Source organism: Hippopotamus amphibius, chromosome 17, assembly GCF_030028045.1.
Source record: "Hippopotamus amphibius kiboko isolate mHipAmp2 chromosome 17, mHipAmp2.hap2, whole genome shotgun sequence".
NCBI classification, from domain to species: domain Eukaryota; kingdom Metazoa; phylum Chordata; class Mammalia; order Artiodactyla; family Hippopotamidae; genus Hippopotamus; species Hippopotamus amphibius.
This window is the reverse complement of record NC_080202.1, coordinates 38562879-38631886: the sequence shown is the minus strand read 5'-3', so window position 1 is coordinate 38631886 and position 69008 is coordinate 38562879. Positions and strand designations below refer to the sequence as shown.

At 38.9% G+C, this 69008-nt stretch overlaps 1 protein-coding gene across 2 annotated transcripts; it reads left to right on the top strand.

The window, feature by feature from the left end:
• The first annotated feature begins 42096 nt into the window (after positions 1-42096).
• FBXO47 (F-box protein 47) lies at positions 42097-63477 on the top strand. 2 transcript variants are annotated; one of them, XM_057716754.1, is made up of 11 exons: positions 42097-42222; positions 44431-44632; positions 45061-45231; positions 48390-48466; positions 50311-50388; positions 51999-52107; positions 56927-57103; positions 58238-58384; positions 59068-59210; positions 62544-62703; positions 63365-63477. In XM_057716754.1, the coding sequence occupies exons 2-11, from the start codon at positions 44452-44454 to the stop codon at positions 63475-63477; spliced, it is 1356 nt and encodes a 451-aa protein (XP_057572737.1). In that variant the 5' UTR covers positions 42097-42222; positions 44431-44451. The 2 variants fall into 2 exon arrangements, with proteins under 2 accessions (XP_057572737.1, XP_057572736.1); XM_057716753.1 differs by lacking the exon at positions 42097-42222 and having other exon boundaries at positions 44408-44632.
• Positions 63478-69008: the final 5531 nt, after the last annotated feature.

The following is a 69008-nucleotide window of genomic DNA, read 5'->3' as shown; positions in this document are numbered from 1 at the left end:
AGAACGCCAAGATTGAGGCAATGGGCAGTGATGTACTGAGGTCTCTGCTGGTAACACTGCAGGTGGAGAGAGAAAGCATGAGATACCTCCGGCCAGTCAGAGCAAGTCTAGCTGGCCCCTGGGATGACAATGGTGAGGGCAGTGGTGCTGTTTGGCAGCAGGTAGCCTGGTTTGTTAACAGCAAAAAAGAACTAAAGATGTGCACTAAGAAAGGTCCCTGGACATTAAGAGCCCCTCAAGCCAAAACAAAGTGCTCCCAAGAAACAGCCGGCAGCTCAGAGTTTATGCTGGTTGCCAGCTATCCTTAGGCTCTCTCACGAGATCGAGCACCTCTTAGACCCAGGAGTTTTACTCCAAGGTTTACAGTAGCTGTAGAGAGTGACTCACCTGCAGAGCGAGTGGCCAGAAGGAGACATAGGGGTTGCATGGTCAACCAGCAAAGTAGCCCTTCTGTGCTGTGCACGATCAACCACAGAGAGCTTGCAGAATTCCCCTGGGCCCCTCCACCCCACAGGCAGATACAATCACCAAGGAGAGCAGATGACTGGCAGGTCCCTCCTTCCCTACATGGCACCTTTGGGCATCCTCACAGTGATCCCACTGGAGGGGGGTGGATGGGTCCATGAAAGCTTGTCACTGCTACAGGAAGCTTCAACCCTGTGAAACAGCTGTCTGTGTTGTACCCAGAAATCAGAAGCTCTCAGGGAGACCCTGTTTTACACCAGAAATCTTAAGAGAGCCAACAAGAAAATGAGAAGAAGAAGAAGAATGCAGAGGCCAAGTGTGAGAGGAGACCCCTGGATTAGGTTGTGAGCACAGCTTAGTTCCCCTTTAAGCAGCTGCCCCTAGATTTGTAGATTTGTCCAATAAAGTCCCCAGGGTTTCTGATTCTAGAACATGAGTGCCTATAAGCCCAGCCACCAACTCCAGTATCCACGAACGCCCCAGGTAGAGCAGATGGAGTTTCCAAGCTTGACTAAGTGGCCGTCTCCCTTCCGCCATAATCAGATGTCACCACCCTCTCGCACCAGATGCCCCTGACTCTGGAAACTGCCTCTTCAGGTCTTCAGGTCTCAGCCTGGAGCCTGAGGTTGAAAATGTCCTTTTGTCGCTGTTTGAGGTTCTTGATGGGCCTTGGAAACAATTTTTTAAATTTGTGTGTTTTGTCAGGGCTCCCCTGTGTAACGTGTATGTATATATATTTAGGTATATACCTATTGATAGATGATAGATATAGATAGATTAGATGAAGCTTGTATCTGTGCTCAGCCTGTAGCTTGGTGTGTTATATTAAGACAGTGGCAAAAGCTGCCAGCCAGCCACACTATGTGAAAAGCAGAGTATTCACCACTTGAGCTGATCACTTATTTCGTTGTGGGCAGAGCTAAGACTCTCTTCTCTGAGTACTCGAACAGATAACAGATTTGCAGGAAGCATTGATCAGGGGCCATACCCAGACTCCCTACACCGGGTGGAGTCACAAACAAAATCAGCCTCTCTCATCATCTCCCATTCTCCACCCCACTCCCACCCCCACCAAAAAAGCCACCTGAACGTACAGCACAATTCGAAGGATCTGAGATCTGAGGGCACCCTAGCTGTTCTAAATGCGATGTATTCACATATTTAGCGTGAGAATTCTCTGCACGGATTCTCAGTGTTAATAAAAGGCAACATTCTTTTACGCCTTCTGCCGTGTGCAAAATTAAGTGCAAAGGATTTTGAGTGACGTTCTACAAATCGTCACACAGACTTTAGTCCTGATGACTGCCGTCTTCTCCAAGGACCTCACTAAGGAGCAGAGGAACAGCCTGCAGCAATCTGCCCAGGGGTGCTCGTCCCATACTCCTGTCCCAGCTCAAGAGAGACAGCCTGGAAAGAGACTCTAGCTATTTATTTATTTGGGGTTTGTGAGTTCCTGGAAGTAAACCTCATAGGTTTCTAATCTATCTAGAGATACAAAATAAATCTGCTAAATCGACGCTGCCACATTTCTGGAAGCTTTGCATTCGAACAGCTTTAGCAGCCCTGTCGGGTTTTTTTTTTATTATTATTACTTTGCGTATTTTGCTCACAAAACATGGTTATGCAAACCAAAACAAAAAGAGGAAAAATTTGAACGTCTCACAGCCAAAATCAGCTATGCCAAATTTCAGGCTCCAAAAAAGCCAATGTATAAATAAACATGCTGTGTTTGCCAAATAAAGAGGAATAAGTTGGAGAAGGCCACGTGGATTGGTGAGAAAGCCTCCGGCTGCTCCCCAGTGCGTCAGGAGGCGGAGCTGCAGCCCCAGCCCCGCCCCTAGGGAGCTATGCATTGTCCGCGAAGTCGCCCAACTTCTCCGGGCCACTACGAAATAAGGGGATGGGAGCACTGATTGATCTGAGGAGGGGATGTTTTCCTCTCCTTAGCAAATATGCTCATCTGTTTTTTGGGTGGTTTTTTTTTTTTTTTTCCAGTTCACAAACAACTCAGATGGAAGTATCCTTTTTACTTCCACTTTCCTGTTGAAGTGACCAACTTTGTTTGCCCGAGACTTGCCTGGCTCTAACACTGAGAGTCCTGTGTCCCAGGAAACCCCCCAATCTAGAGCCCACTGGGACAGTTGGTTAATCTATCCTTGGAGTCTATCCCGACCCCACTGGCTGAAGAGCTGCTAACAATCTCAAGTTGTTAGAGCATTAGCGTCTTGGACTTACGTTTTCAAAGTGTGATCCACACAGGCAACCCCTGGGGGTCAGCTGGAAATGCAGAATTCAGGCCCACCCACCCCAGTCCTACTGAGTCAGAATCTGCATTTAAGAAGCTCCCCAGGTGACTCGGGTGAAATGCATGAACGTTTGAGAAGCATTTCTAGGAAAGAAGTTTACTGACATGATCACAGCCTGTGGGGGAGGCATTATTCCCCCATTTCTCAGATGAGAAAATTGAGGCTCAGACAGGTGGCTTTCCTTTTTTATTTATTCATTTGACCCATACTCATTAAGTGACTTGCCCAAGGTCACACAGCTAGAGTAGCTAAGACAGTCCCCAAACCTAGGACTTTGGATTCCCCTCTGGAGTTGTTTCCCAGATACCTCTGAGCAGCGCCAGGACCACGCGGCCACAGTTTAATAGGGAAGCTGATTGTAAATTAAACAGAGCCTTCCCAGGCCTGTAGAGAGTCTCGAAAAGATGCAGAACAACAATGTCAGATACATCCCCTAGGGACTTCCTTGATGGTCAAGTGGTTAAGACTTCGCACTTCCAGTGCAGTGAGCACGGGTTCAATCCCTGGTTGGGGAACTGAGATCCTGCATGCCACTCGGTACAATATGTACTCTTGGCTCCTTAAAACTGTAAGCTTATCATCTATTTATTTACACAGCCCAAGAGCTTAAAAATATCCTCATTGTTACTGCCTCCTTCTCATCCGGATCCCCCTACTCCAGTGACCCTCCCACATGAAGATTTGGAAACACTCTCCATAAGGTCTTACAGGACACCAAGGCATGCCTCTGTGCTTATTTTCTTGAATGGAAGACAATTGATTACTTCATTTTCCCCGTGGGGCTAGAGAGAAGGGAGATGGGGCAGGGAGGGAGAATCCTTACTTGAACTGCTAACACCAAAGAGAAATTCTTCGAGGGATGATTTTTCTGATGTTCATAAAACATTTTCACATGTCGTCCCTAGAGATCGCTAAATCATATCCACAGTTTTCCACAAAGCTAAAAGCATGGAAAAAGAAACGTCTGAATATAGGCCAATAAAATCTCATCATACACTCTCAGGCTTGGGTGAGAACCTTCCCCTCCAACTTCAGTCTTTCCTCTTCACATTTTCCTATTCAGAAATTGACTGTCACCACCAGGGGATCAGATGGAGTAGCCAAAATGTATAAGTCTCACCGTGTCCAGCTGAGAAAAGTCTAAAAAGCCTCAAAAAATAACAGATCCCATGTCTCCTCCACTGATCTACCTTACATTGCCCTCAGTTTAGACCCTCTTTTGAATCCACAGTTTTGCTGCTCTCAACAACCTCAGACGCAATGGGTCCAGTGCCTAAGGGTGATCATTTTGCCTCTACTCCCCTCTCTCAAAGAAAAGTAAGTAATTCCAAGAGCCCCCCCCTTAAGGTCAAAAGGGCAGCCTGCCCCAGGGCCCACTGTCTCCCCTCTCCAGCGCTGCAGACACCCCTCTCTATTCCTTGGGGCTTGTGGGGCCGCACCCCACATGCTGCAAGGCCTGTGCTTGCCCAGCTTCAAGACCAAAGAAAGAGCCCAGAGTCAGCAACAGAGACATCAGTGGTTTAGTGGATGGGGAAGCTTACGCGTCTGAAGCAGGGTCCTGCCGTGACACCCCACCGTGTGCGGCAGAGGACAGGCAGGACATGGCGGCAGTCTTCGCTCCCAGGGGGAAGGGGAGATTACCAGGGTTAGGGGAATGGATGTCAGGTGGGCTCCTTAGTTACCAGAGCAACCAGCAGAGGGGCACACCCCTCACTGGCCTCTTTGACAAGAACAGTCACTAGCTGGGGTGGGGACAAGTATATAGGAAGGTCATTCATGGGTGTAAGATGTCGCTGAAGTAGGCACTGGTCGGGCTGGGAATGTACAGAGAGCAAGAGAACAGCCATCTTGAGTGGCCTGACTATACAGGACCCTTCTCCCCCAAGCCCTCTGCGCTCACAATTCCTCCACCTCCAGAGATAACCACTCAGCCCCCTCTCGCTGTGAAAGAGGAACCAAACCCAACAAAACTGGGTATTAGCAAAGCTTACTTACAAAGGTCCTGATCTACTTATGTTTGACCTCTGGAATGATGATGGGGGGGGGCGTGGCTCACATTTGCTAAGCGCTGACTGTGTTCCAGGCACTGTTTTATGACAGTTGTTTGTATCATCGCCAGAGGGGCAGGTGCTAACTCTGTTATCTCTACAGAGAAGGCCAGTGAGGCTCAGAGTGCCAGGGAATTTGCTCAAGGTCACCAGCTAGGTCAGTCAGGCAAGGTAACTAGAACTTGGCAAAGGTAACTAGACGTCACATGGCCTTTGGCCCTCAGGTTTGGTTCCTGAGGCCAAGGTGTCCCCACTCTCCTACCATTGACACTTTGACCCGTGGTCCTCTGTCAAAGGCACTGTGGACCCTGTCCTCCATGGAGGACTCACTTCCCAGCCAGGAAGTGAAATTGGATGGGAAGAGGCACCATTGCCCCAGTTTCAAGTGGGAGTTTTAAATCTCTGAGGCCCCACAGGTGGGGTGACCCCCAATTCACTAGGCTTTAGCCTTGTAGGAATGAACCCGCTTGGGGGTGCGCTTCCCATCCTTTGGGCCACACATCTTAGAGACTCTTACCTGATGTTATCTCATCTGTAAGAACCCAGTTTATAAGAATGTTTTTTTTGTCCAGTCCCCCAATGCCTTAGTTTTTACAGATGGAAAACTGAAGGCCCAGGAAAGCCAAGAGCTACACCCAAGACCACACAGGAAATGAGAGCACCTCCCCTGCTGGTTCTCCAGCGTGTGTGCTGGGTAAGCGCATGGGCTCTGATGCCACCAGGTGAATCCTGGTGTTGCCACATACCACCTCTGTGACCCTACAAAGTTATTCAGTGTCCCTGTGTACTTTCCGCTTCAGTGAAATGGAAGTGATGCAAGGAATAACACCTGCCTCCTCAAGCTTTGTGGAGATTAAATATTCCAGTGCTTAGAGCCAAGCATAGCACTAAGTGCTCCGGAAGTCTTGGCTTCTTTTTTACTTGTTAGTTACTGAATGCAACACCACCTATTATCCAGGGCAGTGAATGGCTTTTCTGGTGCTTCCTGCTGTCTTTATGTTTGAGCATCACTTCTACCAGAGGGAGACACTTCTACTGCTGGGTGACCTGCTCAGAAAGCATCCCTCTCAGAATGCCTCCCACTTTCCCCGGGATGGGGACAGACACTGACAGACATCCCTGCAATGGGCTGGCTCTCATTACTCTGGAGGGAACAGAAAGGCGCTGAAACTCTTCATTCTCAGCTTTCTATAATTATCTTCAAAGCACTAGATCATTTTTATGTCCTTTAAGGAAAAAAAAGGAATATAAGAAAGGGATGTTGCAGAAATCGAACCCTGGAAACTTCCCTCACTGATTACTTTTGAAGGAAGTTCTCAGTCCTCAAGGCTATTTTTTTAAGTAGACCAGATGAGGCACTGGGCTGACTCTTCCATTTCCTTTTCTCTTTTCTTTTCTTTTTTAACTTTTCTATTTCCTTTTAAACCTAAATTAGATTAATTGTTGCAATTCCTTTTTAGAAAACAGATTAAACTAATAGAGTACCTATAATGAGGGCATAACAGGTACTTTGCATGTTTGTAGAGAAGATACGTGTAGAACAAGAGGCACGGCTCTTATCCAGAAACTTTTCTTTTCCTCACCTGAGAAATCCCTCTCAGAGATATTTTGATGGAGAGGAAAAAGGTGAAAAGCCTTTCATGTTCTTTCAAAGTCTCATGAGGCCAAGACACGCCCAGCTGTGACTCTCCTGCAGGCTTGTGCATGTGGATGGGCTAACAGACCTGAGGGAGGGCAGAGTGAATCTCGAACCCTGGCTGAAGAGGGAGCCTTTAATTGCTAGGCCCGCGGAATCATCAGAAAACCCAAACTTAGAATCCTCATTGCTCCACATGCTTGCTTCCTCTCCTTCACGGGAGGCGAGTGTTGAAGTCCCCGGCAACCCCAGAATCAGGACAATGGGTCATTGGACACGGAAGCATTTCCCACTCACACAGCCCCCAGGGCTGGGTCTGCCAGTTTCTGGTTATTTGGGGAAAAAAGGCACAAATTAATTCTCAGTCCTCAGCACCCAAATGTATGACTCATAGGCAGCCCGCTGCATAAAGAAAGGGCACAGAATGAGGAAATGCAGAGCAAAGTGCCAGAGGCGTTTCTGGAACAAACTCCTTCCTGGCCTGGTGTCTGTAATACAGATTTTCAATTTCTGGGGAAAATCACTTTCTGCAGTGGAAATACCCTAGCAGGGTGGGAGGCCTGAAAGGGTTCATGGCCCCCGGGCGGATCAGAAACAAGCACCAAAGGGCTAAGAAGGAATATCCCCTTTCCTGTGTTTATGAGGATTTACTGAAAAGTTCCTTTGAGGAAGTCATTCTGCCTCTCAGGACTCAGAGAAGCAGAAAAGCTCCCAGGGGCCTTGTCTAAGGTTTCTCCTAGTTCTTCTACTTGGAGCTGATGATTAAAAAAATATCCACCACAGTGATTCCTGTTAGTTCCATGAGTTCCTTCTTTTCAGGCTGTAGATTTGACATCCAGCAATTACAAGAACATGAGTACAGCTCTCACAGCTCTTGTATTTCCCTGCGCTCTAGTAAAACACAGCTCCTCCCCAGTTTGGCATACAGGGGGCTCCTCTCCCGCCTCCACTCTCACTCAAAGTAAAAGAATCGCTCCTTTAGGGCTTTACAACTTTCAAAACACTTTCACGCGTTCAAGTCTCATGCCACGGGGGGCCATTGCGACCGCCTGATGCTCTCCCTCCCCCCAGCCCAATGCCAAGCAAGATGCCGAGCTCAGTACTAGAATAACCATACTTTATGTTGATAGATCCTCTTAGTTTTCAAAACGCTTTCTCAATATGGTATCTCATCTGAGCATCCTAGTTCTCCTTTGAGATTGGCGGGGTGGAAACCTACATCTCATACTAAGATTAAAGGAAACGGAAGCTCAGAGCACTAACGATTTTCCCAGGCCCCACTGCCTCTGACCAGGAGAACACATCAGAACTTCAGCCCCACCCACCACTAATCATATACCAGTGACAGCTAAAGTTTATGGAGCATCTTTTGCAATCCAGGCAGTACTAAGCATCTCATAGGCATTTCAGCCAGAAAGTAGAAAGGAAGCCAGTGACCTTCACTCACTGTTGGATTCCCAAGGATGTCAATCAAAATGCACTTTTTAGACAGCAACCTGAGCCCAGCAAAGCAGGAGCTGTAGAAATATAGAATATAGGGAATTCCGTGGCAGTCCAGTTGTTAGCACTCAGTGCTCTCACTGCCTGGGTTCAATCCCTAGTCAGGGAACTAAGATCTTGCAAGCTGTGTGGCATGGCCAAAACAAACAAACAAAACAAACAAACAAACAGAAAACAGAACATAGGAGCTAGTTGCCTCTACGGTACTCATGGTAGAGTCAGTGAGACAAGATGAGATCCTTTGAGACAGAAAACAACACAATCTAATCCATATTTATGGCCTAAATTGGTAAGCTGACTAAACTCTCAGAGTTACAGTAGCTCAAAGGAGAACTAAGATGGAAGATTTAGAGCTGCACTATTCAGTATGGTAGCCACTAGCTACATGTGACTATTGAGCACTTAAAATGTAGCTGGTCCATATTGAGATGTGCTATTTATTTATTTATTTATAAATGTATTTATTTATTGGATTTATTTTTTTATTGGCTGTGCTGGGTCTTAGTTGCTACCCATGGGCTTTCTCTAGTTGTTGCAAGCAGGGGCTACTACTCATTGTGGTGGCTTTTCTTGTTGCGGAGCATGGGCTCTAGGCACATGGGCTTCAGTAGCTGCGGCACATGGTCTCAATAGTTGTGGCACACAGGCATAGTTGCTTCTCGGCATGTGGTATCTTCCTGGGGCAGGGCTCAGAACCCGTGTCCCCTGTATTGGCAGGCAGATTCTTAACCACTGCACCACCTAGGAAGTCCCAAGAGTGCTATTGTATTATGTATTCAACCTGCACTCTGGATTTTAAAAATTTAGTACCAAAAAAATTATTGTAAATATATCACATTAATAATTTTTATGTTGATTACATGTTAACATTATGTTTTGCATATGTTGGGTTAAATTAATAAAATTAATTTCACTTTTTTAATGTGGCTACCAGAAAATTTTCAATTACATATGAGACGTGCATTATATTCTTTTTTTTCTAATTGAAGTATAGTTGATTTACAATGTTGTATTAGTTCTGGCATATAGCAAAGTGATTCAGTTATACATATATATATGCACATTCTTTTTCATATTCTTTTCCACTATAGGTTATTACAAGATAGTGAATATAATGCTATACAGTAGGGCTTTGTTGTTTATCTATTTTGTATTTAGTAGTTTGTATCTGCTAATCCCAAACTCCTAGTTTATCCCTCCCCCCATTTCCCCTTTGGTAACCATAAGTTTGTTTTCTATGTCTGTGAGTCTGTTTCTGTTCTGTGAATAAGTTTATTTTAGATTCCACATACAAGTGATATCATGTGATATTTGTCTTTCTCTCTGACTTACTTCACTTAGTATGATCATCTCTAGGTCCATCCATGTTGCTACAGATGGCATTATTTCATTCTTTTCATGGCTGAGTAGTATTCCATTGTGTGTGTGTGTGTGTGTGTGTATACCATGTCTTTATCTGTTCATCTAAATGTTGATGGCCATCTATGTTCCATGTCTTGGCTATTGTAAATAGAGCTGCTACGAACATTGAGGTGCCTGTATCTTTTTGAATTAGAGTTTTCTCTGTATATATGCCCAAGTCCCATTTGTTTATTTTTACTTTTATTTCTATTGCCTTGGGAGACTGATTAAGAAAACATTGCTATGATTTATATCAGAGACTGTTTTGCCTATGTCCTCTTCTAGGAGTTTTATGGTGGCCTGTCTATATTTAAGTCTTTAAGCCATTTTGCATCTATTTTTGTGTATAGTGTATGGGAGTGTTTTAACTTCAATGATTTACATGAGGCTGTCCAGCTTTCCCAACACTACTTGTTGAAGAGACTGTCTTTTCTCCATTGTATATTCTTGCCTCCTTTGTTGAAGATTAGTTGACTGTAGGTGTGTGGTTTTATTTCTGGGTTCTCTATGCTGTTCCTTTGATCCATATGTCTGTTTTTGTGGCAATATCATGCTGATTTGATTACTGTAGCTTTTCGTATTGTCTGAAGTCTGGGAGTGTTATCCCTCCAGCTTTGTTTTTTTTCCCTCAGAACTGCTTTGGCATGTCTAGGTCTTTTATGGTTCCATATACATTTTACAATGATTTGTTCTAGTTCTGTGAAAGATGTCATGGGTAATTTGATAGGGATCACATTAAATCTGCACATTGCTTTGGGTAGTATGACCATTTTAACGATATTAATTCTTCCAATCCAAAAGCATGGGATATCTTTCCATTTCTTTAAATCATCTTCAATTTCCTTTATCACTGTTTTATAGTTCTCAGTGTATAAGTCTTTCACCTCGTTCGTCAGGCTTATTCCTAAGTATTTTTTTCTTGTTGATGTGATTTTAAAAGGGACTTTTTTCTACCTTCCCTTTCTGATATTTCGTTGTTAGCGTAAAGAAAATGAAACAGATTTCTGTATGTTAATCTTGTATCCTGCTACCTTGCTGAATTTGTTTATCAGTTCTCTTTTTGTGTGTGGAGGCTCACATTATATTCTATGAGACAGAGCTGGTTTCGAATAATGATCAGTCATTATGTTTTAGATGCCTAACTAAATGCTAGGCACTTTATGTGCATTCCCGTATTTAATCTTTTCATCATCTCCACAATTTCATTGTTATTCTGTTTTACAGATGAGGAAGCCATGGCTTAAAGCAGTTAAGTATATAACTATGAAAAAGGATAAGTTAAAACTAAATGTATTGCAGACTTCCTAGGTGGCACAGTGGTAAAGAATCTGCCTGCCAATGCAGGGGACACGGGTTCGAGCCCTGCCCTGGGAAGATTCCACATGCCATGGAGCAACTAAGCTCGTGCACCACAGCTATTAAGCCTGTGCTCTAGAGCCTGTGAGCCACAACTACTGAGCCCACGTGCCACAACTATTGAAGCCCACGTGCCTAGAGCCTGTGCTCCGCAACAAGAGAAGCCACTACAATGAGGAGCCTGCGCACCACAATGAAGAGTAGCCCCCACTTGCAGCAACTAGAGAAAGCCCTTGTGCAGCAATGAAGACCCAATGCAGCTAATAAATAAATAAAATAAATAAATAAATTTTAAAAAAATCCTAAATGTATTGCAATGGAAATTGTCCACAATAAATTGCCTTTTTTTTAAACAATAATCATCCATTATCAGAAAAATAAAATATGCCTATATCATTTATTTAAAATAAAGACATTAAGTGACTTGCCTGTGGCCATCCAACTAATTGGCCAGGGGCAGGACTTGAATCCTGGGCCTGTGATAAGTCCAAGTTCATGCTCTTATCCTCATGTGAACCCATAGAGGTAAAAAGGCTTTGGAGGGTGTAGGAACTAAATTCCCACCCATGACAGGTCTTCTCTCAGCAATATTCCTGGAAAGCGGCCAGCTAGCACTTGCTTGAATACCTATAATAATGGGGAGTTCATTACCTTTTTAGGTAGCATGCCCCATTGTTGGCTACCTGGTTATTAAGATTTTCCTCCATTAAATGAGAAGGAATCTGTTCATCCTAAAACCTGTCCTTAAGTTCAGGATCCTCTTAGTGGAGGTGGACCCCTTGAGCTAGGCTGAAATGATGGGCTGGTTTGCACTGGTCTCTAAGGAGAGTCCAGCAGTTTCCCCCCATAAGGAAAGGGACCCCTCATCTGCCTACACCCCTCCTCCCACCTCCAGCGCACTTCCTGCAGACCGACCCAGGTAAACCTTGCCTGCGTGATGTGCACCGCCTCCCTGATGTGGCTGCGCGGCCGCAGCTGCAGTGAATGCCTGAATTTCCATTCAGGGTAAAGCCTCTCTCCACTGAAAGGATAATCGTCTGCCTGCTGCACTGACAGGTTCTCATCGGGCAGGGGCTGAACGCTGGGTCTTTAGAAAAGACACCAGGAGAGGCGAGCTCCTGGCCCGGCTTTGACAGATTTCCTCAGCTACTCTAAAGGGAAGAAAAAGAAATTGCTGGGGTAGAGGTTGGGGTGGGAGGGAGGCATAGAGAGGAAAGAAGAGGAAGAATCTGGGATGCTAATGAATTCCTTGTGAGCTCACATGTCTTCTTCCAGCACAGGCTTTTCTCCAAAAGTTGATGCAGCTCTACCTTGCCAGCCAGAGCCTAAAAATGTGCCCAGATAGACAGAACCCCAAGTCCCAGGACAGTCTGTCAAATGCTGGCTGCTTGCAAACAGACAAAAGAGCGGGACAGGAAACAAGAAGAGGGATCTGCAAATGGGACCCTCTCCTTGACATTGTACTTCAGGGGTCTGCTTTCCTGGTCTGACCCCTCCCAGTGACAACAGAGCTGTGGACCCAGGAACACTGACAACCAAGAGAAGTGGCATCCCAAACCCTACCACTGCCTCTTCCTTCCTCTCACTGCCACTTTCAACATCAAAAAAAATAACAAACTACTATGTCGTACACCTAAAACTAATATAATATTGTAAATCAGCTATGCTTCAATGTAGAAAAATATATTAAAAAATGAAAATAAAAGAAATGCCCTCCAAGAGTTTTAGTAAAGGGTCTGAAGCCTATCATTTGACCCCCAGCTCCATTCCATCTGCTGAAGCTATGTCAGGCCCCGCGGTCATGATGGCAGGCCAGCCATCTGCTAGCAACCACACCGTGATTACAGGTTGTTCCTAAGGGCTGGTATAACTAGCAGAGTTAGGCTCAAGGAAACTCATAGTAGCATTATTGATTCCCAACCATGTTCTAGGCTTCGCCCTAAGTGCTTTTATACTTGCAACAAATTTGTATGCCAGGAATTATTCTTATTAACATTTTAGGAATTCGGAAACTGGACTCAGAAGTATTAAATGACAAGATCACTGGCCAAAAAATAGCAGGAAAGGATTTGAACCCAGATCTGTCCTGCTCTTAAAATCCGTGCTTTAAAAAAACAAAACAAAATTAAAACAAACAAACAAATAAGGGAACTTCCCTGGTGGTCCAGTGGTAAAGACTCCATGCTTCTACTGCAGGGAGGGTGGGTTCAATCCCTGGTTGGGGAACTAAGATACCACATGCCACGGCGCAAAACTACCATAAACTAGTACCATGAACTGCCATGTACTCGTCACCAAGTTATAATGATCATCAACACAGAGCTTTCCTTGTTGCAGCTCTAGCCCACTCATTCTCCTTTATTGGGTTACTTTGAAGCAAACCTAAGTTGTGTCATTTCATCCATAAACAGTTCAGCCTGTGTCTCTAAAGGAGAAGGATGTTCAAAATCTGTGCTCTTGACCTCCTCAAAATAGTGACCCTGGGTGAGAGATTACCAAGAAAGTACCCAGAAAAACTGCAAGGTTTCCATTACTGCCAGAGGGGAACGAAGCATTCCCCAGCTGCCTTTGGCCTTTCTGCATAATGTGGGGAGGGTACAGTCATTATGCGCTAAGTCCAGGAATGCCCATTTGGCAGCCAAACATCATGGAGACCTGGCCACCTGGTCACGTGGACAACATTCCTGCCCGTTACCCCTGAGTAATGTTTATCTGCTGGAAAACATTACCTAACCAGTTCTCTCCCAGCTGCACTATCTCAGAACTTGTTATCTTGTTGGCTGTCATGTGCACATGGAATAACATTAACATTTACTTGACACACCTGCTACGTGTCAGACACTGAGCTTGGGGTTTCCATATGTGTCAGGAACCAAACCCTTGATTTTTTAAAATTTTGATCTGATTAATTTTTGTTCAATTTCCATTTGGTTCAGAATTCCATCCTGCCCTGGAATATTATGGGAAGGACTCTATATAATCCCTTCAGGGGCTGAACCATCAGCAGCATTTCTTGAGAACACACACTTGCTTAAGTCACCCTGTGAGTCACCCTGGAGGGTACCAAGAATAGAATACAATTCCTGCCTTATATTACAGTGGAAGACATTTCTCTGTATTCAAGTCTATTAATACTCAGTTATCTCCTTCTCCTGAGCTGCAGGGCTTGCAATACCCATCCTAAGGAGCTTGGAAGTCTAGTAGGATAAGACAAAGTACACAAATAAATAGATCTACAAAGCAGAACACACCAACTGGCACAGCAGATGTGAAAATAACACGTACGGGGAGTCAAAAGGCGATAGCAGTTATGCGTGACTGGGAGAAATTGGAAAAGCTTTGGTGGGGGAGGTATAAACAGATTGTTTCTCAGGAACTGGTGCAGTTTGCTCTACACACCACGTGACATCACAGACTCTAGAGGCCACACACTGTGTTCTACTCTCCAGTTCTTCCACCATGACACTGGTGATGGCCCTTACCAAGTGTAGCTGACTTTGGTCCCGTCCGCATCCTTCTTCCATGAGTCTAAAGTGCCCGTGACTGCTCTGGGCTGTCTGCCTCTTCCTGTGGAGCCCTGGTTGCTGCTGTTGCTGGCCCTCAGGGTTGGCTTGTTAACCCCAGAAGCCTGGTTGATGCTGCAGCTCTCTGCGTCTCCAGCAGATGGATTTGCTCATTGAATCATTGTTTTTCTGGGCATCGTGAGGATGACAAGGGGTTTTGAGGCACCGTTGGAGGAAAGAGTTATACCTCCTAGGGTCGGGCCTGAAAATAGACCCATCATTAAGGTTTTTACACGTAGACGTGATGGGAAAGGGAACTATAAGAAGACAGGCAGAGGCAGGAATAGAGCATTTTCAGAGAATTCCAACTGGAGGATGGGCTGTGGTGGAGGGCCAGATGGGGAGAACCGTGGAGGTACATCTGGAGTAGCAGGCTGGGCTGTTTTGTGAGAACCTATAAGAACATGCTGAGGACTTACACGGGCAATGGAGAGCTAATGAGGGGACCTGGCAGAACTATCACTGCCCCTTAGGAATGTTAATTGGGCAGAGCAAGTGACATGGATTGGAATGGAGGAAAAGAAAAAATGAAGGCCAGGAGACCAGCTAGGAGGCCCAGGGTGTATGCTCTGCTTACTTACCCATGAGCCCCACTGGAAAGTGGGCCTGTTGAAATAAGCCTTCTACTTGCTCTAAACATCTTGAGGAATGGGCCTACACTGCATTAACTTTTTGTTTCCCTAGCACCTGACATTAGTAGGTGTTGAATAAATATTAGTGCCTGGCACATAGTAGGTACTCAATAAATATTTCTTTAAAAAAAAAAAAGAAAAAGAAAACAGGGAGAGAGGGAAGAAGGGAAGGAAAGAATGAAAAAAAAGCCACACCTGTGATAAGCTATGGAGATGGTTTAGGGGTGAGGTAAGGAGGCCTTTCTGTAGGGGTGGAGGTAGTAGAAATGATAAGGTGGGGGATCTGCAGATATTTCAGTAAGAGCATCTATAGAACTTGGCTAGTGACTGGATGTGGGAGAAAAGCAAGAGCAAGGAATGTAGGATGACAGGGAGAGTGTAGGACCATTAATAGAAATAAGACAAACAGGGAAGAAGCAGATCAGTGGGAAGAGGCAGGATTGCCACCTAAAATCTGTGTGCATCTCTTGGTAGAGCCAAGCCAAAGATCGGGACAATGAGGGATTTATTACTTGCAGCAAGTAAGAAGAATACAAGGATCTTTCCCGAAGCAGTGTCTCCCTGAACAGCAAAATTGGGGAAGTTTTAAACTAAGGGTATATGCTATTCATGAAGGGGCCTGGGCAGTAGGCAGAGTCCCAGATTTAGCTGATTGAAGAAACAAGGGTCAGAAAATGTCCACATCCTCATCCCTTAGGTTCTGGTTGATCTGGTAGTTGAGTGCTTCAGACTAATCTTTACCATAGGAAACAGGACTGGGAGTCTTTACAACTAGTATATCAGCTTTACTATTGTTACTTCTCTTGCCTGATAACAGGCAGTGTTCCTGCATTCTTTTGTTCACTTAAGATAATTAAATACTGAGATCTGTTCAAGGACAAGCATTGTGCAGGCTTAGATCACAAAATGGAGTAGGCCAAAAATGGTTTCTCTTATGTCAAGAAACCTATGCCTGGTTCTCTTCCCCTGGGGACCTCTTACCCTATCTGCTTACAGGATAATTTTCATTTTGGACATTTTGAGTTCCAGGTCTCGGCACGGCCACCCAAAGTAGTATCTAGTACACATGGAGTGAAAGTTCAGGAAGGAGGTTGGCACCAGAAGTATAGGCCGGGAGGCATCTGCAAAGAAGTTCTAGTGGCAATCGTGGAAGTGGGTGAGATCACCAAACAGAGAAGAGAGGAAGCAAGAGGCCTGAATGCAGAGTCCTGAGGAATGGCAACACATGTGGGATGAGAACAAGCAAAGTTGGAGAGAGAAAAGGGAAATTAGCAAAGTGCAGGATCGGGGTAGCTGAGGAGGAGGTTTCAAGCAGGGGGAGGTGATCAGCTGTGGTCCAGTGGAATGATGCCTGTAAAAGAGCCCGTTGGATTCAGCCACAGGAGGTCTCAAGAGCTCTCAAAGGGTGCGGTGACTGTGACACACTGAGAGCGGGATCAAGATTGTGGCAGGTCAGAAAGGAGTAGGTGGTGAGAGCCAAGAGGCAGTCAGCTAAACCGCTCTTGAAGGGCTTCGGCAGCTGTGGGAAGAAGAAAGGAAGGACCACGGCTTGAGAGGGACGTGGAGTTGGAGGAAGATGGACTTTTAGAACGGGTGTAATGAGAACAGATTTACAAATGCAAAAGAAAGAAGCCGTGAGGTGGAAAAGGAGGGAGACGGGGCCTTTGGAGGAGCAGAGCAAGGTCCCAGAGAAAGGGGAAAACTAAGAGGGCATGTTTTTAGAAAAGCTTACAAATCAAAACAACACATAAGTGGTGACAATAAGTCCTTATATTTGAAAAGCAGTGAAATGCTATCTGCAGAGCATTTTAATATGCTTTATCTCATTTAATCCTTGTGATGGTGTACCCCCCCAAAAAAAAAATAAAAAAAAAAATAAAAAAATAATCCTTGTGATGAGCATATTATTATTATTTCTACTAAAATACAAGGAGGTTAAATGACTCACCCAAGATCACATAGCTAATAAACAGAAGAACTTGGGGGGGGACTTCCCTGGTGGTCCAGCGGGTAAGACTCTGTGCCCCCAGTGCAGGGAGCTGGGGTTCAATCCCTGGTTCAGGAACTGGATTCTGCATGCATGCCACAACCAAGAGTTTGCATGCTGCAACTAAGAGTCTGCATGCTGCAACTGAAGATCCCGCACGCTGCAACTAAGACCCGGCACAGCCAAAATAAATAAATAAATAATAAATGAAGAAATTAAAAAAAGCAAACAGAAGAATTTGGGATCAAAAAGTCAATCAAGAGATTAAAATGCCTGGGAATTCCCTGGCCACCCAGTGGTTAGGACTCTGCATTCCACTGCAGGGGGCACGGGTTCAGTCCCTGGTTGGAATAAGATCTCACAAGCCGCACAGCCAAAACAAGTAAAATGAAATGCCCGCTGTGCCTGGCACCATGTTAGGTGCCAAAGATCCCAAAGAGAACACGAAATAGCTCCTGCCCTTGAGGCACTCACAACCCAGTAGACTGAGCTCCACACGACTGAAAAATAGGCTCCAAGACATAAATGTGCTCAGCGGAGGGCACTCACTCAGACCGAGGAAGGGGAAGGAGTAGGTTTCAATGCAGGCTTTCTAAAGGAGGTGATGCTGGGCTGAGACTGGAAGGATAAACAGGAAGGAATGACCTGGCTGAGAAGTGAGCAAAAAAAGGAAAGTGTTCCCAGCAAAGTACACTGGTGTGCAAGAGCTGGGGGCCTTTGGGAAGTGTGATTTATTCACTCTACTGGTACACAGGGCAGGTGTAGCAAGGTAGGGAGAGGCGCATGCCAAGATAGGAGTGGGGGAGCTTGCATGCTACCTGGAGGGCTTCTAATGTGTCCTGAAGGTGAGTGTACCAGGGAAGGATTTTAAGCAAGGGAAAGATATCATCAGATTTGCATTCTAGAACCATCACTCTGGAGGACCCCTGGAGGCAGTGTGGAGGATGGATTAGAGGAGGATATTAGGGGAAGCAGGGAGATCAGTTAAGGTGCACATGTAGGGAATTCCTTGGCGATCCAGTGTTTAGGACTCAGGGCTTTCGCTGTCATGGCCCAGGATTCAATCCCTGGTCAGGGAACTAAGATCCCGCAAGCCATGTGGAGTGGCCAAAAAATAAAAGAAAAGGGATGCAATGTAGTGGCCTAAACAAGAAAGGATAAGTTCCAGGCTGATTGGGGCAGTAGCATTGGTAATGGAGTAGAGGGTGAATGTATAATGACATAAGATAATATAGAAATATATATACATAATTACATATATGCAGAAAGAACTGGCCCTCCTTAGAGAAAGAAGGAGATAAGGATATAAAGAAACCAGAATGGTGTAGAATTATTGCCAGGTTCTGGCTGAAACAGAAGCAGGAAGAGAAGCATATATTAGTGGAGGCAGAGAGCTGAGTAGAAAAATGAGTTCGAGACATATTGGGTTAAGAAGCCCCCGGGCCACCCAAGTGGAGGTGCCCAGTAGGATGTGGAGATCTGGAGCTCCTGGGGAGGCTGACCTGGGGGTATATCTCTGTGAATCATCAGCATCAGGTAGTGAATGGAGCCACAGGTCAGGGTAGTGTTTGGATGAAGAAGAGAAAATGGCCTCTTGCACAGCCTTAAGGAGCACTGGTGTTTAAGAATAAGGTAAAGAGAAAAGAGCTGAGAAGGAGGTGAGAAGGAGAAACCAGAGAGATAGGAGAGGAAAAAAGGAGACATGTCCCAGAAAACGCTGAGATCGAAGCAGGTCACCTGGGCGGATACTGCTGAGAGTAAGAAGAGTACCATCTTTGTCCGCTTTCAGGAGGAGAGGGGATGGCTTCCTCCAAGCTGGTCAGAGGTTTTAGGAAATAGAAGGAACGTGAGAAAAAGAAAGTCCCTTTCAAGCTGAGAAATAGGAGAGTTGAGTCCATCTCCTCTCCTCTTTGCCATGTTTTCTTGCTCTTGCTGCGATAACCAGTGCACTCATAGAAAATAAAGCTTGTTATTTGATAAAATGTGGAGAATCAGATGCTCCAAATGCTTCTATTATGTGCTTCGAAACCCGACATGTTGAAAATGGAGATCATCCAATGTGCTCATGCTGTCCTTAAAAATATTCCTTTGATAAACATTAAACTGTTCTGTTTACCAGAAATGTTAAGGAAGGAAATAAACAGGGCTATTTAGAAGTATTTAAAAATTGAAGTTTAAACCATAAGAGAAAACAAGAGGCAAAAATGATCCCAAACTGCATGAACATTGCAGACTTCAGCTGCCCTTGAAACTTTCTCCTCTGCCTAACATTACATAATTCTTCTTCAGCCAAAGATATCATTTTCACATGCTAAAATTCAGTGAGTATGTGTCATACTTAAAGGACAGGGTATTGAAAGGAAAGAATATCATGAAGGGATGGAAAAAAGGTTTGGCACATAAATGCAATGCACATAAAAGCCTGAGTATTTTCTAAAGAAACTTTAAGAATATTATTGAAAAATAAGTGATGCAGACTTTCATTTCAGATGATATTACAAACCCAGGCATCCTAACTAATTCCCCCGCTGAAAACTAAAAATTCTGGATAACATACTAAAAATATATTCTTCTAAATGCATGAATAAAAATAAGGAATATTCAGTCCCTCCCATCAGGAAGCACACATGAGCCTCCTAGATAGCTTCCTCCACAAGAGGGCAGACAGCAGTATCAAGCAGTATCAGAAGTATTTCATCTTGTGGAACTGAAAACCACAGCCACAGAAAGAGAGAAAATGAAAAAGCAGAGGACTTTGTACCAGATGAAGGAACAGGATAAAACGCCAGAAAAACAACTAAATGAAGAGGAGATAGGCGCCCTTCCAGAAAAAGAATTCAGAATAATAATGGTGAAGATGATCCAGGACTTTGAAAAAAGACTGGATGCAAAGATCGAAAAGTTTACCAAAGACCTAGAAGAATTAAAGAGCAAACAAACAGAGATATGCAACACAATAACTGAAATGAAAAATACACTAGAAGGAACCAACGGCAGATTAACTGAGGCAGAAGGGCGAATAAGTGACCTGAAAGACAGAATGGTGATAATCACTGATGTGGAAAAAAATAAGGAAAGAAGGATGAAAAGAACTGAAGACAGCCTAAGAGACCTCTGGGACAATGTTAAACGCACCAACATTCACATTATAGGGGTGCCAGATGGAGAAGAGAGAGAGAAAGGACCCGAGAAAATATTGGAAGAGATTCTAGTTGAAAACTTCCCTAACATGGGAAAGGAAATAGCTACCCAAGTCCAGGAAGCGCAGAGAGTCCCAGGCAGGATAAACCCAAGGAGAAACATGCCAAGACATGTAGTCAAATTGACAAAAATTAAAAACAGAGAAATGTTATTAAAAGCAACAAGGGAAAAATGACAAATAACATACAAGGGAACTCCCATAAGGGTAACAGCTGATTTCTCAGCAGAAACTCTGCAAGCCAGAAGGGAGTGGCACGATATATTTAAAGTGAGGAAAGGGAAGAACCTACAACAAAGAATACTCTGCCCAGCAAGGATCTCATTCCAATTCGACAGAGAAATCAAAAGCTTTACAGACAAGCAACAGCTGAGAGAACTCAGCACCACCAAACCAGCCCTACAACGAATGCTAAATGAACATCTCTAAGCGGGAAACATGAGAAGAAAAGGACCTACAGAAACAAAAACAAAACCATTAAGAAAATGGTAATAGGAGCATACATATCAATAATTACCTTGAATGTAAATGGACTAAATGCACCAACCAAAAGACACAGACTTGCTGAATGGATACAAAAACAAGACCCATATATATGCTGTCTACAAGAGACCCACTTCAGACCTAGGGACACATACAGACGGAAAGTGAGGGGATGGAAAAAGATATTCCATGCAAATGAAAATCAAAAGAAAGCTGGAGTAGCAATAGTCACATCAGATAAAATAGACTTTAAAATAAAAAATGTTACAAGAGACAAGAAAGGACATTACATAAAGATCAAGGGATCCATTCAAGAAGAGGAGATAACCATTATAAATATACATGCACCCAATATAGGAGCACCTCAATACACAAGGCAAATGCTAACAACTATGAAAGAGGAAATGCAAGGCAGAAATAGAGACACAGATGTAGAGAACAAACACATGGACACTAAGTGGGGAAAGCAGAGAGGGTTGGGGGGGGATGAATTGGGAGATTGAGATACCAAATTGTACACTCTAAATGTATGCTGTTTATTGTCTATTAACTGTATCTCAATAAAAGTTCTTAAAAAAAAATAAGGAATATTCAGCCAAAACCAAGTGATGGTAGGAACCCAGAGAAATAAGTGAAGAAATTATCAAACTGGTTGGCTCTCAGTTTTAAGACCTCAAGGAGCTCCAGGGACAGGAGACAGAGCCTCGGGTCTGCCTAAAGTGAATGTTCCAATTGGATACCTTCTCATACAGGTGAGGCCCTTAAAGGCTATACTTTCACTGTTAGGCTAATCCAAAAATATGTGTAATCCTTCCACCTGGAAGGTCTGCAACCAAAATGGGCTGTCTTGATTCTTGATACCACAGGAAAGTGAAACAAACTCCTGAATATGTGTAACTAAAAGCTAGCCCTGATACAAGTTTGCAGCTCAGATTCATATTAGTTGGATGGTCTGAAAAGCCTGTAGTAGAGAATGTAACGTAAACTGGTCCTAAGTGATGGAAGAAGCAAATACAAATTCTCTTAGATGAACCCACCTTTATCCCAGGCCCTCCAAAATTCCCACAGGTAAAATTCTAAGGGACTTCCCTGGTGGTCCAGTGGTTAGGACTCCACGCTTCTGCTGCAGGGGGCTGGGGTTCAATCACTGGTTGGGGAATTAAGATCTCACGTGCTGCATGGCACCGCCAAAAAAAGAAAAAAAAAAAGAAATATAAAATCACAGACAAAAATCACAAAAACCCAAGGAAACTAAGCATCAGGGGCAAGAGATGCAGGAATACAGGCAGCATAATCAGATTTATAAAAACTTTAGATACAGGAATGATCAGAAACATAATATAAAACAACTATGTTAGAGCTTTTAAGAAATAATATGAGTGGGCTTCCTAGGTGGCACAGTGGTTGAGACTCTGCCTGCCAATGCAGGGGACACGGGTTCGATCCCTGCTCCAGGAAGATCCCACATGCTGCGGAGCAACTAAGCCCGTGTGCCACAACTACTGAGCCTGCGCTTTAGAGCCTGTGAGCCACAACTATTGAGCCCACGTGCTGCAACTACTGAAGCCCACGTGCCTAGAGCCCGTGTTCCACAACAAGAAAAGCCACAGCAATGAGGAGCCCACGCACCACAACGAAGAGTAGACCCCACTCACGGCAACTAAAGAAAGCCCGCACACAGCAAAAAAGACCCAGCACAGCTGATAAAATAAATAAATAAATAAATTTATAAAAAAAAAAGAAATAATATGAGTAAATACGAAGAGCTACAAAAATGATCAAGCAGTTTAAAAAAATAAATAAAATTCTGGAAATGAAAAAATGTAATAATTAAAATTTATAACTCAGTGGACAGAATTAATAGCAGATTAGACACACTAAAGAGAGAATTAGCAAACTAAAAAACACCTGAAGGAATGACTCAGACTATAGCACAGTGAGACAAAGAAATGAAATATGAAAGAATACTCAGATTCAAGAATCCCAATGAATTTCCAATAGAAATAAAAGGAGATTTGCAATTCAACAGATCATAGTAAAATTGCAGAACAACAAAGACAGAGACTAGATTGTAAAAGCAGAGGAAAAGTCAGATAACGTCAAAGCTGCAACTCTGAAGACAGCCAACTTCTTGAGAGCAACAATAAAGGTAAGAAGATAAAGGAAAAATACCTTCAATGTATTGAGAGGAAATTACAATCAACCTAGAATTCTATACCTACTGAAAATCTATGAAGAACAAAGGTAAAAAAGAAGGAATCTCAAACAAATAAAAAGGGGTGTAGAGTGGTAAGTGGTAAAATAATCAAACATAGACTATTTTATCTAATCTATTGACTACATAAAACTATAGTAAGTTTCTAAGGCATTAAAACTAGGAAGAGAGTATCTGCTGCCATCTGGCCCCAGGGACTGCAGTACAGGTCCAGCCATGGCTCCAGGCTACCCTGTGGCCATGGGCTCAACAAGGGCCAGAAGGTGACCAAGGTCATGACCCAGCCAAGACACATTTGTGACCTTGGGCACCTCATCAAGCACACCGAGTTCCCACAGGATGTGATCCAAGAGGTGTGCAGCTTTGCCCTAAATAAGCAACATCCCATGGAGCTGTTCAAGGTCTCCAAGGACAAGCAGGCCCTCAAGTTCGTCCAGAAAACATTAGGGACACATCTGCGCCAAGAGGAAAGCAAGAGAACTGAGCAATGTCCTGGCCACCATGAGGAAAGTAGTTGCCAAGAGACTAAGTCCCCTCCCTGCTCTGTGCATAATAAAAACTTTACAGGAAAAAACAAAACAAAAAACAACCTCAATTAAGTTAGAACTAAAATACACAACCCAGTAACATGTAAGTCAGAAGGTGGGTGATTGGAATCAAAGTGTTTTAAGGTTTGTTTTAAGGCCAAGAGGTAATGATTTACTTTGGAATTTGAGGAGTTAGGTGCTCATCATAAATTTTTAGATCAACCACTAAAAGTCTAGGAATAAAATATTCAGCTTCTAAACTCACAGAGGGGGAAAATGTAGTGATAAAAAGTTAGCAATCGAAACAAAGTTAAGAGAGCAGAGAAAAAATCATCATAAAAGGGGGAGCTAAACAGACAGCTAAAAAAAGTCAGTAATTGCAATAAGTGTAATGCAATAGACGCTGCAGTTGAAAGCTTGTCAGAGCAGCGAAAAATACAGCTTTATACACGTTTTAAAAAGTCTGTCTAGAGTATGATACAGAAAGGTTGAAATCAAAAGAATGGAAAAGACACACTAAGCAAATACTAAGTAAAAGAAAGCTGACATAACTACATAAGTAACAGACAAAATGTACTTGAAAGCAAAAAATATTATTAGGTATGAAAAGTTCACTACATAATGATGAAAAATATACTACAAAAACTGACAGACTAAGAGACAGGACTGAAAATCCATCACCATAACGGGAGACAGTAATATCCTCAAGTGATCAATAAACCCGGCAGGCAGCAAAACAAAACAAAATCAGTAAAGATTTATGAAATTTGAATAGCACAATTACCAAACTTAATTTAATGGACACATTAATTTACATTTAATTAAATAAATTAAATTAAATTAAAAACAATGCCGAAGCAACTTTCCAAAACATTACAAGGACAACACAGAAAGGAAAATTATATACCAAGTTTACTCACAAACATGGTTGCAAATATCATAAGTAAACTGTTAGCAAGCTGAATTCAGCAATGTTTAAAAGGATAATACACTATTTCCAAGTTGGATTTACCCCAGGAAGTTCTTGTAGTCTGAATATGAAGTCAATTAATTATTCATTTCCATAGGTGTGAAAATACAGTGTGTTCTAATAGGAAAATGTCCTTATATTTAGGAGCTGCATGCTGAAGTACGTCATGATATTTGCAGGTTACCTTTAAATGGTTAAGGAAAAAAAAAACCAACATATAGGGAATTCCCTGGCAGTCCAGTGTTTATGACTCCATGCTCTCACTGCTCAGGACTGGGTTCAATCCCTGGACAGGGAACTAAGACCCTGCAAGCTGTGTGGTGCAGCCAAAAATAAATAAATACATAACAAAATAAAATGTGTGGACTCAAAGTTATTAAAAGAAAAAATATACAGCCCACTCAGAAAATATATGTATATATACATATATTATTTATATATATGATACAGAAAGCAAAAATAGTAAAATTTCACAACTTTTGTGCCTGTCATAAGTATACGTGTGTTCACCGTACATTGGAAATTTTTCGGAATGCAAAGTTATGAAAAAGTAAAACCAAGTAATGAAATGTACCATGTTAACTGAGTAAGGGAAAAAAGTCTTTGACAAAATTGAACATACATTCATGATTTTAAAAAAGAAAAACTATTAGCAAACATAATGATGGTATATAAACATCCTTTCCTTTAAGAGTGGAAATAAGACAAGAATGGCTGATTTTCAATACTGTATTAAAGACCATCAGAGTAACAGCAAGTACAAAAATTGGATGGAGAGGAACAAAACTTCATCATTTGCAGATGATATGATTATTTACAATGAAAATCTTAGAGGATGTACAGGTATATTCTTAGACTTAAGAAAATTTATCAAGCAAGAGTATTAGAAACAAAATCAATAAATGAGAATCAAATGCATTTCTATACACCAGCTGCTAATAGAAATTGTAGTTTTAAAGAGGTATCATTTATAATAAGATTAAAAATATGAAGTACCAAATTTTAAAGCACAAAAATGTGCTAGATTCTACGGGGAGAAATTATAAAGCTTTATTAAAAGATAACAATACTAAATAAATAGAGGGCTAAAATACTAAATCTTAGCATTTAGAATAGAATACTAAACAGAATAGAATACTAGAATTTAGGTTAGAAAACTAAAATAAACAAAGGGCTTTATTATGTTCATGGACTGCAAGAACTGCATTAATAAAAATGTCAGATGTCCTCAAATAGATCTATAGACTCAATGCAATCCCATCCCACAGATGAATTTAAGCCTCTTTTTAAAAGGAAGGAAATTCTGACACATGTTATAACATGGATGAAGCTCAAAGACTTTATGTTAAATTAAATAAGCCAGACGCAAAAGGACAAATAACGTATGATTCCACGTACATTAAGGTACTAGAGCAGTGAAATTCATAGAGAAAGTGGCGTCATGGCTGCCAGGATCTGGGGGGAGGAGGGAAGGAAGAGTTAGTATGAATGAGTACAGAGTTTCAGTTGGGAAGATAAAAAAGTTCTGGAGGTGTACGATGGTGATAGCTGCAGAACGATGTGAATGTACTTAATGACACTGCACTGTACAGTTAAACATCATTATAATGGTAAATATCATGTATATTTTACCACAACAAAAAATGGTTCACACAAAATTCCAGATAATATTCATCTCTGGGATGAAGAAAGGAGATGCAGTTGAAGAGAAGTAGGCATGGGTCTTGACAACGTTCTATCTTGGGCTGGTGATAGATTCACAGGTATTCAGTATTGTTTTTTAAATTAAACATATATATTTTCATGCCTGATTTTGTATGCATGCCATATTTCTCTTAAAATTTTAAGCACATATATACATATAAATATTAGGAATATAAACATAAGTTATAAAACTATAATGAAAAGCAAGGGAATTTATAAACACAATTTCAAGATAATGGTTACCCCCGGGGAGAGGGAAGGAAAGGGGTGTAGGAGGGGACCCTAGGGGATTTCAAAGGTCATGATGTTTTGTTTTGTTTTGCTTTTTTTCCCTAAAACTGATTGGTGGGGTATACACAGGAGTCCATTACATCATGATTCTTTTTTCTTACACATATTTTTCAAATATTCTTTTAAATTTATTCAGTGTTTAATAAATGTAATTTTTAAAGACTTCTCTAACGATATATATTTTAGAGTTTGGGCTTTATTTGTAAATCTGGCACAGTGTCAAACACTGAGCTCAGCTACTTAATTAGACTTGTGTAGGCTCTTCTTTCCTGATACCTTTGTGGTGCCGTGGGATGACCACAGTTGTCTGAAGAAGTACTTGCGATGTGATGAACAGACAGCTTTAGTACATAATAAACCATAACTCTCCTTTACGCAAGTGGTTAAAAGGAGAACGTGCCCTCCTCTCGGGTATACTCAAGTTTTGTTGCAGCTCCTCCAGTTCCTTATAGGGTAGAAACTGGGCCACTATGTCCCTCGGCTGCTTTCATCCCATTAGCTTTCTCTGCCTTTTTCTCAACGTCAACAAAGGAATAATACATAAAATACAACCACATAAAAGATCCTGTCATATTTGACAAAGGAAACGTTTTTCCAGGATAAAGTACCAAGTATCTCTACTATTAGATTAGAAAGTGAGTGGGGCTTATTAGGGGGACCAGAGAGCCATTTGGCAGAGCCCTCACCATCACAAAGAACTCCAATTTAGATCTTTGACCTCATCTCTAAGTGAGATTACAATACCGTCATAAAGGCACACAAACAAGACTTTTAAAAGACATCTGTTATGTAGCTTGAAGTGTATGTCCCAATACCAAACCATGCTTCCTGTAGTGCCCTGTGAGTTAATATTTACGTGCCACCATTATCTTCTAACTAGCAGTTATATTGCGATATATTTCTTGGTTTGGCATTCTAACTTATCAAATGTAAATATGTTAAAGTTTACCACTAGTTGTATAACATTGCTTTGGTGTTTCTTCCTTTTGTAATAAAGCAGGAGCCTTTAAATATTAGGGTTGCCAGGTTTACCAAAGAAAAATAGAGGCTACCCAGTTAAATTTTCATTTCAGGTAAACAACAAGTAGTTTTTAGTATGAGTATGTCCCATGCAAAAACGGACACTTTTTAAAGTGTAGGTGTGTCCCAAATTTTGTATGAGACATATTCATACTAAAAAATTACTTGTCATTTATCTGAAATGAAAATTTAACTGGGTGTCCTGTATTTTATCTGGCAGCCCTGTTAGTGGAAGTCCCCAGCTTCTCCACCTCTGGGTGCCCTGGAGTGGGTAGAAAAAGGAAGTAATATTTATTGTGTCTGATATGTACAAGTTAAGTGTGTTGCAAGCGTGATCTCATTTAAACCTGGCAACAACCTATGGGATACATATTACCACTCCATTTAAAAGTGAACTGTATAAGATGGCCAACAAACACATGAAAAGATGCTCAACATCACTAATCATCAGAGAAATGCAAGTCAAAGCCACAATGAGGTATCACCGCACACCAATCAGAATGGCCATCATCACAAAATCTGGAAACAACAAATGTTGGAGAGGGTGTAGAGAAAAGGGAACTCTTCTGCACTGTTGGTGGGAATGTAAGTTGGTACAGCCACTATGGAAAACAATTTGGAGGTTCCTTAAAAAACTACAAATAGAACTACCATGTGATCCAGTAATCCCACTCCTGGGCTTATACCCAAAGAAAACCATAATCCCAAAAGAAGCTTGTACCATAATGTTTATTGCAGCACTATTTACAATAGCCAGGACATGGAAGCAACCTAAATGCCCATTAACAAATGAATGGATAAAGAAGATGTGGCATATATATACAATGGAATATTACTCAGCTATAAAAAGGGATGAGATGGAGCTATATGTAATGAGGTGGATAGAACTACAGTCTGTCATACAGAGTGAAGTAAGTCAGAAAGAGAAGGACAAATATTGTATGCTAACTCACATATACGGAATCTAAAAATGGTACTGATGAACTCAGTGACAAGAACAAGGATGCAGATACAGAGAATGGACTGGAGAACTCGAGGTTTGGGAGGGGGTGGGGGGTGAAGGGGAAGCTGAGACGAAGCGAGAAAGTAGCACAGACATAGATATACTACCAACTGTAAAATAGATAGTCAGTGGGAAGTAGTTGTATAACAAAGGGAGTCCAACTCGAGGATGGAAGATGCCTTAGAGGACTGGGGTGGGGAGGGTGGGGGGGACTCGAGGGGGGGGAGTCAAGGAAGGGAGGGAATACAGGGATATGTGTATAAAAACAGATGATTGAACTTGGTGTACCCCCAAAAAAATAAAAAAAAATAATAATAATAATAAAAAGTGAACTGTATAGCACGGGGAACTATACTCAATACTTTCTAATAACCTAGAAGGCAAAAGAATCTGAAAAAAAATAGGTATATATATATATATATGTGTAACTGAATCACTTTTCTGTACACCTGCAACTAACACAACATGGTAAATCAACTACACTTCAATTAAAATTTTGTTTAAGTAGATAAAATAATTTTTTAAAGATAAAAAGGAAATTTTAAAAAGTGAACACAAAGCTTGAATAATTTATTCAAGACGAGACAGCAGAAATTAGATGGATGAAGAATCAGATTCAGGTTTGCTTCCCAAATCTGTATGCTTTCCCTGTCAGTGCATCTCCCATCAGAAAGTTTTCGGATGCTCTCCCCGCTTTTTTAAGTTTTAATCAAAAAGGGAAAGAGTTCTGGAAATACTCCAAAGGCTTTCCTATCATAACTTAATATTGCATGTGAAATATATTTTTTCATATCTAAGTAAATTTGTTTGCTTTAAGTATAATATAATTATAAGTGAAATTTGCGCAGCCTGACGTGTTTCAAGAAATTTATTTTAGTGAAGAGTTTTGCCGTAGGAAAGTCAGGTAATCTCTTGCAGCTCAGTTTCTTCATCTGCAAACTGAGGGTGTTCTGTGACAGCTAAAGCTCTTTCCAGTTCCCCACCTTTAGGACTTCCACTCCTTATTTAAGAAAACATATTAAATTTTACTCAGCTCTCTGCTGTCACCTGCTGGAAAAATTACAGAACCTATTTCTGCTTGAAACGCATTCTATTCAGTAGCCAGAGTTCTCTAGATCCTGTGGCTTGTTTACTTCATCATTTCAGTCATTAATGAGATTTATAGATTTCTGAGTTTTCCCAAATTCAGTGTTTTCAATTTTTAAAACATTCCAAATGAATCAAGCCATCTGAGTTGACCATCTGGAAATTAATTTTTTAGCAGTTTTTTTCCCCCCACAGGGGAATATTTTCCATACTTGTCCAGTGTTTCACAATCATTGTCCTCTCAAAACTACTCACACAAAATTTGCTTTAATAATTGCTGTTAGTGTTGTGTTCATGAGATCTGATAAGAAGTACTTAACAGAACAGAAAAAAAACTTTTTTTCTTAAAGTATCTTTTAAAGATTTCTGGAACATTTAATTTTTGCCTTCTAAAAGACAAGAACATTTAATTTTGTCTTCTACTTTCACACACTCACACACAACCTGGAATACATGTACACATTTTTTTTAATTTGCTTTACATCTGGAAAGCCTAGTTTTTTTTAACTGGAAAAGTGTTCCTGAATTAAAGACTAAGCACTGGACTTACCTTCTTTACACATAGAATTTTTTTTTTTAGGGCAGTTTTAGGTTCACAGTAAAATTGAATTGGAAGGTACAGAGATTTTCCATATACCTCTTGCCCCCCCCACCTGACCTCACCTGGCACACACACAAAACTCCACGCCGCATCAACATCCCCAACCAGAATGTAACATTGTTAAACTTGATAGACACATCATTGTCACCCAAAGCCCAAAGTACATTAGGTTTCACTTTCGGTGTACACTCTAAGGGTTTTGACAACATACAATGACATGTATCCAGTATTGGGTATCATGCAGAATAGTTTCCCTGCCCGAAAAGTCCTCTGTGCTCTGCCTGTTCATTCCTCCCTCATCTCTAGTCCCTGGCAACCATTGCTCTTTTTACTGTCTCCATAGTTTTGCCTTTTCTGCACGTCTTACACTTGGAGTTATACAGTAGCCTTTTCAGACTGGCTTCTTTCACTTAGTAATATGTGTACAAGTTTCCTCCATGTCTTTGCATAGCCTAATAGCTCATTTCTTTTTAGCTCTGAATATCCTATTGTCTGGATATACTGCAGTTTACTTATCTATCACCTCCTGAAGGACTTGGTTGCTTCCAAGTTTTGGCAGTTATGAATAAAGCTGCTATAAACACCCATGTGCAGGTTTTTGCATGGACATAACTCTTCAACTCCTTTGGGTAAATACCAAGGAGCGTGATTGCTGGATCATATGGTAAGAACATGTTCAGTTTTGTAAGAAATCACCAAACCGTCTCCCAAAGTGGCTGTACCATTTTGTGTTCCCACCAGCAAGAAATGACAGTTCCTATTGCTCCACATCCTACAGCATTTGGTGTGTCAGTGTTTTGGAATTTGGCCATTCTGATAGGTGTGTGATGGGATCTCACTGTTGTTTAAATTTGCAGTTCCCTGAAGATATATGATGCATGGCATGTATCATACGCTTATTTGCCATTTGTATATCTTCTTGGGTGAGGTATCTGTTCAAGTCTTTTGCTCATTGTTTAATTGGGTTGTGCATTTACTTACAATTTTAAGAGTTTTTAGTATATTTGGGGTAACAATCCTTTATCAGACATGTCTTTTGCAAGTATTTGCTCCCAGTGTGTGACTTATTCGCCTTAATTTTTAAAACAATTAAAACTACTTTCCAGGACGCTCAACACAACGCTAAAAGTGGAGCCCAAATAATTCAATTATAAAATATAAAACATGGGGTTCAATTTATTGCCTGTTGGACATGAAAAGATGCTCAACATTGCTAATTATTAGAGAAAAGCAAATCAAAATCACGGTGGGATATCACCTCACACGGGTCAGAGTGGCTATCATCAAAAAGTCTACAAATAATAAACGCTGGAGAGGGTGTGGAGAAAAGGGAACCCTCCTACACTGTGGGTGGGAATGTAAACTGATACAGTCACTATGCAGAACAGTATGAAGGTTCCTCAGAAAAACTAAAAATAGAGCTACCATATGATCCAGCCATCCCTCTCCTGGGCATACAACCGGAAAAGATGAAAACTCTAATTCAGGAAATTCCCTGGCTGTCCAGTGGTTAGGACTCCACACTTCCACTGCAGGGAGCACTAGTTCGATCCCTGGTCGGGGAACTAAGATCCCACACAAGTCACACAGCCAAAAACAAAAACAAAACAAAAAAAAACCTACCTCTAATTCAAAAAGATACATGCACCCCCAATGTTCATAGTAGCACTATTTACAATAGCCAAGACATGAAAACAACCTGTGTCCATCAACAGATGAATGGATAAGAAGATGTAGTACATACATACAATGGAATATTAACCATAAAAAAGAGTGAAATAATGCCATTTGCAGCAACATGGATGGACCTAGAGATTATCATACTGTCAGTCAGACAGAGAAAGATATTATATGATATCACTTATATGTGGAATCTAAAAAATAATACAAATGAATTAATTTATAAAACAGAAACAGACTCACAGACATAGAAAACAAACTTATGGTTACCAAAGGAGAAAGCGGGGGAGGGAGTATAGGGTTAACAGATACACACCTCTGTATATAAAATAGATAAGCAACAAGGATTTACTGTATAGCACAGCAAGCTATATTCAATGTCTTTTAATAACCTATGGTGGAAAATAATCTGAAAAAAGTATATATAACCAAATCTCTTAGCTATACACCTAAAACTAACACAATATTGTAAATCAACTGTACTTCAACTTTTTAAAAATTTATTGCCAGTTGGGGTTGAGTTGGCTTCCGAGAGAGGGAGCCAATAGCCAGTCCCGTCATATCTGAATCCACACTATCTTAGGGGGTTTTAGTATAACTGCCTGGAGCTTGATGCAGTCTAAGGGGTAATAAAAATCAGAATCCTGGGGAATTCCCTGGCGGCCCAGCAGTTAGGACTTTGTGCTCTCACTGCCGAGACTAACGTCCCAAAGTTGTGCAGCCAAAGAAAAAAAAAATCAGAATTCTACATCTTTCTAAAAGCTAATCTTGAGGGAGGGCTCCTCTTGAAAGGAGATCAAAAAGATTTTGGGGAAAGGGCATAGGGCCCCCTAACTGCTGTGCTATTTGTTCCTCTGCCTCTTGGTTTCCCAGACAGAGCTATCAACTGGCTTAAATATTTGAATACATTTATTTATTGCTCTCTTTCACTTTATGACGACACTCATTTAAAAATATCCAAAATGACTTTTCAACCCTTCTCCATCTCTTCCATTTGTGCTACAGTAATATACAATAGCGTACATTGTAAATATTTTTTCTAATAATGCAGCTAATACAGATTCAATACAGAGAGCTTGGAAAACCCAGAAATGCACAAAACAAAAAAAGAACTTACTTAAATCTCCCTTAATATTACCATGAAAAATAACTACTGCTGACATATTATGAGTGTCATTCCTTCTGTTACCTGAAAACTGGGTTCACCTCTTAGTAAGTGTTGAGCCAAAGACACACCCAAGCCAAAGATCAGAAGGAGAGATTTATTACTTGCAGCAGGTAAGGAAAACACTACGGATCTTTCCCAAAGCAGTATCTCTCCAAACAGCAAAATTGTGTAAGAGTTTAAGCTGAGGATATATGCATATTCATGAAGGGGCTTGAGCAGAGAAGTCAGCATAGAGTTGGGGCAAAGGTCAACAGAGTCCAAGCTTTGGTTGATTAAAGCCATGAGGGTCAGAAGAGGTCAACATCATCATCCCTTAAGATTCCAGTTGATCTGGTGATGAGCCCTTGAGAGGGGTTTGAATTCGGCAAAACAGCTCGAGAAAGTGCTTCAGCTAATATTTACCTTCGAAGCAGAACCTGGAGTATTTACAACTGATTTATTATCTTTAATATTGCTACTTCCCTTGCCTGTTAAGAGTTTGTTCTTTTGTTCCCTTAAGATCATTATTACTGAGACCTGTTCAAGGGCAAGCGCTGTGACCAGGCTTAGATCACAAAACGCCTTAGGCCTAAAATGGCTTCTCATTCAAAAAGCTATATCTGGTTCTCTTTCTCCGGGGACCCCTTGCCCTATCAGCTTACACTTCCAGTATTTTATATACTTATAGATACATTTTAAATTTTAAAATAGCATAATACTACACATATTACTTTATACTAGATTTTCTCTCTTTTTTTTTCCCCCTTCTTTTTATAGACTTTTTAACACAGCACTTTTCCAGGCAAAATTTGAAATGACCCAAATGTAATTACTCAAACTGGCTTCATGCCAGAAAGGACACAGGAGTCGAAAATCTTGGGAAAGACACAACTTGTTGGGCCTTGGTGTTCTTGTCAGAAAAGTGAAGAATTTCTTGATAGTCTCCTGCCTATTTTTGGATGAAATCTTGTCACCATGTTACATCCTAAGGACTCTATGGAACTGTCCCTGGTTCCACATACCCTTAGTTTATACATCTTTTTATTCTTGTTAGTATATATTTTTTCTGACTGCCATATGTAAATCACTTGAATCTGCCTTATTATTTTTGCTGGCAATTTTTGTGATTCAGCTGACTAGTCTTTAAACATAAAGAGTAAAAAAGAAAACACCCATCTTTTCTGTAATGTTCATTGAAGCACTATTTACAATAGCCAGGACATGGAAGCAACCTAAATGTCCATCAGCAGATGAATGGATAAAGAAGATGTGGTACATACATACAATGGAATATTACTCAGCTGTAACAAGCAATGAAACTGGGACATTTTTAGAGACATGGGTGGACCTAGAGACTGTCATACAGAGTGAAGTGAGTCAGAAAGAGAAAAACAAATATCGTATATTAACACATATATGCAGACTATAGAAAAATGGTACAAATCAACCGGTTTGCAAGGCAGAAATAGAGACACAGATGTAGAGAACAAACATATGGACACCAAGTGGGGAAAGCGGGGACGGTTGGGGGGGGAACGAACTGGGAGACTGGAATACCAAATTGTACACTCTAAATACATGAAGTTTATTGTAAAAAATAAAAAGTTTAAAAAAAAATGAGGACAAAAGAGAAGATAAAAAAATCATCAATCGGTGGGCTTTAATCTTAGTATTTAAAGAAATAAGTGCACAAAAGTAAAGGACATAAATCACTGTTTTAATTCAATTCGACCAATTATGATTTAGTCAGAAGAAAAGGTAACAGACTTAGGAACCAAAATAAGGCAACATCAAGATTAGATGAGAGATATCTCAGAAGGATGGAATAGGATTTGGAAATGCCAAGGAAATCAAACTAGGAAGGAAATTACTTTGTCTAAAGAAGGGAATTTAGAAGTAGCTTTAATTATTTTCAATTATATGAAAGATATAAGCAAACTATGTGTCTTTTCTATCAAGAACCAACAGGAGGGACTTCCTAGGTGGCGCCGTGGTTAAGAATTTGCCTGCCAATGCAGGGGACACGGTTTCGATCCCTGCTCCAGGAAGATCCCACATGCCTTGCAGCAACTAAATCCATGTGCCACAACTATTGAGCCTATGTGCCGCAACTACTGAAGCCTGCGCTCCTAGAGCCCGTGCTCCGCAACGAGAAGCCACTGCAATGAGGAGCCCACACACCACAATGAAGAGTAGCCCCCGCTCACCATAACTAGAGAAAGCCCACATGCAGCAACCAAGACCCAATGCAGCCAATAAATAAATAAATTAAAAAAAAAAGATTAAGAGAAAAAAAACCAACAGGAAATTGATTTATTCTGTTAGATTAACTAGACTACTTTGAACATTAAAAAACTGTTCACTAAGGGTTGGGAAACCAGAAGGTAAAATGTGGAAAATGTGCTTACTTTTTGTACAAGGACTGCCATTGTTCTCTGATATCTGCTCTTACCTTCTTATCATAGTAATAGAATCCCCTATTTTTAAGCTGGGCACAGGGCCCTCCAAAATATTTCTCAGGACTGACCAAGTTACTAAAGTCTGGCCAAATCCATGTCAAGGGAAGAGTCTTTGAAGTGTCAGGGAGAAGTCCCTTCTTCCCCATTTCCCCCTTCCTGCTGACTGGAATGTGAATAGGATAGCTTGAGCTCAAGCAGCCATCTTGGGCCCTGAGGTGGAAGCCACAGGTTGAGGATGTGGAGCAACAAAATAGAAGGAGCCCGGCTTCCAGGTGATTATGGAGCTGCCACACCAACCCTGATTACTGATCTCAAAACTTTGTTTATATAAGATAAATAAACTTCTATCTTGTTTAAGCTGCTGTAGTTTGGAGTTTTCTATCATTTGAAGCCTATCCTAATTTTAAGTGATATCTTCTTAAAACCAGAATTTTAGAAAGTTTACCCTAAGATGAACATACAAAGTGCTCCTTGCAGCATTGTTTAATATCAAAAAAAAAGGAAACAAACTAGTGATGCTGAACCAATTAAACAAATGTATGATATATCTTTATAGTGAAATACCATTTAACTAGTAAAAAGGATGATATAGATCTATATTAATGGGCCAGGAAAGATTCCAACAGGAAGGAAATGTACCAAAGTGATATCAGTGGTTATCTCCAAGTAGAAAGATTAGGTTGACTGGGGGGGGGGGGGGGGGGGCGGGGGGCAGGGGGCTGGGACCGGGAGGCAGGGACCGGGACTTGTGTGCATTTCTACATTTTTCTGAAGTAAACGTTGATTTCTGTAGGAATTTTAAATTACTATTTTAAGGGGAAAAAACCTGTACATTGTCTTAATCAAAGAGATTTGTGGAATTTCCTCACCTAAAATTTTTGCATAATGTTACAAGTAACCAGCCATTTTTGAATAATTTAGACCAGCTCTCCTCCTACGCCAGAATCCAGGGATGAAGATATTATTTGACCACTCAGCAGCAGTCAAAGGTAAAGGGAATGATATTCTAGGTTTTCACAACATAAAATAATAGTTAAATGCTCATTTTATTAAGTAAAAATAATTGCAACAGATTTTCCCTCCCACACATGGCACATTTGAGAGTCAGTTTACATATGGATCCTTGCAAAATTCTGAGAAACAACTAAAACAGCGCCAGCACCACCTAGGCTTTGGTTGGTTTACATGTGCATAGAGGGATGTAGCAGGGCATCGAGAGAAATACCAAGTCAATTAACTCATCTGTAAATTGAGATTCCACTGTTACTGCCTTCAAAGAGCTCACAATCTAATAGGATAACTAAGACTTGTACACAATTAACCATAATTCAAGGCCAAATGAAGTGACTATAGAGAAGTACCAGCAAAGAATTAAGAAGGTTCAAAAGAAGAAAAACATTTCTCATTTTAGGGATTTTAAAGGGTTGAAAAGGAGGAGGTAGCCTGCAAAAGGGCCTAAGTCAGTATATCTCAAACTTGACTATGGATTTTGTTAAAATACAGATTCTGATTCAGCAGGTCTGGAGCTGCATTTGAGTTTCTGCATTTCTAATAAGCTCTCAGGTCACTTTGTTCATCCAGGGACCGCTCTTCCAGGAGCAAGGGCCTAAAGGCTATCTTGGGATGTCAAAAGATGGAGTCGGAAGAGACCTTTCTGAGCAGAGAAATTGGTATGAACAACGACACCAAGGCGAGGAGTTCAGTTTGAGGGAAATAAGGCTGGAGACAGAATTTGTCCACATGGAAGCAGTCTTTGAAGACCAGGTCAAGAAACTTTAATTAAAAGCAATAAGGAGCCACTGAAGTCTTTTGTGTAAGGGAATTATACAAGCAATAACTACAATTCTCACATAAAGCCTCATTAATAAAACAAGCTTAATAAATCAACAAATGTTTAAAATTAGTAAATTCAGAGTCCATCAGCAAATATGTCTTCAATTTTCGCCCACTGTTTATGAATACAAAATTAAGTATAGGGACTTGGAAGGGACTTATGCAAGTAGGAGGCTCTCAAGCTTAAGTTTCCATAGTGCCATCGTAGATCCATCTCTGTGTCTGTTGTTCTTTCAACTGTGAAGGATACAAAAGAGATATAAGACATCTCAAGATGTTTACAGTATGGTTTAGGAAAGGAAGCACACATTGAAGAAACAAGCTTTATGCAGGGTGTCAACCTTAGAGTGGGTCCTGGAGGAAGATTTAGAAAGGAAGAAAGTCATTTAATAGATTTATTTAATTAACATATTTATTTATTGGCTGCTTTGGGTCTTCATTGCTCTGCATGGGCTTCCTCTAGTTGCAGAGAGTGGTGGTTTCTCTTGCTGCAGAGCACGGGCTCTAGGCGTGCAGGCTTCAGTAGTTGCAGCATTTCAGTAGTTGCAGCATGCGGGCTCAGTAGTTGTGGCTCTCAGGCTATAGAGTGCAGGCTCAGTAGTTGGGGTGCAGGGGCTTAGCTGCTCCGCAGCATGTGGGATCTTCCCAGACCAGGGATCGAACCCGTGTGCCCTGCATTGGCAGGGGGATTTTTAACCACTGCGCCACCAGGGAAGTCCCAGGAAAGAAGTCATTTTTTTTTTTTTTACACTTCGGTAATCTTTTATTTCTCCAACGTCAAGTCTATTCATTGTCAGAAAGGCAGAGATGGTATGTTTATGGTAACAGCAGAAGTTTAGTTTTGAAATTTTTGCCAGTGTTTGAGGAAAACGCACTTTAAGAACCAATACAAGAAGCTGAGAGGGTCATCGGTGTATCCTGAACATCGTCATCATAATGTTAGCGAATGTTTGCTCAGTTTCAATTCAGTCTTCTTTGTCAGGCAGGCAGAGTTGGGATTTAGAATTAGCAAGGAAATGGAAATCTCTGCTGTAAACATCCCACGACAATGCGTCCTCTGATACAATAATATGTGATATTGTCTTTTAATATTTCTCAAAGATAGTATAGATACTCAACGCATATATGAATGTAAATAGAAATTAAACCCTAACCTCTTTTGTCGGGTGGCAACCAAACATCTTGTTAGAGATATGTGTGCTCTTATTTTTTGTTTTGTTTTGTTTGTTTTGTTGTTGTTGTTCAGATAAGTTTATTTATGCATATATACGAAGGATTCACTGTTTAAATGCACTGAAATTAGAGACAGAACTGAATCTCAACAAAAATTAGCCACTTTTCTATATAAAACTGACATTTCTAGGGATAGGTCCATATTTGTGAAATATTCAATACCATCTAACAAAATTCTACCTATAGAATTAGTCCTGAACACCCAAATTCCCAACCCACTAAGATCTACAGCAATGGCATTTATCTCTACAACTAACTCCACATTTCTTTTTATAGTCCTTTGCTTAAATATTGTATAGAATAAGGAACTGTTGACAACAATAGACTAAAAGGAAGGGTTTTAGGGTCAGGTGAGGAAGAGAGGTATTGAACTATTATGATACACCTTACCTAAAAACTATCTAGGAGCTGCTTAATAATGTTTCTTAGCTTTCTTTTTTTTTTTAAATAAATTTATTTATTTATTTATTGGTTACATTGGATCTTCGTTGATGCACACGGGCTTTCTCTAGTTGCTGTAAGTGGGGGCTACTCTTCATTGTGGTGCCTGGGCTCCTCCTTGCTCCTCATTGCTCCTCACTGCAGTGGCTTCTCTTGTTGCAGAGCATGGGCTATAGGTGCGTGGGCTTCAGTAGCTGTGGCACACAGACTCAGTAGTTGTGGTTCATGGGCTCTAGAGCGCAGACTCAATTGTTGTAGGGCACGAGCTTAGCTGCTCCGCGGCATGTGGGATCTTCCCCGCCCAGGGATCAAGCCTGTGTCCCCTGCATTGGCAGGCAGATTCTTAACCACTGTGCCACCAGGGAAGTCCCAGGAGAGAAGTGTTTTTTGATGGAAGATTCAGCACAAAGAGGTGGGGGTGAATCTGCCAAAGAAGAGACACCTCCTCCCACCCCTCTCTCCCTTCTCCCTCACCCTTGCTGAAATAGCAGGTTTGAATCCTGCTACATGTTACTCCAGGATGGGTGTTTGTGACCATGAGCCACTAGAAGACAGAATCTGTACTTAACTTGCAATTAACACTGGGCTTGGCAGAAAATGGGCATGGATCATAAATAACCAAGGAATAAATAGGGGAGGAATAGACTATAGAGGAGATTGAAGAAATGGCAGAGGGATTTGAGTTTGATGTGGCTGACAAGGCAAAGTCACCATAGGTTCCTGAGATGGGGAATGGCAAGGTGGACAAATAGTATTTCTACCTAAATTGGATTGCTAAACCAACGGACACCTGGCTGAAAACAGCAGCACTGGGCACAGCTGACCACTCTGATTCTTTTTTTCTTTTTAAATAAATAAATAAATTTATTTATTTAATTGGCTGAGTCTTCTTTGTTGCTCACGGGCTTTCTTTTGGTTGCGGTGAGTGGGGGCTACTCTTCGTTGTGGTGTGCAGGTTCCTCATTGCCGGGCTTCTCTTGTTGCAGAGCACAGGCTCTAGGTGTGTGGGCTTCAGTAGTTGCTGCACATGGGCTCAACAGTTGTAGCTCACGGGCTCTAAAGCGTAGGCTCAATAGTTGTGGCGCACAGGCTTAGTTGGTCTGCGGTGTGTGGAATCTTCCTAGATCAGGGTTCGAACCTGCGTCCGCTACACTGGCAGGCAGATTCTTAACCACTGCGCCACCAAGGAAGCCCCGCCATGGATTCTTGATGCACTTCCTTTCAAGGCCTCTCTGTGACTCCATTCTCTCCTGGTTTTCTCCAGTTCACTGCACTAGATACTCCTTTTCAACCTCCTCAGAGAACTTGTCTTCATTTTCCCAGTCTCTGAAGGTCACTATTCTTCTATTGCAGAAACTCTTAAATTTATGTACAGCCCAGATTTTTTTTCCTCCAATCTCCAGATGTAATTCAACTGCCTCCTTGACGTATTCCTTGGATGTCTCATAGACATATCAAATTTACCACCTGCAAAATTAAACTTTTGATTTTCTGCTGGAAAAACTCCTCCCCGCTGGCATATCGCAGTAAATGGGATCAACATGCACTCACTTATTAAAGTCAGAAGCCTGGGAATCATCCCTATCTCCTTCCTTTCCCTCTCTTCCATATCCAGTCCATCAGCAAATTCAGTTACTTTTATCCCCAAAATATATCTCAAACCTGTCTCTCCAAGGCCAGCCCTGCACAGCATCTTAACAGATCTTACTTCTTCTACTCTAACCCGCCTCATTCATTCTCCACATAAAAGCCAGGGCAATCTTTAAGTGGATGTAAATCAGATTGTATCACTCTCTGCTTAATCCTCCATGACTTTCCATGACACTTTGAATAAAATCTAAACTTCTCATCACTCCGTAACTTTGTATCCATTAGGCACTCATGGCCCACTGCCTAGAGGCTGAGACCTTGTCGCAGACCTAATAAAAATGTTTGAGACTGGGGGGGGGGGGGGGGGGGGGGGAAAGGAGCTGGTTCCAAATAAACACTGTAAGTCAAAATTAATGAATGTTTGTGTCTGTATGATATATGTCAACTAATCCTAAATTTCATCTCAACCTTTATGAAGTTATTTATATATTTTATTTTACTGAGGGATATGGGTACATATTAATTTCTTGGATATAATGTGAAGTGGGTCCCCAAAAGCAGGAGTATAGAGAGACTTCAGGGGTTCTAAAATGGCCCTCATTTAGGGCCTCTGTAAAAAGTGCTGCACATCCCCATCTATGCTGCCTTCTCCACCATCTCCATGAGGCCACTCCTAATTGCTCACTAAACTCAACCAGCCAGCCTTGCAAATGCCTAAAACATACCAAGATCTTTCCTGCTGTACCCTTTTCTCCCAGCCCTTCTCCTGACTGGCTCCTTCTCCTCCATTAGTTCTCAAATTAAATGTAACCTCCTGAAAGAGACCTTTCTGACCAGTCCATCTAATGTAGGTGCACACCCTACCCCCAACTTTCTCATTTTCTATTGCCTTATTTCCTCCACAACACTACTCTCAATCTCTAGTTTACTTTGTCTCTTTATTCTGTATTTCCCATTAGACTAATGAGCTCCATCAAGGCAGGGAACATATATCTTGTTCTCTGTTGTATCTTTAGGGCCTATCCAATGACTGATCCAGAGCAGGTTTCAATGAATAGCTACTGAATGAATAAATGAATGAGAACTTAATCTTCAAGGGCGGAGGGCCATGTAAGCAAGATTTGTCTTGGATTCCATCTTGAGATTCTGGAGGCACTCATCCTCCTTTGATTCCAGGCACCCAGATAGATTTAAAAAGGAACGTTTGGAGGTTTTCCCCAACAGTTTTCAGGAAATCTCTTGTAATTTACTCTCTTGGGGTGGGCGAGGAATTAAAAATTGGCTCAAAACCAGGTTAAAGGGAAAGGAAGCGGTTTGGAGCATTTGTGTGGTGCGCCAGGTTGGGGCTCTTTGTTTTGCACCCTCCCCTCCCCGTCTCTAACGGCTCCACCCCTTCCTGTCATCAGCCTGAAGCAAAGGGTGGCTTTGGCCTAGGTTCGGACTCCTTAGAGCTCATCCTCGTTAATTATTCATTGTGTAGGAGGGCACTGCGGCGCCGGGCTTTTAATATTTATAAGGGGCGGGGCCTCCTTCCCGCTGGGACTCCTGGGAAAGTTCTAAAATATTCCTGAGGGAGGAGGGCACTATGGGAGCCGAGGTTCTTGCTATTCATGAGGGGGCGGGGCCGCCTTCCCGCTGGGGCTCCTGGGAGGATTCTAAAATATTCTCCAGGCCAAGGGGGCGCCTGCGAAGCTGGAACGTAGCTCCGGAGCTGACGGGAGCCGGGCCCTCGCTGTTCCCGGCAGCAAAACCTTGAGGAAATATTCTCTTTTTGAGGATGGTGGGGCAAGGCGACTAAGTCCCATTTTCCTGTGATCCTTTAGCCGGGAAACTGTCAAAATCTGTGGTAAAAGAGATTTTTTTCCCCCCAATATTTTCTGGAGATAGTTTCATCTTTTCATGGGCTGAAGGAGGTGAAAAATGAATCACAGTGTGGTTTGACTCTTATGTTGACCAGTTTCTCTTTTATGGCCACCTTAGTTTACCTCTTTGGAGATGTTTTGGGCTAATTCCCGAGCAAATGGGGGCGGGTCTCTTCAAAGGATTTTCTTAGGTTAAAACAAAGTAGAAATCCTAGTGAATTGCTGTTGGACGGTTTTCTCTGAAAAGGGCGGGGAGGTTCATCCAAGAGGGCCCTCAAAGCCTTTCACACGTGGGCAAAAATGAGTGGGATGGAACAAGGACGTTGAAACATCATCTCATTAGGATTATTTGGGCTCGTGATTCTCATTCTCTAGAGGGCTGAGAGGAAACCAGAAATAATTTGGAATTACACGTTTAGGGTTTTCAGAAGAACCTGCTATCTCGCCCAAAACGTTGAAGTCTGCGTGAGGAAAATGAAGAATTGTAAGAGGAGAGTTCAGTTTTAGAAGAATTTGAGTCATTGTGTTTTAATCCTCTAAGAGGTTTAAAAATATATGTAGTGTGTGGTTGACACACTAAAGTCCCCTGGCTATTGTCAGTGAGTCTCTCAAGAGCCCACAGGCCCCCACCCAAGTAGAGAAACAGAACAAATCCTAGGCCAGATGTATATTTTACTATAATGAAAATGCTTTAAAATCCTTACTGTGAAAAGTTAAAAACAATATTACGGATTAACTGAATTAAGATTCTTCCATTTGTTGGAATCCCATGCAGTCCTTAAAATATCAGTACATATACTTGTAGAAATATATCTGTTGGCATGGAAAGAAATTACAATTCTAATTACAATTAAAACTGAAAAAGCAGATTACAAAAGTGTGATCAGTGATTCTCTCTTTTTTTGTAAAACAGAAATATATATATGTAAAATTCTGGAATGATATAGACCAAAGTGCTTAATTTTAAATGTTAAAAACCAAATGAATTTAATTTTCTTCTTTTTGTTTTGCTGCATTTTGTAAAATTTTGACAATGCACGTTACTTATGTACTTTAAATGATTATTTTAAAATATCTGCTAAATTCAATGCACATTGAATGCTGAAGCAAAGCGCTTATGTATGGTATGGTTTTAAAGGAGTTTCACAGTATGCTTTTCGCTAAGCACTAAATTTCTTGGCCACATTTTCAAATATATAACTGATTTTAAATTAATATAAATTGACATGTAAACTTTTAGATGAATAAGTAACAATGTGATTTTCAGCAATTGTATGACAAAAGGACAAAATGTATTGTGGTCAGATATGTTTGTAACTCTTTGATGAGATGTCTTAGTTGTTTCTTCAGAAACAAAGAGCCTCAGACTGGAGTTATAGTTATGCATATGTACATATACATGTATATATATGTATGCATGTACATATATTACTCCTGAATTGAAGGAGGAGTGACACAAAGTCACCGTGTGTGATGAATAACATTTTTTAAAAGAACTATTGTTTAGTATAAGTAAGTTATCAATTTTAACAAAGTTCCTTCTAGGAAATTTCATCTTGAAATAAGTTGCGTAGGCCCTTCCTAAGACTTATTAGTAACTATTATTAACCAGAAGTGGAATTGAAGGAACAATTATTTATTTATTCTAGCTTTATTAATTTTACAAAACTTTGATTTCACTGCACATAATTGGTAATCGTGAAAAAACCATGTCAGTTCTCAGTTTTAAAGAAATAGAAAAACATTATTACAAATTTGTAATACTACATTAATACTTTGATTTTTTTAAGAATGTAAAGATTGTAAAAGCAACATAATTGACAAACATTGAATGTATTGAATTTGTTATTTTTGTGTGTTAACTCTTTTACTTTTTAAAAATGTTACATGTTTCTTTTCTTAGGATATATCTCATCCAAATACACACCTCATTTTCTACTAAAACTCTATCTAAAATATTTGGCTAAAAGGGAAAAGTTTTGAGTATTTCATATTATGCTGAGATGAATAAATAGACTCTACTGGTTGAGACGCCATAAATTGGACATCACATTAAAAGTTTTGTAAATATGTAAAGACAGCTGTTGCCCATCAGAGTATGAACTTCTGCATTTAAAAAAAACAACAGCTCTTCATCATTATAATTTCCTTTCCTCTTTGTCTCTTGTACTTTGTTTTTCTAACTAGGATAGATTCCTGAGATAAGAAAAAGGATGGCATCTAGAGTAAATACCAGTTTCACTTTGATTCCCAACCAGAAATACAGACGTAGTAATCGTCGATCCAGCTATTTTTCCAACACCCTTGACCCAGATTCTCAGCCCTTATCAACACTTGGAAATTTTAAAGCCTTGCCATTGGAATTATTCCAAATAATCTTAAGATATTTGTCAGGTGAGGTTTGGGAACTAGGAGTAGGCTACATGGGCACTGGAATGTTTTATTTTCCCCAAGAGCTAGTTTGTCATCTTAGGCCCTGCTAGAATGTTAATGGAGTTCCCATTAAGTTTATTTTTAAAATTACATCATTGTTAGGTAAGTGGTACTCAAAGAAAATATGATACTCAAGCTCTTTAAAGCATGCTTCCAATTATAATTACATGTAATTTGACTGTTACATCCCCAATGTTTCTAATTCGTTGAGAAGTAGATTTAAAACAATTTTAAGGTTTTCCTTCCCCCCCACTTTTATTATTTATTTTTATTATTATTTGGTATTATTATTAATGAGCTAACCTATAAGTTAATAGATGATGCTAATAGTGATGTTCTTGTATTTAAGCCATTCATATATATGTATACATATATGTTTCCTTTGATAGTGAAGGATATCAGCATGCTAAGCATGGTGTCCAAAACAGTCAGCCAGCATATTATTAATTATATCTCAACCTCATCAGGAAGCAAAAGACTTTTACTACAGGACTTTCATAACCTTGAGCTGCCTAACAGGAGACAAGACTCCATTATACTGGAACACTACAGATCTCTAGGTAATTTATATAATGTAATGAGAACTGTAACAAGTAAAGAACTATAGTTAATTAAGGGGATTTTATTACAAAATTCTGTAAGGTCTGTGGGAAATGGACTACTTCTTATATCTATGATGCTTTTACTCTTCAGTGTGAGGACTTTCCCTTAGCATTTACACTTAGCTTTAAAGATGAGAGAATGCACTTTAATATAAAGTGTCAGTCCTTGTGATTTCATGTGGATACAATGTCACCTATGCTTATTGTCTAGGTGGATTGGAAACTGATGTATTTTTCTGTGCTTTACTTCCTTTGAATCTAATGAGTTTTATCTCTATACTTCTTTTCCTTTTCAACCATAATCTAGTTCTTAAAATTGAAGAGAAATTTAAGCATATAATTGTGGAAAATCACTTATTCTCTTATCAGAAACAATGGTTTTCTTTTTTTTTTTAAAGCACTGTACACATTTACTAATAAATCATTATTCTGTTATTAAACTAACCTTATCAAAGGAAATTCTGGACAATTTCTTCCCTTGATTTGTAATCATTTATGTCTTTTCATTGATTTCATTCTCCCTAAGAGTGCTGAAATAAAATTCTAATTTTGACTTGACTAATGACAGCAGTTTACTTATGAAGCTACTTATAATTAACCAAAAATGGCAATAAAACTGAATATCAGAGTAATGTTGAGATGTAAATAAAGGCATAAGAAGAGTAAGTAAGTGAATGTTACCTTTTAGTAGCTCAAGGATGCCTAGCTTTAAGATAACAAAATAAGACTATATAGATGTATAATTACATCAAAGTGTGTTTGACAAGTATACTTAGTAAGACTAAATGAAAGGTATGTAATCTGGTTACAATGTTATTGGTTTCAGTATTTATGATTAGGCTTAGTGAAGCCTGTAATAGAATACGGCAATTACTTTTTTGCTACTTGTCATTGTAAATATCTTTTTTTAACATCATTGGATTCAGAGGAAGCGTACTTGGGAAAAACTTATTCTTTAATTTTAATTTGAAAGAATTTTTTCTCCCTGACCAGGTTCATTTGCATAAACAAACAAAAATCATTTAGACAATTATGTGGATAATTAAGTTAAATATACAAATGTGTATTTATCTTAAAAGCTAGCTTTTTTTGGGGGGGGGGTACACCAAGTTCAATCATCTGTTTTTATACACATGTCCCCGAATTCCCTCCCTCCCTCGACTCCCCCCCACCCTCCCCATCCCAGTCCTCTAAAGCATCATCCATCCTCGAGTTGAACTCCCTTTGTTATATAGCAACTTCCCACTGGCTATCTATTTTACAGCTGGTAGTATATATATGTCTATGCTACTCTCTCACTTCGTGTCAGCTTCCCCTTCACCCCCCGCCCCCCCAAACCTCGAGTTCTCCAGTCCATTCTCTGCATCTGCGTCCTTGTTCTTGTCTTGTCACTGAGTTCATCAGTACCATTTTTAGATTCCGTATATATGAGTTAGCATACAATATTTGCCTTTCTCTTTCTGACTTACTTCACTCTGTATGACAGACTCTGGGTCTATCCACCTCATTACATATAGCTCCATCTCATTCCTTTTTAGAGCTGAGTAATATTCCATTGTATATATATGCCAAAAACTAGCTTTTAAAAATGGTTTTATTCATGTAATGATTTCAACCTTCCATTTAAATTTCATGCAGACACCTAGCTTATGACTGATTCTTTAGATAAATGTTTGATGTACTTACCATTTCCTCATGTTGCCATTGCTATCTGACCTGTTCTTGTTTTCTGACATTAAAATAACATTTTCAGAATTCTCCATTCTAAGGATTATAAATTTTAATTTGCTTCTTTCATACAAAACAGAGCAGATGGCCAGTGTGGAAAGAACATTACATCTGACTTTATTTTAGTGGGAAGAAATTAGAGAAGTTTGTCTCTAAAGGGTATAGCAGAGCACCTGTGTTAAAAAAAAAAAAAAAAAGAAAGAAAGAAAGAAAAGTCAGCCAGTATTGGTTTTTATGGTAAATTGAAACCCTTAAAAATAGGCATTCTACAGTAGAAAAAGCAACCAACATATAATTATAGCTTACAATTCCCCAGCTATGATATGCCGTGGGACTAGATGCCAAAACATGAAAGGAAAAGAACTCAGCCTGAAGACCAAATACTGAAAATGTCTTTTATGTACAAAAATAAGGAGGGTTTATGTTTAAAACAAAATTCTGGTCATGTGTTGCCCAAACATAACTTCTAAAAATAAATTCAATTCCCATAGATTCTACAGAATTATATAAAGTAGTTATTATATTACGTAGAAAAGTAAATGCAGAGAAAATGAAAACTGAAGAAAGTCGTGATATTCAGAGATATATTTTCCTACTATATATCTTATTTTTAGTTTGAGGACATTTGCCCTTATAGGAATGTTAACAATGTATTGCCATTTTAGGAAAACAGAACACTTAAGGTTAGAAGAAACAAATCATACACTTCCTGTCACTGTAGTTCAAGTTACATATCTCACTGGGAAATCGAAGAGTTTTTTTTTTCTTTTTTAAAAATCTAAACACAAAATTCTATACATTCTTAACATGCAAGCCCCATAAAAGGATATCTTTGAAGGAAGAGATATATATTTCATCCAGACTGGATACTTTCTGTGAGAAAAAAGCAACTTCTAATCTCTGAAATTTTAAGTACTTAACGACTTTAAGTTTTTGTGTTTGGAGAAAGCAATACAAAATCTCTTTTCTCATTCTTTCCATTAGCAACTCTTAAAACATTTTCCTTTCTGGACATGAGGTTAATTTTAAGAGATACTGGAATATGTTTTCTGTGGAATAAAGAGAATAGAGTTTCCCTATTGTGTTTTGTGTTTGGTTATTGTATCTTTTTAAGTCTAAATACTTTCCCATATATGTCCTGTAGCATCAATTTCACAATTTTTTGTAAGATTTTATGCCGTAGCCTCTTAGGTGGACACCAGAATCACTTGGTAAATAGCATATATAAGTGTTTTGCACCCTTCCTCCCAAACTTCCTATTAAAAACTCTTATCAACTCACAGTCCACTATGGTATACTTGACTTTCAGAAAACATTATGCTGTGTTATAGAGATTTTTAAGTTAATTACATTGCTGTCATTTTTTAAATGTCTCTTTACTTTCTCAGGTCTACTATTTAAAAGATGTACATTGCTGCTACCCACAAAGGAAAGACTAAAGTACATTCACAAGATACTCGCAGAAGTAAGATCATACTTCTGAATTAGTTCACAATCTTGATTTCCAGTAAGATGTTTTATTATTAATGTCTTATACTCATTTAAAAATCTATCTTTTATTAGTAGAATTCCATGAATTAGTACTAAAAAATTGATGATAATCTGATACTTTACCAAGTATTCAGAGATTATAAAACACCAAAATGTAGTATAGGAATATTTTACTTATTATAATTTTTATGTGTAACTAAGTACATCATTCAACTTTATTAGGCTTATCAGAGTAATAAAAGTATTTTTACCTCATGTGGGAATTCTGAGGATGTTTTAAAGTGGTGATTTAGATATTTTATTAAAATGAAAATAATTTCCAAATGTTAACATTTTACTGTTTAAATTTATTTATATATATATATGTTTTCTTTTTAAGGTTTATTTATTTATTTATTTATTTATTGGCTGCTTTGGGTCTTCATTGCTGCACACGGGCTTTCTCTAGTTGTGGTGAGCGGGTGCTACTCGTCGTCGCAGTGCATGAGCTTCTCGTTGCGGTGGCTTCTCTTGTTGTGGAGCATGGGCTCTAGGCGAGCAGGGTTCAGTAGTTGTGGTGCACAACCACTGAGTTTAGTTGCTCCATGGCATGTGGGATCTTCCTGGAGCAGGGATCGAACCCGTGTCCCCTGCATTGGCAGGTGGATTCTTAACCACTGTACCACCAGGGAAGTCCCTGAATTTATTAAAAGTATTTTTATATATTAAAAGTATTTTTAATATATAAAATGACAAACCTTTTATGATAATTTATGACTTGAAAATGTGTAACAATGTGTTTGGGCATAATCTCTGTTAGACATTGAGTTTTACTATATAAACCCAAATATACATCTAATACTGCTGATTCAGTTTTACACTCAATAGTGTGCAAAACTCTTTCTGATCCACTGGCTTTTTTCATGTCATCGTTTGCATTGAGTTCAGATGTATGTTACTGCAGCAGCTTCTGAGATGATCTTTCTGCCATTCACTTCTTCACTCCCCAAGACATTCTATATGCTGAATCACTGTCATCAAATTAATTTTCTTGCTTAAAAATCTTTCAGTGGCTGTTCAGTTTCATCATGATAAGGTCCAAAGTCCATAGGTGGTATTTGACAGTGCAACCTTAGTTCCTACTACTTTGAGCCTAATTAAGCTGCTAATATCTTTCTTTCCAAATGAACATTTAAAATTTTTACCCCTATACCATTTTGCCTTTATTGTTTCTCTTACCGATACTATCTATTCGTTATATTTGAATCCCACTTAAAGACATTGTTTGTTTCACATCCTTCATAAGCTTTGTTTTTTTTTAAATATTCGTTTATTTATTTTTTTATTTGGTTGCGCTGGGTCTTAGTTGCAGCATGCAGGCTTCTTAGTTGTGGCATGCATGTGGGATCTAGTTCCCTGACCAGGGATTGATCCTGGGCCTCCTGCATTTGGGACGGCAGAGTCTTATCCACTGTGCCACCACTGCTTTTTCAGTCATTCTCAAAATTATCCTTCCCCTGCTTTCATCATGTCTGATATGTTTATTTGGTCATTTTAGCATTTATACATATTCTAACCTGAAATATAACATGAATTTCATGTGTATATATCTTATTATCCTAAGTAAATTGTGAGCTCCTTGAGGCAGAGACTTTGTTTTATACTTCTTTCTTAATCCCCACCTGTATAACATGATGCTAATCAGTTATTTAAAGTTTTATTTAATGTTATTTTCAGTTAAGACTGAAAACAATCCTTGCATATTTCTGTTAAATTTGAATGTCAAATCATTGTACAGTTCCACTGAAAAGGAGGAATTAATAGTTGTTCTCTTTACAGGTTTCCTGTTTTAAATTTAATGGCTGTGCAGCTCCATTGCAATGTTTAGGATTACCATGTTACGGCATGTTTTTACAGGTACTTTTTTTTAATGAAAGAAGAAAAGGAATTCTTTTTGAGCTGTTAACAAGTAGAACATATAATCTGTCTTTCTATATGTTAATAAAAGTAATAATAATCTAAAAAGAAAACAAAATAACATTGTAAAGATTTGAGAATGTGTTAATCTACTAACATGTTTGCCACCTCAGATGTTGTTCTTTGATTTCCCACTGGTAAGAAATGTTTCACATTTATTTGTTCTATACCAATGTCCTTGAAGTTTCCAGCCCATTGTAATGAGTAGAAATATTGTAGGGTAGAGGGTGTTTGTGTAATGAGTTTTAAGTCTTGGGCTGATTATTTAAGATATGATCTTAGAAATCAACTGTGTGAAAAAAAATAGGTATAACTAACCTTATTGTGGTAATCATTTTGCAAAATATACATATATAAAATTACTATGTTATATGTCTTTAACTTATACAGTGGTATACATCAATTATATCTCAGTAAAGCTGGGGGGGAAAGAAATCAAATGTATGATTTTAAGAACTTTTTTACTACTTTTTTATTATAAACAAAGAAGATAATAATAACATTATTATTAATGCTGTTCAATATATTATGAACATATTACACTGTTCTAAGTAGTTTACATGTATTAACTTACTTAAAACTTACAGCGACCTTATGAGGTTTACAACAATCTTACAGCAGTCTTTCTTACATCCCATCCTGCCAGCCAGTCACCATCTGCATGTACAGCTTCCAGGGGCATAGGCCCTCCTTCTAGCCCTCTTCCAAGATGGATTTTTGCTTTTTTTATTTTCCCTCTTTGGAACAGATAATATGAGCACATGTATTCATATAAAGTTCAAAAGGTACAAAATGGTATGAAGTGAAATGTAAGCCTCCTCCCAGGCCTATTCCTTGTTCACAGAGTTCCCTTCAACAGAAGTAACCACTGTTAGCAATTTCTAGTATGTCCTTCCAGAGAGAATAAGACTGATTTTTAAACTACTGAAATCTAGTTCAACTATTTTAAGAAAAATTGATATGATTAATCAACTTTTTCAAAATCTACTTATAGTAGAATACTATTTGAATTTTTTTCATGTATGTGTAACCATACATTCTGGTCTACTCAAAGATAATTATTATATTTTGTCCTAATAAAATTTTTTTGGTTCACACCCAAATGTCTTAAATAAATGTTCATAATTGTCACATTAAACTGAGGTCATTTTCATTTGTAAACAATATCAAAAAGGATAGCTAGAGGGTGTCAATAGGGTTCTACTGTAGTCTAAAACTAAGACACAGTATGGTTGTGAGTCAGATGTCTAAAGTTTTGTTCTAGGGTTTGGGTATTTGTTATTTTCCTCATAACTATCAGAGTTCAGGATTCAATACCATTTAGTTCTCTGAAAAGATACTCCCTATGCAAACAAAAAGAAACTAGATTTTGGAGCATTTCTAGGTTTTGTTTATACAAAATTTCCAACAAATTTGAACAGTTCCATAGTGGATAAAAATTGCATATTGCCTCAATTTTATGCTGTGCCAGTTATGGTCATAAGGCAATAGTGACTTGTGTTTTGCTTTGATGGTTTGAATGTCTGCAATGTTTCCTTTATCATCCTCAGACCTTAACAGCAGGCTGGGATGAATTCGAGTGCCATCGTGTTTATAACTTCTTATGTGAGCTGACTAATCTCTCTCGCAAGATGCAGATAGCTGTCTGCAGCAAACCAGGTAAAGAACTAAAATTCAGAGATAATGTTATACAGAGATTAACACAGAAAAAAAAAGTATAGTTCTAAACTGTATTAAAAAATAAATTGTGGCATTTATTTGTAGTGAAAGGACAAAGACGTGTAAGGGAGTGATAAACTCTGAATCAGATTGTGAGGCAAAAGTGGCCTGTGATTAGAGAAAGAGAAATGCTCAGAGGGCTTCAACAATATTATTTTATTCCTTAAGCTGGTGGAGGATACAAAGGTATTCATTATAGTATTCTTTATACCTTTATATATACCTGAAATAGTTCATATTTTAAAAATTTTAAGAGGGGGCTTCCTAGGTGGCGCAGTGGTTGAGAATCCACCTGCCAGTGCAGGGGACACGGGTTCAATCCCTGCTCCAGGAAGATCCCACATGCCGCGGAGCAACTAAACCCGTGCACCACAACTACTGAGCCTGTGCTTTAGAGCCCGTGAGCCACAACTATTGAGCCCATGTGCTGCAACTACTGAAGCCCACGCACCGAGAGCCCCGTGCTCCACAACAAGAGAAGCCATGGCAATGAGGAGCCTGCGCACCACAATGAAGAGTAGCCCCCACTCACCGCAACTAAAAAAAAGAAAGCCCGCACACAGCAAAAAAGACCCAACACAGTCAATTAAAAAAAAAAAAAATCATAAGAGGGACTTCCCTGGCAGTCCAGTGGTTAGGATTCTGCACTTCCACTGCAGGGGGCACAGGTTTGATCCCTGGTCAGGGAACTAAGATCCTGCATAACACACGGCTCAGCCAAAAAAAATGATAAAGAACCATACAATTTAGCAGTTTCACTCTGAGAAACTCCCACAGCATGCACAAGGAGACATGTATAAGAATGAGCATTGCAGCATGTAACCAGAGAAAGCTGCAAACAATGTAATGCCTGTTGTCAGAAGAATGGATAAATGAATTGTGGCGTATTTATACAATTAAAACCGTTAGTAGTTAAAATGAATTAACTAGAGCCATGTGTATTCATATGGATAAATCTCAAAATATAATTTGAGGAACTTCCCAGGTGGCGCAGTGGTTGAGAATCCGCCTGCCAATGCAGGGGACACCGGTTTGATCCCTGCTCCAGGAAGATCCCACATGCCGCAGAGCCACTAAGCCCGTGCGCCACAACTATGGAGCCTGTGCTTTAGAGCCCATGAGCCACAACTATTGAGCCCATGTGCTGTAACTACTGAAGCCCACGAGCCTAGAGCCTGTGCTCCGCCCCAGGAGAAGCCACGGCAATGAGCAGCCCGTGCACCACAACGAAGAGTAGCCCCCACTCACCGCAACTAAAAAGAAAGCCCGCGCACAGCAAAAAAGACCCAACACAGCCAATAAAATAAATAAATAAATAAATTTATATATATAAAAAAAAAAAGAAGAATCCACCTGCCAACGCAGGGAACATGGGTTCGATCCCTGCTCCAGGAAGATACCACATGCTCCGGAGCAGCTAAGCCCATGGGCCGCAACTACTGAGCCTACACGCTAGAGCCCCCAGGCCACAACTATTGAGCCCACGTACCTACAGCTGGTGCTCCGCAAGAAGAGAAGCCACTGCAATGAGGAGCCCATGCACCGCAATGAAAGTGTAGCCTCCGCTCGCCAGAACTAGAGAAAGCCCATGTGCAGCAACAAAGACCCAACGCAGCCAAAAATTAAAATTAACTAATTAATTTAAAAATATATATGTAATTTGAGGAAAAAAGGTTACCAGACAATACTTTTAATATGACACCCCCCCAAAAAATATGATACCATTTATATACATATTAAAAACATGTAAAATAATTCTATGTATCCTTTATGGTTATATACATATGTAAAAAAATATAAGAACATAGTTGGGAGGTATAATAGTTAATTTTGAGTGTCAACTTGGGTAGGCCACCATACCCAGATATTTGGTCAAACATTATTCTAGACGTTTCTTTGAAATTTTTTAGACAAGATTAACATTTAACTCAGTAAACTTTGAGTAAAGCAGATTATCCTCCATAATGTGAGTGGGCCTCATCCAATCACTTGAAGGCCTTAATAGAAAAAGACTGCCCTCCCCAAACAAGGAAGAATTCTACCAGCAGACTGCCTTTGGACTTGAATTAGAACTCGTCCCTTGTCTGTGGCCTGCCACCCTACCCTGCAGATTATGGACTTGCCAAGCTTCCACAATCCTCATGAGCAAATTCCTCAAAATAAATCCTTCTCTATGTATGTATACACATTCTGTTAGTTTTGTTCTCTAGAGAATGCTGACTAATACAGGAGGGACAAAACCCATTTCAAGATGGTGATTACCTCCAGGGAAGAAGGGGATTGGGACTGATACACAAGAAGTTTGAACTGTATCAGTAATGTTGTGTTTATTTTTAAAAATCTGAAGCAAATATAGCAAAAAAATAAAGATTTGACAACACTAGGTGATCAGTGCACAGTGTTTGTTACAGCATCTCTGCTTTTCTGTCAGCATGAAAGAAATCATGGCAGATTTTTTTTTCTAAGGCAGACACAGAAGCCCAAGGAAACAATAACCAAATTAATTTATCATGTCCTACTCTTGATCAAAAAGTTTTATTAGCTCCCTGATATCTTCAAAATAAAGCCCAAACTGCTTATACTGGCCTTCACATTCTAAGCCTAGCCTACTTTTTCAAAATTATTACCCACTACTCTCTGTATCAGTTTGACATAGGCATATTGCTCTACTCACTGTATCTCAGACACCTCTTACACACTTCTGCCTCATACTTTTTATTCATTCTCTCTTTTTCCTGAAATACTATCTCTCCTTTCCACCCTTTAACAGCCATTTACCTGACTTCCTCTGCAAAGCCTTTTCTGATCTTGCCAGAAACACAATAATCTCTCTCCTCTAAACTTCTGTGTTACTTGTCTTAACACATCAGGAGATACTTACATCTGGCCTCAGCGCATTGGTAGACTTTCCATTTACACTTGTCTTATCTACAAGTAAGTAGAACATAAATGGAAAAAAAATATAAAATGTAAAATGATGCCACCACCATGGAAAACAGTTTGGCCATTCCTCAAACAGCTAGAGTTATCATATGACTCAGCAGTTGCACACCTATGTACATAACTAAGGAAATCGAGAGCAGGTACTTAGACAAATACTTGTACACCAGGGTGCACCAAAGCATTATTTTCAGTAGCCAAAAACTGCAAACAACTCATGTTCATCAATAGGGGAATGAATAGACAAAATGTGGCATATGCATGCAATGGAATAGTATTCAGTCATAAAAAGGGGTGAAGTTTTGATACAGGCCACAACATGGATGAACTTTGAAAATATATGCTAAGTGAAATAAGTCAGACACAAAAGGACAAATATTGTGTGATTCCACTTATGTGAGGTATCTAGAACAGGCAAATTCATAAAAATTCATAAAGTAGATTAGAGGTTACCAGGATCTGGGGGACATGGGGAATGGAGAGTTCATGCTTAATGGTTACAGAGTTTCTTTTTGAGGTGAGGAAATGTTTTAGAGTAAGGCAGTGTTGATGGTTGAACAACACTGTGACTGTAATTTTTTAAATTTATTTATTTATTTATTTAAGCTGTGCTGGGTCTTAGTTGCAGCATGTGAACTCTTATTTGCAGCATGCATGCAGGATCTAGTTCCCCGACCAGGAATCAAACCTGGGCCCCCTGCATTGGGAGCGCAGAGTTCTACCCGCTGGACCACCAGGGAAGTCCCTGTGACTGCAATTGATGCCACTGAATTTTATACTTTAAAAATGATTAAAATAGCAAATTTTGTATTATATATATTTTACCACAATTTAAGAAAATAATGTAATATATCAAAAACTATTGAATTATATACACTAAATGGGTAAGTTATATGGTATGTAAATTATATATATTTCAATAAAGCTGTTTAAAAAAAGCCATTAGATACCACTTCATACCCACTATCATGGCTAGAACTGAGAAGTCAGATAACAAGTGTTGGTGAGAATGTGGGGAAATTGGAACCCTCATGCATTGCTGGTGGGAATGACAAATGGCGCAGTCACTTTGGAAAACAATCTGGCAGTTATTCAAATGATTAAATATAGAGTTACCATATGATTCAACAATCCCATTCCTAGGTATATCCTTAAGAGAAATGAAAACATATGTCCGTATAGAAACTTGTACATGAATGTTAATAGCAACATTATTCATAATAGCCAAAAGGTGGAGACAATCCAAATATCCATCAATGGGTGAATAGATAAACAAAGTGTGGTATATCTATACAATGGAATATTATTTGACCATAAAAAGGAATGAAGTATTGATACTTGCCATAACATGGGTGTACCTTGAACACATGCTAAGGAAAGAAGCCAGTCACAAAAGACCACCTACTATGTGACTTCATTCATATGAAAGTTCAGAATAGGAAAATCTACAGAGATAGAAGGTAGTGCTTAGTGCTGGAGTGGTAAAGGACAGAGGGATAGGAGAGTGATGGCTAAAGGAGCAGCGTTTCTTTTTGAGGTAATCAAGATGTTCTAAAATTGACTTGGTGATGGCTGAATTTGTGAATATACTAAAAAAAGATTGAATTGTACACTTTAAATTGGTAAACTTTCTGGGATGTAAGTTATATCCCAATAAAGTTATTTAAAAGAGTAGTTCCTCAAGAATCTAAAATTTTTACGGAGTAAAACAAAGTAACACTCTCAGTACAAAGCATTTAATGATGTATGTCTTTGACCTATCCAGTGTGCATATCAGTCTTTCTGGAAAGAATAGTTTACAATTCTTTTGTCTTCATAGGAAGTTCTCGAAAACTGGAGTTAAGGATCAGACTGTTCTGTAGGAACGTTCTGCTTGATCATTGGACCCATAGAAGTGATTCTGCATTTTGGTTGACGTGTATATTAAAGCCATGGCCAATGGTGAATCAGGCAAGATTACTATATATCATCTTTGGACCAATAGCTTCTCAAGATGGTGAGCATCCGTTTCTTAGAGATGTATGTTACAAAATTGATTAATTACTTTTACTTTAGAAAGCATATCTTTTTGTACCTGCTTAGTTTCACCATTCTTAATAACTAAACTGTGTTTTATGACTTCATAAATGTATACTACATTAACTTGTACATAACTTAAGCATCAAGACAGAAATTGTTCTGCTGCAGGCTATTTCCAAATATGTTCTCATCATCTCTGATTTACCCAAAATGGCTGCATTTCATTATATATATATATATTTTTATAGGCCATGTTGCATAGCTTGTGAGTTTTTAGTTCCCCAACCAGGGATCAAACCCGGGCCCATGGCAGTAAGAGCACAGAGTCCTAACCACTGGACCACCAAGGAATTCCCTGCATTTCATTTTTAAACATTATCTTAACTCAAGATTATGTTTATTGCTGGAGGGGACTAATAGTGCAAGTGAAGCAACATGGTAGTCAGAATTGACGTTTTACTTAATTTGGAGTGCATAATATGATTTTTTGCAATTTTTTGGCCTTTCTAATTAAGTTTTGCTTGAATAAATGTTAAAATTAGCATATATTTCTATAGTTCACACTGCCCTATGTCAGGAGTTAACCAGTTTAAAGTATGTTGAATAGCAGCAGGAAGCCAATCTGGGATCAAATTTTGTTTGTGTGTGTAATTCACAAAGAGAATTGGTCACAGGTAAATAATAAAAAATTGACTGAATTACTCTGTTTTGATATAAATATCTGGAAGATTCTCAAATATAGCACGCTCTCTTTTTGGAAGGCTATCACTAGGTTTTATTTCATTTTAGTAAGTTATGTCAATTGTTTATTTTAATTTCTATTATGGGGTAGCATTATCTTTGAACCAGAAACAGTGTTTTGCTTGGTGAAACTACCTTTTCTTTACCTCATTTAGCTATTGTTGCTGTGCTTCATCAATCAGTCAGAGACATTAAAATTTATACTGTTATCAGAATTGACCTTTCATTATGAAAGTTAAAATGAAAGTATCATATATAAGTAATGGATTCCATTATACAATCCAATTTCCTTTTTAAACAATCCATGTAGTCTTTATCACAAAACCAACTATTCTGTCATAGCCTAGCTTTTGTTTCAATTATCATCCAGGACAGGTGGCTTGGCAGAAAATGATAGAAGGACCTGCAGATGAATCCAGTCTGAAAGGTTTGGCTGACGCTATTAAATTGCTATATGACACAGGCACCAAAGAATGGACAACAGACAATGTTATCAGTCTTGTAGATGAACTATCAGGTAAAAAAAAAAAGTATTTACCACATACAGTAATAGAAATTTGTTATTAGAATACATTTACAAAATTGTAAGGACAAGTCTATAGGTAACAAATGAGTTGCCTATTGGAAATCACTAAATGCTCTAAAATATTTAAAGTTTGGCTTTATGTTTGAAGAGAATGCGTATAATCAACTCACTTTCCTTCAATTTTACTTGCCAATTTTATAAAAATGTATTTATTGCTAGTATTATTTGAAAGCTTCATAATTTAATTGGCTTAATTATTCCCATTTTGCAAGTTCTTAGAAACACCTCCTAATGTTGGGTAAGAAGAAAGCCCTCTCCTGTTGGTACAAGAGAGGTGAAACAATGCTTCCCATTCCTGCCTAATCCCATAGAGTCTAAAGTTTACAAGATTTCTTTCTTTACGCAGGATTATACCACCTTGTCTGCTGACCTATGTGTAGAAGAAATGCTTTGACTATATTACTAGTACATTTGTGAGAGTTGCTGTGACTTGGCAATAATCTCCGTCCCCGGCTGAATGTTGTAATTGGAAAACTAAAGCATTTTTTCTGAGATTCCCCCTCGGCACTAATTGTATTTCCCATAAAGTAATGTAATATTGCATGTATTTAATGATGTTTACTATAGCTATTGTGTAATTTCTCATTAAGTAACTGTTCTTTCTTTAATAAAAGTGGTTCCCCATGAGTGGCTTCTAGAGAATAATGCACGTCTCCTAGTCCTAAGTGGGAACAACATCTGTTTCACTTTCATGGCGAGTAAAGCTGTGAATGGACGGGCCATTGAGCTGGCAAGGCTGATAGTCTTTTTGGCTTTGGTAAGTAAAAAATAAATTTTTTCTAGCAAGTTGCTTAGTTGACCTACCAGGGAGCTGACCTGAAGGAACTGAAATATGTATAAAACATTTTGAAAGAATAAGTATTTAAGTATATATTTTTGTATATACTTTAAATTTTTAAAATTTATGTAATAAACTATCATATTTGGAATCATTCCTTATATTAACCTCTCCCTACTTCATATCTGGATTGTCATTACACAGCTCTGCCAAGTTATATTCTTTCTTTTTTTCTTAAATTCCATTTAAAAAAATTAAGCATCCTTTGTGATTTACTTCAGGATAATTACTGGGCAACAGGGAGAGAATGTGGAAGTGAGTGGTGGTAGAAGTGAAACAAGATTAGTAATTGTTGAAGCTAGGGAATGGATATTAGGGATTCATAGTATTACTCCTTCACTTTTATATAGTTAAAATGTTTTTCAAAAGAAAAACATTTAAAAATATATTTAATATTCATTCATTTAACACAAATTGAGTGTTTACTACGAGCCGTACACTGCGAGAGATTTTAGGATGTGGAAATTAATAGGACGAATTCCTGACCAAAAGCTGCTTACAGTTTTTTAAATGATATCAAAGTATATATAAATAAATTCAGTGTGATAAATGCAAAAATATGTAAAAAAAGATACAGAGGTATCAGAGAAGAGCCAATATTGGGTGGGTGTAGAATACAGAGAGGGCTTCCCCAATCCTAGTAGATGTAAGTGTTTTAAATGAATAGGAAGTGTTCACCAGACAGAGGGGTTAGATTATTCAAGCATGTACCTGCATGTGTTGCATAGAAATCTCATTTATTTGAAGCCAGCCCAACCACTGCTTCAAAAGCAATGGAATAATCTTCAGTTGGCTGTTGTGAGGAATAATTGAAAGTAATCTATTTTCTACAAAATGGACATCTTTACCAACTCAACTGCTTAAAACATGAATGAAACCTCTGTGGCTCTTTAAAACGTGAAAATATGAAGAAAGCTACTAAATTAACTGTATTCTAAATGTAAATATTTATTTTAATAAGCAGATGCCCTCAGAAAAAAACAGGAAAGAGAGAATTAGAACTGCATGGCTGGACTTCCTAGGTGGCACAGTGAGTAAGAATCTGCCTGCCAATGCAGGGGATGTAGGTACGAGCCCTGCCCTGGGAAGATGCCACAGAGCAACTAAGCCTGTGTGCCACAACTATTGAGCCTGTGCTCTAGGGTCCGTGAGCCACAGCTATTGAGCCCGTGCACCACAACTACTGAAGCCCACGTGCCTACAGCCTGTGACAAGAGAAGCCACTACAATAAGGAGCCTGCACACCACAATGAAGAGTAGCCCCTGCTCTCAGCAACTGGAGAAAGCCCGTGTGCAGCAACGAAGACCCAACACAGCCAATAAATAAATTAAATAAATAAATAAAATTTTTTTTTAAAAAAAGAACTGCATGGCTATTATCAGGGAACTATAAGCAGTTCAGTATTATTATTTTATATATATATATATAGATTGATTGATTGATTGGCTGTGTTGGGTCTTTGTTGCTATACACGGGCTCTGTCTAGTTGTGGCAAGCAGGGGCTACTCTTTGTTGTGGTGTGCGGGCTCCTCTTGTTGCGGAGCACAGGCTCTAGGCGTGTGGGCTTCAGTAGTTGCGGCACACAGGCTCAATAGTTGTGGCTCATGGGCTCTACAGAGCAGGCTCAATAGTTGTGGCGCATGGGCTTAGTTGCTCCATGACATGTTGGATCTTCCTGGAGCAGGGATCGAACCTGTGTCTCCTGAATTGACAGGCAGATTCTTAACCACTGCGCCACCTAAGAAGTCCCTCAGTATTATTTCTTTTCTTTCTTTTTTTTTTTTAAGTATTATTTCTGAAGGGAAAATTGTGCAGAAGAGGAGGTGGTGAGTTTCGATAGGGAGAGTCTATGTAAGGAAGGGCCTTGTAGACCATTCTGTGGAGCTTGAATCATAGGAGCCACACTGCTGACAAGTTTTAGGAAGCAGGGAGATGTGGTCAGTTTTATGTTTTTGTAAGGTGACTTTGGCCACACTATAGTTAAAGGAATGAAGAGGAAGCCGCTAGGGGTGGAGAAGCCTTCTTTAGAAAGCCTTCTCTGATTAACATCTCAACTCTGATCATTAATTTTCTCTAAATTGTCTCAGTTTTGTCTTCTCATTATTTTCATTTACCAGTGGTGTTCTAAAGCCACTGTATGTGCGGGGTAAATCATCTCCCAAAATAGATTGCAAGCGCTTTGAAATCCAGGACTTTGCCACTTATTTCTTTCGCAGTGCCTTGTATAGTGCTTTACACATAATAAGTAGTCAATAAATATTTCTTGTCAGATTAACATTATTTAGTTACACTACTGTATAGTTTATTTTCATGCTGTATATTTTTGACCATTTAGGATGTTAGTAAATAAATCTTTTCCTTTCAGTCAGCTTTATTTTATTTTATTTATTTATTTTTGGCTGGGTTGGGTCTTAGTTGCAGCACATGGGTTCTTCATTGTGGCATGTGGGCTCTTCATTGCACCATGTGGGCTCCTCTCTAGTTGTGGTGCATGGGCTCTAGATTACACAAGCTCAGGAGTTGTGGCACACGTGCTTTCTAGTTGTGGTGTGTGAGCTCTAGAGTGCACAGGGGTCAGTAGTTGTGATGTGGGCTTCGTTGTCCTGTGGCATGTGGGATCCCAGTTCCTCAGCCAGGATTGAACCCCCGTCCCCTGCTTTGGAAGGTGGATTCTTAACCACTGGACCACCAGGGAAGTCCCTCAGTCAGTTTTAGCTATAAACATGTAATCTTCACTTTATCTATCTTTTAAATAATAGAGAAATACTCCCTGCAACTCTCAAGGTGGAAAGTTGATGTTCGTAGGGTTCTTTTGCCTGTTGAAATTGCCGTTTGTCTGTTACCCTCATTGGACGCCTTGAAAATAGAGGCCCTGGCCTTATGCCTTACCATTGTATCCCCAGCTCTCAGCGTGTGCTCAGTAAATACTAATTGAATGAATGAATGTGCAGGAGCCTTATTTTTCATATATTTAATAATTGTTTTCAATATTATTTCTTACATTAATAAATAATATTCTATGATAATCTTGAACCAGGCTTTTATTTACTTCACACTTTTCCCCACTAAATTTGTACCATTTGAAAGCAAAGGAGTATTAAATATAAGAGCATTTCCCATTTATAGACTCAACTTGATGTTATGTATAAAATTATGAAAAATCATAAACTGTCATTGTTGATAACCATTTCCAAATTCTACACCTTTCTTCACGTGAAGATTTACCATAATGCTTTGTATGTCTCAATCAGGTATGTGAGAAAGAACTATACCGCATGGATTGGGCAGTTAAAATGATGCAAAAAGTCTGTAAAGTCTTTAGCTCTCCAGTGGAAAGAAGTAACTTCCTGCAGAGTGTGGCAAATACATTTACATGTGTTATCATGGAAATGCTACAATCATTTATGTCTGGTGAGTGTGCATGTAGATGGTGCACAGGTGTGAGTAAAACGCATTCTAGTCTCCCCTTAAGATACAGATAATCCTGTGTAGACTTTTATTTCTAAGTTAAGAATAGAAAAATCAGACATTGTTTGTTTTCCATGAGATATAAGTTCCTGGTTTTGTCACTCTTAAAATCTGGTACTGTTTTGATGGAAGACATAAAGTTGAAGAGTCTGCTCTGAAAGGGACTAATTTCAGTTCTGCACTGTAACAAATTTTAACTTGCTAACTTAACCAGCTATCATAATCATCATAATATTCCTTATTTATATAGTTTACACATATATTATTTTATAGTTTTATTAGGTGCCCAACATGACAGTTAACCCTATTTTACAGATGAGAAAACTAAGGCTTAGAGAAATTAGCTGATTTGCCCAAGGTCATGAAGTTAGAAGCAATAAAGCATGGACTAGCATCTTTTTCTTCTGATTTCTAATTCAGTGCTCTTAATATAACTCCATGATTTCAATGGTTAACGTCTGATTTAGGGAAAAATCACTAACTAGTCTTCTGTTACATATTATTAGGGAAATTGGAACATCTTATGTTTCAAATAAATCATATATTTAGAAACTTAATTGTCATTTTCTTTTCCCTACTGTCTATTCCTGTGTATGGCATATAGGAGACGGTGATGAAGACGACAGAAGCTTTTTGAATTTGTTCTATCTTGTGCATGCTCAGGCTAACTTCTATAAGGAGGTCCTGTGTTTGACCATGAACAATCTCTCTGCCTAAATACTCAGAAAGCTTCTCATTTAGAGAATACCTCACTGAACTAATGATTAGAAGAATGCTACTCTTCAATACTCAAAGAATAGCATCCATGGGAATTTTTATCACCTAAGTAACCTAAGAATTCAAAAGCTGCATAAAATTTTAGAAGCAACTGCTTACACCATTATTAATATAAAAATTTCAGGCGAACTCAAGAATGTATTAATATTTCTCTAGAAAACAAGCTGTGCCGCTCTAGATTTTGGTAAAACTAATTCCAAACTAAATGGAACATTAGTGTTCGAGAATCTGGGGCCAGACATCATGTATGTGTGGGTCTTCAAAGCAAGAGAAAATTCCGATACACAGTTAGAGCAGACCCAAATTCACTAAATATTGCGTGTCTGTTCACTTTACTTAGGTTGTGTAGACATAGCTTAGAATGTTTTGTGAAGGTTTGCAGTATGATGTTTTGGAATGTGCAGATATTTTTTTTACCGCCTTCTTGGCATATGATTACAAAGAACATTATATTTGCTTCATGTTTTGCAGATCAAAAACCAAAGGAAGTATGTGTGTGTGTACATATACACATCCATACATGTTTGTGTATATATATACACAGAGACACACATGCACACACGTATATATTTCCTTCTTTAAGACAATCTTAAAAAAAATCTATAAATAGAGGAAGGCATATATTGTCTTAATATAATCAAATCATCCTTTATTCTTTCCTGGGGATTAGAGTAAAATGTTGCAAGTAAGGGAAAATATAAAATGAAAGAAAGTAGCTATTCTGCTCTTAAAGCTTTTCTCCCTATCTTAAAGAATAGGACTTGAAGGAAACTGAAAGCATGGCTGGTTCCAGCAGCCCATGAGAGTGTGGGGTTTATGTTCACTTAAGTAAATATATTCTAAGAAACTCCAGGACTGTTTCAGTTTGACTGGCTTCTGCCACCGCCACTCTTACTATTAAAATAGAAAAAATAGTGCCTAACAAGCTGACATAATGCTGGAGCCCTCCTGGATCTCCTATTTTCTTCTCCTTGGGTGTGGTCACTTTACTTCTCCTGAAGACACACCCCTTCCCACTAGACTTCTCAGAGGCTGACTCTTTTCCTAAGTCCTTGACTTAACTCACCTCTGGAGTTGATGAAGGGAAGAAAAGCTAGAAGATATGGAAATTACCCACAGAAGTGGGGTATAAATTGTGGGAAATTCTCAAGTTTGGCAAGAAGGGCTCAGTAAGAGATTTAATAGGATTGAGAGAGAGTGAAAATTGTGGAGAAGATACGAATTGTGATAACAAGGTTTTACTATATTTTAATAGCAAAAGGACTTATGTTTATTTTTGGAGGGTCAGAAATGAACTACCTTTCTTTGATGAATTGTCCAGCCATAATTCCATCAGTGGTAGGAATTTTTTCTCCAGAGTTTGGTATTTGCATATTTATGCACAAAGTTCTTGCATTTATCCTGGTTTCATTTTCTTCTTTTCAATTTAAGGATTCACCCACAACTAAACTATAAAGAATAAAAGTTGGCAGATACCAGAATACAAAAAAATAACACGTTACTTAACTTTTTTCTTTTCCCTCTCTCACTGTTTTTTCCATACGTGCTTTGGAAAGCCTAATCCATTTCTTTATCAAAATACTGGTGATTCCAAATTGAGAATATTAGATTATGGGGGGGGGGGGGCAAAAAATAAAGGAAAAAAGTAAAAATTTTCACATAAATAGTGAATGTTTTTAATATTTGACTAAATAGATGTTAATTTCATTCCCTTAGAGAAAGAAATTTGTCACTGTGAAATTTCCTTGAATTCCTTGAACTATCGAAGTCTCCATACCAGTTATTTTCAGCAGGTTTACAAAAGAAACAGGTTTAATTTAAAACATTTTTTATCTGGATTGTGAATCATATTACACTCTTCAATTGACATGACTGCTGCTGTAAATTTTTTTAAACTCACATTATTTCATTATTCTTAATAATTGTGAGATTATTATCTCATCCGCCTCAGAAATTTGTAACATAAGAAAATCTGATTCATTCTTTGGGTACAGTAGATAAATGATAGCATCTTGCTACCAACAAAAAGTAAACTGACAAATTCTTCATTCAGTTATTAATAGATAAAAATAACCTTTGAGACCAAAACTGCAGTTTCCTCAATTTGGCAGTTTTTTGCTGAATACATTTGTCATCAGGAATAAGGTGTGATATCAAATTGTAAAGTGGGAAATTAACTTGCAAAAGTATATATTATTATCATTAGTATTAATGTTTAAGTGATGGTAAAAGCAGTCATATTGCCACACACAAAAAAAGAGCATTTGCAAAATGAATAGCCTAAAACACTGGGAGATTTTCCACTTCTAATTCACTCTAGAATAGTCATGATAAAATAATGATGTACACTACCAACAGGTCAGATAACTTATCCTTCTATCTCTTTCTAAACTAGGAGATTAACCTGGGCTTCTAGCTTTTTTACCCTTTTGATAGCGATTTCCTCAGTCTCTTTTGACCTTGATTGATAGGATGATTTTTACTGGCACTAGAAGGAAATGCAACAACGCAGCATTGTATTTATCTTGCCCATTGTTTCTAAACACACACACCACACCACAACAGCACTGACAACACTCTAATGACACTCCTTAGAAAGTAATTTAAAGTTTATATCTTGTGATAAATACTCTGTACCTTATGAAACTATAGAATATCTATCTTTAGTACTTTTTTGGATAATTCCTACTCATGCCCTGCTGACCCCTCAACCTTATTGTCTTACAATGCAGGCAGTACCTCACTGTACTTGGGAAGCCATTCAAGCATTTAGGGAGCTCAAGCAGTTGTTTAGCAGGCTGCTCTCCACAGCATGAACAACAGGCATCTTATTGCACACAGTATCCATCCCTTCATGGCTTGGTTCGTGCTTCTAGTTCTTCTGTTAATAACAGAGATTTTATTGCCAGGATAATTATTCACCTTTGGAGGTTAAAGCAAACATGAGATACCCAAAAAAAGGTGCAACTGGAAGAACCACCTTATGTCAGTAAAAAGCAAACATGAGCCTCTTTGTGTGATGATTACTCAAGAGTTAACCCCTTTAGGTGAATAGTACTCAATTATATGATTACTGATTTTCATGTCAATAAATGTGTGAAGGGTAAAAACACAATCCTACCACAAAAACCTCTTTGGTTATTGGACACCTTACTAGCAATGAGATTTCTTTACCAATTCCACTAGCAGGTAGCTCTGAAACCTGTAAGAAACCGGCAATGGATATATGCTCCTTGGCTTATTGAGACATCACTAAGATAGGAAAGATGACCTGAAAGACAGATGTATTGGACAGTCTTCTCTAGGTTAAAAAAAAAAAGTGCCAAAGGACTAAGAACACACTTTTTTTTCATCAAGAAAGCAAATATAACTCCAGAAAATTCCTCAAGTAACTAGACTTAAAAAAAACAAAAACAAAAATTTAGTTTAGCCCTTGACTTTTAAATTAAAAAAAAATAATTGTACATATTCTAAGATCACTGCTTTCTTAAAGGTGCACAAAACTGAAAAGTATTCATTGTTATTTTTAAAATATTGTATTTATGGTGAACTGTCTTTGATACCTAAATATTTAATATTTGCTAAATTTTATTTAATTTGTTATTTATTCATATTAATAAAATTTAAATTAGAAACATTTCTAACTTGTTGTTTGTCATTATGCAAATCATTGAGCATGTAATTCCTTTAAAATTTTTTTGTATTTTTAAAAATTAAATTTTAAAAACTGAAGTATAGTTGATGCATAATATTTTGTAAATTACAGGTGTAGAATATAAAGATTCACAATTTTTAAGGCTTATACTCCATTTATAGTTATTATAATAAAATATTTGCTATGTAATTCCTTTAAATTATTTCTTGTAGAAGAACTTATTTTTAGTTAAGCTGTTAATTATAGCTCTACCGTGATGAAAAAACTAAATCTTAATATGAAACAATGTTTCAATTAGCTATATATGTATGTATATTTTTATGCTTAATTTTATTGTATAAATAATTTCATTCACTAGCAACCACTCTTAAATTGAACAATAAATCTATAAGCAGAAGAGTATTCTATATTCTTCTGTTATTTAATTCAGAGACCAAACTCCCAAGCAATTAATATTCTGATTGCTGCTACAATACTACAGTTGTCATAGTTTAACGCCAGTTTCGAAAAACAAAATATGTAATTAAGAATTGTGGATTACCTGCAACTTCCCATGACTATAAGATCTTACAGTGTTTTTCTAAGAACAAAGACGTTCTTAAATATTTCTAAAAAGTGTCATAGCAGATTTTTTTTTTCAATTTATAATGGAAGTTGTGTCAATGATTTTTTTCTGTTTCCCCCTTTATATATGACTTTGGTTTTATTTTTACTTAACATAGATGGAAGCAAAACTAACTTAGAAGAGGTCATCCTAGGCTTAGTAAACATTTGGTCTGTGATAAAGCCAAAGCGTGTAATTTACAAAGACAATTTTCCCAGTACTTCATTAAGGGAAATTCCCATTATTTTTTAATAATTTAAAGTTAAAATGATACTTTTAAGGGATTTTGAAATTCAAATAATGCTGACTTTAAGCCTTTTAAAAGAAAACAATTTTCTGAAATTTAATAAATCATGTCATGCCAAGTTTCAAACTCAGAAGTTTGGATATGATTCTATTTAAAGTACCCAAGCAATGAGTTTTAGGTGGCTCCAACTTAGTAACATTTATCTTCGCATTATTTAACTGTTTCCCAAAATAGATTCTCTTTTTCCTAACATAAAATACATTTTTTCCACCAAAACCCCTTATTTTTTTAATCAAGAAAGCAGATATTAATATAATGATTCTTAGCATTATGCCACATTAATTTTTTTCTAAGTAATCTGCAACTTTTTTTTTTTTTGGCACACGGGCTTAGTTGCTCCGTGGCATGTGGGATCTTCCTGGAGCTGGGATTGAACCTGTGACCTCTGCATTGGCAGGCGGATTCTTAACCACTGCACCACCTAGGAAGCCCCAATCTGCAACTATTTAGGGATGTTTTTACTACATTGTTGTGGGCCAACTACAATCTCCAGTTTTATAGGATGTGATTGCCCTGTGACACAGATGTATAAAATTGACACAAAACTTTCTATTATTGATACAAAAGTAATTTTTCTGGTGTTTTATTGTGTTCTAGGATGACAATACACAAATAGTTTAAATGTGAAATCTAGAAATTTTTTATCAAAATAAACACAGTAAAACTCTGTTATAAACCGGCATATTGTAGCATGGATAGAGGCACAAAGTCATAAAATTTCTTCCAAAATGTAATTACTTTTTAAAACCACAATATTTCACAAGTAATTGAAAATAAGGGTAATCTTTCTGTCTTTATACTGTGCCCAATCCCAGTGGTATATATCACTTGTGTATAACTGAAATGGGCTAATTGTTTTCACTGAATTTGCTTAATCATTTCAACTTTGTATGGATACAGACTGA

Excerpts from the sequence above, each read along its gene's own strand:
- FBXO47 (XM_057716754.1), top strand. The coding sequence starts at position 44,452 with ATGGCATCTAGAGTAAATACCAGTTTCACTTTGATTCCCAACCAGAAA. Across the intron at positions 44,633-45,060 it reads AATCTTAAGATATTTGTCAG|TGAAGGATATCAGCATGCTA; the intron begins GTGAGGTTTGGG and ends TTCCTTTGATAG. Across the intron at positions 57,104-58,237 it reads ACCAATAGCTTCTCAAGATG|GACAGGTGGCTTGGCAGAAA; the intron begins GTGAGCATCCGT and ends ATTATCATCCAG.